Source organism: Myripristis murdjan, chromosome 13, assembly GCF_902150065.1.
Source record: "Myripristis murdjan chromosome 13, fMyrMur1.1, whole genome shotgun sequence".
In the NCBI taxonomy this organism is placed as follows: Eukaryota; Metazoa; Chordata; class Actinopteri; order Holocentriformes; family Holocentridae; genus Myripristis; species Myripristis murdjan.
The window spans coordinates 29,246,184-29,318,272 of NC_043992.1; the positions used below are offsets into that span (position 1 = coordinate 29,246,184).

Here is a 72,089-nt window from a genome sequence, read left to right on the forward strand (position 1 = left end):
AGAGGTACTTTCATCATGTGAGTCTACAAGCTCACGGTCCTCTTGGCCTGCTGTTTTTCATGTGCCAAAGTTCTCCCACGATGCTAGATTAAAACTTCAGCAGGCAAGTTTATCTTATGTTCGGAACGGCACTGTACTTATTCCAGGTCCGAAGATGAAGTCAGCCATCCTGGATGGTTTAGTGCAGGAAATTGTGCAGTATAAAGTCTATATCAGTGATAAGGAGATGGAACAGGTAGCCCAGTGTCTTATAAAGAAGTTTCCATGTTTAACTGAGAAGGGGTCCAGCAACTACCGCACACACCTGAGAAAACTGGGCTGCCCAGGAATGACAGTGAACTCTTTAAAAAACAAACCTGCGGGAAAGCGCAATGCAGCCTTTGGTGTCAAAAAGGCAAAGAGAGCAGAGGTCAGTTTTTGCACACAGAAGGCATGAAGTTGTCCGTGATGCACCAGTGGTGGAGGATTTCATGGCAAGGTGGCCTTCACTGTTTGAAGTCAGCGAGGTAAAGCTTATCTATCTCATGCTAGGTTTTTCCTTATGGAATTGCTATTGATAAGAGGAAAGTCTTGGATGCACTGACAAACTCATGTGCCCGATTGTATATTATTTGTCTATTATATCGTCCTCCTAGAGTGTCCAGGTCTGCTGTACGTGTTATGCTGGCTTTCTCCTCGATGTTTACCATTTGAACCTGATTGCTTTGTCTTTATTAGCTGTTTTTCAGATCAATGCTGAATTCAAAAGAATCACCGCAGTCCCTCTTCAATCCAAGCTCCTGTCTCAGCTAGACCTTCACTCTGACAACTTGACGAAGCTGTTCCAAAATCCTCAAATATTTAAGATAATAAGATTTTGAGAACTGTGGAAGGTTATGGAAAATTGTAGAATGTTTTAGTGGCCTCATAAATTATTTGCTAGAAGAACATACACATTGTACAGAAAGCGAGGGAGGCCATGAGCGCATTTATTTTGCATCTTTCTACTTTCACCATTTGTGTATCATTGTGCCTCAACTGTAACCTTATTTTATCTTCATATTCACATCCCCTTTCCTTCTCTTTCCTGACAGTTTCCGTCCTGCATGACTTGGAGCTCACAGTAAGGGTTGTACCATCACAGGAACACTAGTGTCACATTGACACTAATCAAGAAAATTTCCTTTCAGTGAGATGATGTCGATGCTGGACAATGGCCTGTTTATAGTTGCTTGCAGCTTTATTTTATTCTTTTATGTTTTTTTTTCTCATATTTCATTCTTTCATGGTTGGCTTTTCCTTTAACTAGCTGCACCTCAGCACCATTGACAAACAAAACTCAGTCACCAAAATTGTTAGACTGGCAGTATGACAACCACAACAGAGTTCATGTGATTTTAAACATATTAAAAAACTATGTGTTTGATTAATGTTCCACTGTATTTACTTGTCCTTGTCTCTAAATTTCACCCTCGCTCTAACTTTGACCTTACCATGTCCAGATCTATACTGTCATTATGCCCACCCAATTTCATATTCTTCTCTCAACAGGGCTTGGTTAATAGGTCTTATTTACCTACTTTTGTCTGCTTTGTACAGGGAGTGGATGAAGACACCACCCTTGGGATTTACAGTATGTTTGTAAAGAACATGCTCCCACTGAACCAGAGGATACTGGAATTGTCCTTGAAGGCATCAAGGTGTTGCAAGACCTGGATAGGGTAGCATTAGCTGTTGTTATACTGTTTGGACTGATGTATGCCCTGAACCTCAGCTACCCTGCTGACCTCCGCTACACCTTTGAGGTAGTCCAAAAGATTTTCATGGAACTGGATCGAGGTAAACTTTCTAACAAAGCACTCGCTCTAAAAAAAAATAAAATAAACAGACTCTTTCAGTGAGAGCCAGAGACTGCACTGCCAGCGATAAACCACAAGACATCTGAACTGTCCTCAAAGGCATGTTTGATATTGCTGTACCACATTTAGACTGCTTCCAAATTATTCTTATTCACTGTGACCCATGTTTGGTGTATTAAAGTGAAAAATAGTGTTATTCTTTTTTGCATTTGCTCTTGAAAATGCAGTGTTTGTAGTAACAGGTCTACTGTAATAGTTTATAGTGGATTTATAAATGTTTTTGCTGCTATTAGTCCACTCTGAAGTATGTACCGTATGCAGCTGTTGATACACTGAAGGTTACATTATGTGTTGTGAATCCATTGCACATTGAAGTAGTCCAAAAGATTATCATGGAACTGGATAGAGGCAAACTTTCTAACAAAGCACTTGCTCAAAAAAAAAAAAAACAGGCTCTTACAGTGAGTCAGAGATTGCACTGCCAGCGATAAACAACAAGACATCTGAGATGTCCTCAGAGGCATGATTGATACTTTTCTAAACCACATGTAAACTGCTTTGTCACTTTCTCTTGTAAATCCACTGTTGTACTTTGAGAGCATTTGTTTGTAATTAATCTGTTATCTGAAAAGTTTAAATAGGTTTGCAGAGGTTTTTTTTTTGCTGCTGTGTCAACTTTAAAAACAGCTGCAGTATTTGCTGCTTTCAGTCCTTTTTGACAACAGTAAAGGGTTATATATGTGGTTTTGTTTATTCTTCGTGAAAAACAGTCATGCAAGGTAGATGTTTTTCTTCCCATTTTTAAATGCACTTTGAAAATACTATTGTCAGTATCCTGTAAGGGAGTAACCCTTACAACAAAGCACTGGCTCTAATTTGCCTCTTTCATTTTGACCCCTGTTTGGAGTACTTGAGTGGTAAATAGTGTTTTGTTTTGTTTTGTTTTGTTTTGTTTTCTATTTGCTCTTGAGAATGACGCACTGAAAACTGTTGATGGAAGGTTACATTAGATGTGCACTTTATGAAGAATTTACAGTTTTTGTTGTGAATCCACTGTTTAAAAAAGTTATGAATGGTTGCATTATTTGTTTCCATCAGCTGCTGTTAATGTAAGTTTTTTTCCGTTTGATTCCACCAGTTTACAGCAACTGCACTGAGTCCTTTGTATGTGCCACTTGGACAAATTATACGTAGTCATGGTATTAATTCCCATTGTTATGCAGATGATACTCAGCTATATTTACCCTTAAGGGCTGATCTCTAGATTAGAGGTCTGTCTGGGTGCTGTGAAAAATTAGATGTCACTAAACTTCCTGCTCTTAAACTCAGGTAAAACTGAAATGCTAGTAGTTGGCTACATTACTGCTCGACAACTGTGCGATTTGTGAAGTGTGGCAGTCAGAAATCTTGGTGTTACTTTTGATCCCTGCTTATCCTTTGACAGGCACATTAAGGATATTACCAAGACTGCCTTCTTCCACCTTCGCAACATAGCACAAATTCGGTCCTTCCTGTCCATGGCTGACGCAGAGACCTTAATTCATGCATTTGTTTCAGCCAGACTTGATTACTGTAATGTTCTGTTTTCAGGTCTGCCACGTCCCAGCACCAAAAGTCTCCAGATGGTTCAAAATGCTGCGGCTAGAGTCTTAACTAGAACAAGAAAATTTGACCACATTACCCCAATTCTTGCCTCCCTTCATTGGCTTCCTGTCCATATGACTAACGTTCCCCCTTGTCTGTGTGTGTGTGTGTGTGTGTGTGTGTGTGTGTGTGTGTCTGTGTGTGTGTGTGTGTGTGTGTGTGTGTGTGTGTGAATGGTTGATGTGAGTTTTTCTGAGTGCTTGCTAAGTCTTCTACAGATCCAGGTCTCCATGGTGTTGGTGGTTGTGTGGCTCAGGTCTCAGGCTGCTACAGTACATCTGGCTCCGCTCAGCATCCTTGTGTCATACATCATACGCCAACTGTTTACACTAATTCTTTATATTATAATTTTTGTTACACTGCTTCTTGCATGCACTATGTTATCTGTGTTTTTGATTTCTGTGCCTACAACATCCATTGCACGTCCGTCCATCCTGGGGAGGGATCCCTTCTCTGTTGCTCCCCTGAGGTTTCTTCCTATTTTCTCCCTGTTAAAGGTTTTTTTTAGGGAGTTGTTCCTCATCCGATGTGAGGGTCCAAGGACAGAGGATGTTGTATTTCCTGTAAAGCCCTTTGCGACAAATTTGTAATTTGTGATTCTGGGCTATATAAATAAATAAAATTGAAAATTGAATTGAATTGAATGTTCTGCAAAGTTTTAAGACTCAAATTGGAGCAAAATCTTAGTACAGAACTCTGACTTTGCCTTTTTTGTCAATCCAAGTCTTTTTTTCTTGCATTTATGATTTTGAACACGCAAGGATCACGGATCTGACATGGATGGTCAAACATGGATCTGATATCTACAATACATTTGGATAGAGCTGAATAATAATAAAAAAAAAGTTTTTACAGACCTAACTCAGGTACCAGGGACATAATTAAATTTGCTTTTAAGTTACATAATACCTTTAAATAACAGAAGCATTACGAAATCAAGCTGGAGGAACAGCTGAATATCAGGTACCCTGTAAATGATGAAAATTACTTTAACATTACACTAAAATGGTGTCAAAGTAAGTTACAAATAAAATGTTAAATCAACATGATTCTTTTAAGCAGTTTAATGTAAATTAAATACTTTGGTTCTATGAGCAATAATTAATGGAGAGAAAGAGGGAAATTATGTCAGTTGGCCACATACCAATTACGTGGGACTGATGTACACATTAAAATCAAGTCAATTCAAAGATTTTTTTTTTCTCTCCCCCCGTCTCTCTCCACATACTGCTGGTCCAATCAGACGGATTTTTTTTTTTATTACAGTGGCTGCATTCACTTCCATCTCAGGTGAAGAAATCCAGGAAGTGTTTTCAGTTTGTTTTGGGGCGAGTTTATAAAACACACTGCTGATGAGGAAAGTCAACAGAACACAGAGCAGACACATGGGAGAAAAACACTGTAAAAGGCCAAAGTAATCTGTCAAGCCGGAAATTAGTCATGAGTCTCTCCTGGATTGTGTGTGTCAGCACGTAGAGCAGCCCAGAGCCAGGTAGTCTGGAGTCCAGGAAAGGTGGGATACAGCTGGCCGAGCAGCATCGCTGGTTTTGGGTCCGATCTTGGCAGACCAGTGGTGTAGTCTACGTGATACGCAGGTATACGCTCTATACCCACTAGAAAAATTTCAGGAATTTCAGTATAACCACTTAAAAATGCGCAGAGATATGCATCGGTATGTTTTTTTGACATAACGTTCACTTTCCCGTTCATAACGTCGCCTTCTCTGTTTTGCAAAGCGGGCTCTTTTTGACCATAGGGACTTCTGTCAGGCGTGATGTGATTCCTATGTAAACTACTAGGTGAAGCGGTAAAGGTGTATGGCTTGAAGACGGGCACGAGTCAACAACCTCAAATGGTCCAACGCTAGTCAGTGGAGAAATGAAATGAAAAGAAAGCAAAACCAAATGACACTATTTCAGTGTTTCAGTAAGCCTGCTGCTTGTCCTGTGAATACTGCCGCTTCAGGGGACACTAGTACAGCTGGGGCTAACGTTAACTTTTCAGAAAGCGCGCATGTGTATATGTGTGTGTGTGTGTGTGTGTGTGTGTGTGTGCGTGTGCGTGCATGTGCGTGCGCGTGTATACCCACTAGAATAAACTAGACTACACCACTGGGGCAGACTGCTGTCTGGTTTGGCTTCTGATTGGCTTGCATGGCTTTCTCCTTCTTCCTACACCGCCGCCCATAGGCTTGGGGTTGTTATGATGGCGCTCGACTGCGTATTTATGTGGGTTGATGTAAACGAAAACTTTTTTGAAAACGATGTCGTGTGCACGATGTTATTTTGGAAAACAGAGGGAGGGAAATATCCGTTTCTCAAAATACCCGACTACGTGTAAACGTAGCCTAGTTGTCCTATTTATCCAGACAGCCTGACTGCTGCTCAAGTTGCCTCACAGGGTTTCTGGCTTCCTGTCAGCAGCCCACAGAGTGTGTATCAGTATGAAGAGAACCATGCATCTTCTCACATCTTCTCACCTTGTGTGTTTGTGCTGTGGTTGAGGATTAAGCATGAGGAACAGTGGGCACTTCAGTCTTTTCAGGCCCTTGAGCTGGAGGAGCATGAGAGCCCCACTTGTGTTCTGGTGGGGTGTAGGAGGCTGTGCCGGAATTGAGGTGGAGTGAGTTGTTTTTGTTTTTTGTCCAAATTGTTACGATTTCAGGCGCACCGGTGGCTCACTGGATAAGTGCACATACCACATAACAAGACTGAGTACTGATGGCAGCGTCCTCAGGCCCTTTGCTGCAGGTCATCCCCTCTCTCTCCCCTGCCTTTCCTCTCTCACTCTACTGTGACTGTCAAATAAACCAGAAATGCCAAAAAATAACCTTTTAATTGCAGTGGTGTGTCACCACAGCAAGGAAATTAACACCTCTGCAAGAAAAAAAAGTGAAATCAAAATAGAAAGTGCAGTTGGGTCTTACTATTGTAAAGTGTAGAAGTAATTCATTTAAAAGTTAATTCATATTTGAGTTAATTTAAAATATATATGTATATTTACAATGTTTACTAAGTTAACTATTTACATGTTTATGTTAGACAATTATTTACATATTTGCATGTTTGAATATTTACATCAGCATATTTAAAACAGTTAAAATAATGTCCTGAATCTACCTCAGTGGTTCTACTCACATTTACCTTAGTAGGCCCTTCTAGCCTCTGATTGGTTAGCTCAGTCACATGTGAGTCAGGAAGAAGGAAGTGTTGTTGTGAAGCTGATGAAGTGTGGGGAACCATAGAGAGAAGCTAGATACGACACGGTAGTAGTAATAGTAGTAGTAGTAGTAGTAGTAGTAAAGCCTAAATCATATAAATCCAGATTTCCATCTACGTTTTCATCCAAACCGATTTTATGACCAGCTTCGCTATTCCTCCACGTGACTGACACTGTGAATTAAATGATTATTTGTCGGCTAATAATGCGAAAATGTTTTTTGTACATTGAAATAAAACAGCTGATTGCTTCCACTACTGTGTGTGCATTTATATATACAGAATGTAAGTAAATTATATATTTAAATGCTGTAAACTAATTTTCTTTTTAAATATACAAGTATCTGGGTAATAACATATTAGTTTGAAAGATTTGATTGTTAATATAATTAAGTATCAAGTATATTTTACTCTTATCTGGGTAAAAAGTAGCCTATTTTATATAGAATTTTAGATTTTTTATTTAATCAAAACTTCTGTATTAAAATAACAGGTCATGACGTTGGTAACAAAAAAAAAAAAAGCGTGAAAAATGGTTGAGAAATAAGCGAGTTATTATTTATTTTAATTGTACGGGCATTGTCCACAATGGGAGGGATGCCCCCTTAGCAATGGTCGCCGCGTCAGCACGTTGCTCACCGTGCTAAAACAGCGCGGCGACGTATCTAGCTTTCTCTCTATATCTATGTTGGGAACAGTAAAGAGCTGCATAAGAAAGTTATCTGTCTCCATCAGACTGTTTCTTGTTATAAAGAGTGACTCAACCACCACATTTTAGACCCATAAGTTACATTTGGTGGCAGCGGTGGGATTATTTTTCTGGTGGTTTGTGCATATGGTGAGTTTTATTCCCCGAACTGAATATCATCGCTTTCTGTGCTGCCTGGAAATTTTTCACTCTTCAAGAGCAGCTGTTGAACTGAAAGCCATAAGTTTTGGAGATATTACAGACTTTAGCAGTTTTTTCCCCATTTTCATGCTTTTTGTGATTTTTGAATCGGACATTTTTCTTTCACTATGTCTGAGGATGAATGTGAATCTGTGCGTGAGCTGCAGCCCGCTCCCGCACAACGACCAAAGTCAGTGAATGTTACAAGAGCCAGTACTGTTGCTTTAGCCCCATATGCTGTCTCCAGTGCTCTAAAAATTGATCTTCCACGTGCTTTTAAAGGAGATGGGACAGAATCTTTTACAAGTTGGTCTCGATGTTTTGAAGTGGCAGTGCAGGCTATGATTTCACCTGATCCAGATTTATCTACAGTGATGGCCTCCATCCTCCCTACTCGCCTGGCTGATGCTGCATTTCGGTACTGGGACAGTCTACCTCCTTTAATTCAGAAAGACTATGATTCAGTTAAGGATAAACTCAAAGATGTTTTTGGTCCAAAATACGTAAACCAGGTGAGAGTTTGGACGTGTACAGTGCAGACATCACACATCTTGTCCTAGAAGCCTTTCCCAACTATGACCACAATGCACTGGAAGGTGAAAAATTCTGACGCTTTGTTGCTGGCTTGGACTCAACCTTACCGTCAAAAACTCATGAGATGGGTGCGGAGACCCTTGAGGACGCTGTATGCATTGCCAGCCACTGTGAGAGAGCACGTGCAGCACTGCAACTGACCGCTGCAGGATCCCCATTCACTCTGCCTACGGAACAGGTAGCTATGGTTCGTTGTAAGCCCACTGATGACAAACTCCTTCAGGCAGTTGAGCAATTGACTCTTACGGTAACCAGCTTGAAAAATGAAGTGCAACATTTACAAGAAAAACACAACTTACTTTGCTCAGCGTTTGGACTCCATACCTGACAGATCCTCTTCCTGTGACACTTGTTATGGTGCACGCAGCTCCTCTCCTTCATTCTACCATAAAAGACACCACCCTAGAGATTAGCACTCGCCTGAGCAGTATTATGGTCATGATTCAGAGTCCTAATATGAACGTTCTCCTTCACTCCCTGCTCATCAGAGACGCAATGAATGGGACAACAGTGATAAACATGATCAGGGCCACTCTCCCTCTCGCCCGTCACACGCATCCTACCACTACTCCAGGTATGGTCGCTATGATGATGACACTAACAGATACAGACGCAGTCCTAGTCCAGCTCCACGGAGAAATAGTGATGGAAGTCCACACACTAGGGGCAATGTTCGAGGCAAGCACACTCTGGCTCCAACCGTCAGGGAAACTTTCATTAGCTGCTGTTTAGGGGCAAACATCAGCTACTACACCCCAGCCCCCAAATACCCCACAGTTAATGCTTGATGACAGACTCACAGCCAGATTGCTCAGTTTCTTCTAACATCATGGCTATTGTAGAATGCATTGAAGCTTTAATTGACTCAGGCTGATGTGTTTCCATTGTGAGTGAAGATTTTCGAAACTTTCATCCAGCCTTGCAAAAACGCCCCATGGCAACCTTCTCTCTGCCAGCTCGTTCAGTCAATGGAGAGCGCCTTGACATCCTAGGCAAGTTAACCATTGGAATCAGACTTGGAAAACCGGTATGGCAGCAAGAGTTTGAAGTTCTCAGAGGTGCTTACCAGCCAGTGATATTAGGTTGGGATTTTCTTGAAAAACATCATGCCCTCCTCGACCTCAAAAACAAAGTACTACAACTGTGGGACATGAAAATTCCCCTACTGCCCAAAGGACATGAAGTGGCCGCTTGCTGTAATGTGTCTGTACTGGCACCCACAAAGATTCCAGCTATGAGTGAAATCCTCATCACAGCCTGTGTGTCAGCACCTGCCTCTCCTTTGCTCACTGACTACTGCGGCGTTCTTGTGCCCAACCCATCCAGTGACATTATTGTGACACACTCTCTCAGTGAAGTTCAAAATGGCACAACAGTGGTTCGACTTCTGAATCCCTCCAGAGATGACATTGAGCTGCATGCTGGACAACATGTTGGTGAGTTTCATTCTGCTTCGTCTGTTGTTATCGTACCAGTTGCAGAGGCATGTTGTGAAACATTATCTGAAGTTGCGTCAGCTCCACCTGTAGAGTTAGAGGAAGCAAACCTGTCACCTTCTCAAGTTGAGTCTTTGAAATCAGTGCTTCATAAATACTCTGCAGTATTCAGCAAACACTCAGAGGACAGAGGTCGAACAGGCGTAATCAAACATCATATTCGCACTGGTGATGCTGTACCGATTAAACAGCGAGCCTACAGAGTAACCCCAGAACAAAGAGCTGAAATACAAACTCAAGTTGAAAACCTGTTGAAAGCAGATGTCATTGAGGAAAGTTACAGTCCCTGGGCTGCGCCGGTTGTTTTGGTGCGCAAGAAAAATGGCACATGGCATTTCTGTTTGGATTACAGGAAACCCAATGCAGTGACAATCAAAGATTCACACCCTCTTCCCAGAGTCGATGATGCACTGGATGCTCTGTCCGGCTCTACCTGGTTCTCCACAATGGACCTGCAACATGGCTATTGGCAAGTTGAGTTGGAACAAACAGACTGTGAAAACACAGCATTTACAACAGGCAGTGGACTCTATCATTTCAAAGTCATGCCAATGGGACTCACCAATGCTCCACCCATGTGCCAGTGCTTAATGGAGATGGTACTTTGTGGCCTCCCTTGGAAAACCTGTCTAGTCTATCTGGATGATGTCCTCATTTACAGCGAACACCTCCAGCACCTGGAAGAAATCCTCTCCAGACTTCAGTCCAGTGGCCTAAAGTTAAACCCATTAAATACTGTTTTGCCAGAGATCTGGTTACATTTTTGGGACATGTTGTATCCAAGAACGGCATCAGCCAGACACACGAAATGTGAAAAGTGTTCAAGACTGGCCCACTCCACGCTCAGCAACAGAAGTAAGGGCATTCCTGGGACTTTGTTCGTACTACCGCAAGCTCATCAGGAACTTTGCACATCACTATGTTCCACTACATGCAGTCACTGAGAAGCATGCACTCTTGTCAGGATGCATTCACTTACCTGAAACATGCTCTTTCAAACCCTCCAGTGGTTGCATTCCCTGATTTCACATTGCCATTCTCACTCTACACAGATGCTTCAAGCTCTGCTATTGGTGCTGCGCTAGCTCAACAACAGGGGCATCAGGAAAAAGTGATTGCATATGCTAGCCATGTTCTCACAAAAGCAGAAAGGAAATGGTCAACCTACGACAGAGAACTCTGGGCCATTGTTTGGGCAGTCCGTCAGTTTCGCCATTACCTCTACAAGCAGCCTTTTGTTATTGTCACAGACCACAAACCTCTCTTGGGTCTCAGAAAAATACCCATTGACAACGACAGAACTGGTCACCGTGCACGCTGGGCTCTTGAACTTGATCCTTTTGAGTGGACTGTGATTCACAAAGATGGCCGCAGCCATCTCAATGTTGATGCACTGTCGCGTCGCCGTGCTGACACCAGACCTACAGAGCAGAGCCCCTCCGGCATCGCTCCTGCTAGTCCACACTCTGATGGGAGGAATGCAAGTACTGTAAGTCCATCTTCTTCTGTTAATTCTGTGCATCACCACAGCTCCTGCAGTTCTGTTTCAAAGCCTGTTTCTTGTAGTCAGACTTTGCCACAACCTCCTGGTCTGCAGTGTGCTACACAGTTTGTGTCCTCTGTAGTGCTACAGCTCCCTGAAGAAGATATTAAGCTGGCGCAGCAACAAGATCCTATACTGTCAGAGGTCCTCAGCTGGAAAGCTAAAGGTCAGAAACCACCATGCTGGCGCATGAAAAAATGCACACCTGCTGAGAAAGCATTGTGGCAAGAGTACCACAGACTCACCTTTCAAAATGGTTTGCTCTGTCGTAAAGTTTCCAACCCATTTACCAAGTCAGTGCTGCACCAGATTGTTATCCCCTATGCTTTGAAAGACACTGTTTTACAGCTGCTGCATAGGAATCCAGTAACTGGTCATCTGTCTGCTGAAAAAGTCCTGAAACATGCTCAGCAACTATGCTACTGGCAATTCATGACATTGAGATCTGGTGCACACAATGTACTCCATGTGATGCCAGACGGAGTCCTGTTCCACACCAGAGAGCTCCCATGAAAACAACTGTTGCTACTGAGCCATTCCAAAAGGTTGCAGCTGACATACTTGAACTTCCTATCACAAGTCATGGCAACAGGTATGTGCTTGTTGTTCAAGATTATTTCTTAAAGTATGTCAACCTCTATGCCATTCCAGACCAGCGCTCCACAACAGTTGCCAAATGTTTGTTAGAAAATCTGTGAACATGGCATTCCAGAAATGCTTCACACAGCTCAAGGATGCCAAGTTTGACTTAGTGAAACACCTCTGTCAACTGCTGGCCATTCAGAAAACAAGAACTAGCCCATATCATCCTCAGTGTGATGGCATGATTGAGAGATTCAACAGAACCCTCATAGATGAGTTAGCCAAGTCACTTCTTCAGCAGCCTGGTGAATGGGATGACTGCCTCCACCAAGTTGCTTTGGCCTACAACACCAGCCCTCACTCTACGACAGGTTTCACTCCATTCTTCCTCACACATGGTCGTGAAGCCAGGATGCCTGCTAACCTGCTGTTGCCTACCAACACACCTTCTTCAGCTACTTCAGGTTCCCCTGCTGACTATGTTGCTCAGTTGACCCAGAAACTTCAGTCAGCCGTCAATTCTGCTGCAGGAAACAGAGACTGTGCCCACAACCAGCAGAAACAGTAGTACGACAAGTATGTCAATCATACTCCCTCTGTTTCTGGAGACCTTGTGTGGTTAAATGACCCTACTATATCAAAACAAAAACTTGCTCCTCACTGGAAAGGCCCCTTTGAAATATTGGAGTGCCTTGGATCTGATGTGGATTCTCCTGGAGTGACATGCAGGCTTTGTTACCTCCTGGATCAGCCTCACAAGTCTCAGATTGTCCATTATAACCGTTTCAGACCTTGCAGTGCTCTTGTGCCAGATCATGGACAGACGACACCTGATGGTGGTTCATCTTTGCAGCCTCAACTACCTCACTTACCTCACTCATTGTCAGGTGCTTTGCCCTTTAAATCTTCAAGGTCTGCGGCACCCAAGGCCCACAACACACCTGGCTGCAGTAATGCCCCCTCATTGGCCCCTGAAATCTGTCAGCCACAGCCCCAATCCCACTCTCCCCCGTCCCCTACTCCTTGGACTCAGTGTTTGCCTGCCCCACCCTCTGCTCCAGTCATGTGTGGGCAGTCCCACGCTGTCCCCTCTGCTGCTTCTCTTTGAGACCAAGCTAGGACTCCCAGATACCTCATGGACTATGTTCTCAAGTGAGACTGTTGCTTTGCTGCTGCTTTATTGTTGTTGTTTTAGTCATAGTTCCTTGCTTTGTTTACTTGTGTGAAACAAGGACGTTTCTTTTGTGAGAGGGGGAGGAAATGTAAGGTGTAGAAGTAATTCATTTAAATGTTAAGTTAATTCATATTTGAATTAATTTAAAATATATATGTATATTTACAATATTAACTAAGTTAACTATTTACATGTTTATATTAGACAATTATTTATATATTTACATGTTTGAATATTTACATCAGCATATTTAAAACAGTTAAAATAATGTCCTGAATCTACCTCAGTGGTTTTACTCACGTTTACCTTAGTAGCCTGTGATTGGTTAGCTCAGTCACATGTGAGTCAGGAAGAAGGAAGTGTTGTTGTGAAGCTGATGAAGTGTGGGGAACAGTAAGGAGCTGCATAAGAAAGTTATCTGTCTCCATCAGACTGTTTCTTGTTAGGGTCTACACTACTGTATTTCCAGGAATTCTTTCTTTCTTTCTTTCTTTCTTTCTTTCTTTCTTTCTTTCTTTCTTTCTTTTTCTTTCTTTCTTTCTTCTGAGGAAATCATACTTCCCATGGGTGAAAACTCACCAAACTTTGCCCAAAGGTCCAGTCCCATGCCAGATTATCTCAGCTGCAAACTCAAGACAATAGTGCTGATGGTGGCGCTATAGCAAGTTCAAAACTTTGAAAATTCATAACAAATCAACCATATGTGCCACAACTTCACAACTTTCATCAAACTGTAGCTTCAATATTGAAGAAACTTTTGTACATTTAAACCTATTGAAAATTATGAAGTCCATCACTCTGTTTTTTCTTAAACCTATCTCCTCCCACAATTTTTGCTCAATTGACACCAAACTTTGCTAGAGCATCTTCAGACTGTCCTACACAAACATTGTTCCTCAGATTTTTGATTTATCAAAAATTGAGCCTACAGTGCATCAAAATGTTTGACTGTAAATGGTACTGTAAACATATACATGCAAATTCTTGCTAAATAAATCTTCAATGTTCATGAAAAAATGGACAAAATTTTGGAGTCATGGTAGATGATGTGTGGCAAATTTCAGAATTTGAGTTTTGCTCTCATGTGAACAATTGGAGTCAATGCAAGAATGGTATTTTTAAACATCAGATTTTCAATTATGGAGCAAATCAATCATTGTTAAAAACAAATGATCAGCATCTCCATGCTGTCCAAAATATTGGAATACTCCTCTAAGATTTTGATAAAAACCCAGTAACTGTAATAAAATAAAATTAAAAAAAAAATGCAAATATTGAAGAAATACATGTATGTTGATAACTGGCCAAGAGGAAATGGACCATGTCCAAGTTGACACAGTGACAAAGTGATCCCAATTAAAATCCTAGGATTCATAACTGTGAAAATGAACTGCTGAGTGTTCAGTACAAAGTTCTTGCCTGCAGAGTCAAAAATAAATGTAATTTTAAGACTAGCTTCAACTTTTCAAAACTAAGTTTAATGCTTTCAATATTTTTTACTGTCCATGTCACTTAAACTAAGGGCACAAGAAAGACAAAACACAACAGATCAAATTAAATTCATTTATTTATGAATATATCCATGTCAGGCACATTTTGAACAAAAGACCATCATCCTGTGTTACAAGTTAAACACATTTGAATTCACAATATATTATAATGTGCTTTTCCATTCCTAGCTTTATGTAAAATCATGTCTTTCACATGTGAACATACAACTGCACAGGCAAAATCATATGTGCAAACGATTCGAAACCGTAATACAACACAAAAACTGTATTCCCATGAAAGAAAAGCACAATATATTCAGAAAAATAGAATTATTTAGCTGGTTAGCTTATGGAAAATGCATTCTGTATTTTCAGCTCAATGTAAAATACACTTTTGTGATGCTACAAGCAAAGGTACTAGTGGTGGAGAGAGTACAGTAACTGAGTCATTTTAGTTTGCTGGGTACAAATGTAAAAATCTACAAAAAGTATCTGTCACAGTTAAAGATACTGACTTACATTTTAATATACAAACAACGTACAACCAAATTACACTCCTGGCTGATTGTTCACTGTGAGCGGCACCATAAAATGTCAGAAATTTACTTTAGTAAATCCAGTTTAGTCCAGTTTTGGATGCTTTATGGACGACCTGCAAAATTGACACTCCATTATGTGATTTAAAACATAGCTAAGTATAGCACCTCAATAAATATACCCAAGTCAAAGTAAAATGACCAACTTTAGAGATTGCACAGTACAGTGGAAGTACAGTATAAAGCCTCCCAGTTATAATAATGGGGTACTCTTACTTAGCTTCCAAAAATACAAGAGACTGCCTAGTGGCTTTGGAAAGACAGTGCAGCCAGTAGCTTAATATACGTAGGATAGCTTTTCTTTAATTTACTTTAGCGTTCTGTTGAGGTGAATTAATCCATATTTTGCTGATAAATATGTTGTGATGTATACAGTAATATATTAGGAAATAGTTATCTAAGAGAGATGGCACCTGGAAAGAATGAAATGAAGTAACTGAAAAGGAGAGTGAAAGTTGCAACGGGTGAGGAAATGGAGGTTCACTTCATCCCACAGGTAGGTGTTGCCACAAATCAGTGGCAGGGCGCCGCAGTGGTCAGTCACATTCAGCACATGGTGGGAGGGCAGCACTGTCATCGTGCCGTTCGTTACATAAATTTCAAACACACTGCTGAATACAACGGTGGCCATGTTGTTCTCAATGGACACACTCTCCACTGTCCCGAGTCGCACTACACAAGGAGGTAAATTTGCATGTTAAATACACACACTGACACACAGTACTCACACCTCACAGATAAATGAAGAATAAGTAAAAAACTGCTCAAACAGCTTGTTCCTGTCATTCATTACTTACATTTGGTACAAAGTGTTGTTTTATTGAGGTTGTCCACTGATATAAGCCTGGGTACTGCAAAAGAAAAGTTTAGAATATTATGTTGTTTCACACAAACATATTACATATTATACGTTATACAATACACATGATAGAACTCTTCTCGTCGGTGTGTAACAGACCTTTTTCACAGCAGACACTGAGATGAAACAGCAGGTAAACACAGGTGTTACTAATGACTTTAATAAGGTTCCTTTCCGTTTAAGTGAGCCGTAGTGTTTACAGTGAACCAGCAGGGGGCAGCAGTGGCCCTGGCTCTGTCTGACCTTAATGTTATAAGTAAATCTTGTGTTTACCTCACTGTTCATTTCAAACTGCTGTGTAGAAGGTCGTCTGTATCAGGCCAAGTCCACGCTAAGCTGGGTAAATTTGAAAACCAATCTTTTTTTCTCCGTTTTAGCTTCCCATCCACAATAAGCCAAAGAGTTCCACCTATGAAAATGCGACTTTTTAAAAACGGTTGCAATTTGACAGCAGGAACGTCCCCTGTGGACTAGGAACCTTTTGAGGAACTTTGAGACCAGGGCCAAAATTTAGTTCTAGGGACATTTTTTAACCCCACAAAAAGGTTAGTACTTTCCAATCCCCCAGGAACTCTGGGGTTTGGGCTTGCAGGGATGACCGTTGCCAATTGGTCAAACGCACACAACACCGCTGCTTCAACTTGTGTGCCGCTTCACTCATAAAACAAGGAAGTACGCTAGTATTGATTTAGGACCAGTTTAGGACGAGTGGAGGGCATTTCTCCTTGTTAACATTAAAAGTAGTGAGGGCTTGCATTTTTCTCTCGCTGCTCAACAGAGAAAAACACCATAAAAATGTCTGCATTCTGTCAACAAGTAGCGATTAAAACAGTAAATAGCTTGACACTTCACAACTGTAAAAAATTACGTGTAAAACAGCTGTCACTGTCTCAAATGTGAGCCTAATCTTAGTTCCTTGAAAAGTAGTCCCTGGGTCTACTTTACCCAGGTAATTTGGGTGGAAAATCTGTATGTAAATCTGAAAATGTGGACAAGGAAAACTGAGCTTTCTGAAAACAATGATATAGGATCGTCATGTAACCTAGCCAGTGTTTCTGTGCTGGGCGTTGTAGAGTGGAAACTGCATAGGCGCCCAAATGCGCAATAGGGTGACTGTGCATTTTGGGGGCATTTCAGTTTGGACAGCAGGTTTTCTGGAAAATGCTGTGAAAAAAAAAACTTGGTGGAGTGTGTTCTGCGTCATGATTTAGGTAATTAAAGTAATAGTTCGGATCCTTACCTATATAGTCGTAGTTGCTGCTGTAATTTGTCCACCAACAATGGCCCATTAACCCAAGGATGCACAACACACATTTCGTTTCATGTTCATCGCTCTTTTTAGCCAGCTGATTTTAAAGCTCTTAAGCTTAAAGAGTTAATGGACCAGACTTGGTAGATGTTTTATTCTTGCATACCGCAGCAAATACCACTATACAGGTAAGAATTCAAACCATCACGGTAAAGCTTGAGAAAACTAACAGTGGTTGTAAAATTTGATTTCCCTATCATGGTTCAGTTTTACATGCTGAACCGCAGCGGGTGATCACAGGTCAACTACGCTTCATTTCGTCCTTATAAAAATGGCATGCACCGGTCCGTATACTGCACACAGCTGACCTTTACTGGCACCGCTCGCACGCCCTCTGGACTTGTTGGTCGGGCTCAATCTGCCAGCACAGCAGGACCAGAGAGATGTGTTGTAGTAGTGGTGACCACAGCAGCTGAAGCCTGGCTGTTCCGTGTAGAGCAGCTCCAGATCTTGACTCATGCAACACACCTTATGATTCAAAAGTAAGAATACCTTTTTATATATATAAAATGGTCCTAGTTCTACATAAATATAAAGCTAGTTCTTTAAATTTGATGACCATGCAGAGGAAATACTGAAACAATATCAGGGGTGTAAGAATCATCATTATAACTAAAAACTGTATACCTACTTTTGGAAGGCCCTGTGCATTTCCCGATGTTTTAGACATCAGGATGGATCCACAGCACTGCAGCTCCCCTCCAGTGCTGCCCACGGTTGAGAGGTTGTACAGCATTCCTGCGCAGCATCTCATCTGTGGATTACTAATGTTGTAGGCCTGAACACCATAGCACTGGGTGTTTTCCGCTCTTGGATAGCTGTGTGGAGAAATAGGGCTCTCAGTTAATTTCAAATGAGGTGTGTGAGTTAAAAAGACAAATTTCCCTTACATCACAAAGCTTTTGAATTATGGTGCATTTTCGCTTCGTCTGAGCAACTGGTTGACTGGTTTAGCATTCCCAGATCTCACTGTTTCAGATACTTTCAGGTTAGGGACTTTGTGCATAGGCGATACCCTGATTTCCAATCTACCACACCCATTAGACTTTAACTATGATTGTACAGGGGCTGTTTCTATGCTTTACAGCCAACTTTGTGCACTAAAATCCCCTGTACCTGTCACCCTGAAAGCAACCTGGTGCCAAGACATAGTTCTGACCAGAGTTCATCAGTCTTCTATCTGTGCCAGACAAGGGCTGATTCAGAGCAAAATTGTTCATAGGGCTCACTGGACCAGATGCAGACTGGCTAAACCTGACCCAAACATAGACCAAACCATAGACAAAGCCACTCTTTTACATCTGTTGTGGTCCTGTCTTTCGCCAGCCCCTTTCTGCATGTCACTATTTGCAACACTCCCTCAAGTTGCTGCACGCCCGACTGAGCCCCCTCCTATTGCATTTTTTGGCGTTTTCCCTTCAGACACTTCACTGTCTCCCTGCCAGTATGACTTTCTTTTTGCCTTTGAAACACTTTTGGCCAGGTGACTTACACTACTTGGCTGCAAAAAATGCCCTCCCACAAACCCATGTAAGATGGGTAGCTCATGTTCATCATTTTATGAAGCTAGAAAAAGTCAGACACACACTGTGTGGCCCCACCTCCAAATTTGAGCAGGTTTGGTCACCCTTCCGTAGACATATTGAAATCTAGCATCTTCTCCCGCCACCCTCTCCCTGCTCAGCCTAGACCTGTATGACCAGGATGGGACCAGGATTGTTTTAAACATAACCCCTCCAACCGTTTTTTCTTTCTTTTTTCAAAATTTGTCTTGGTTTTGTTTTGTTGTTGCTGTTGTATTTTTTGGCTCTATGACAAGTTATTATGATGTGCCTTTTGAGCTCCTTCAAACTATGTATCATGTCTCACTGCCCACTGCAATGTTTTGTATAAGTAAATTCAAATAAACATTGTAAACAAAAAAGAAAAATTACTCTAAATTAGGATTTGACTCATGATGATTTAAACAAGATCTGGAAACAAAGGTCACTGAACATTCATGGTAAAATTACAAATTAAAGACGGGACAGAAGAGACACGAACTGTACTTGTCATAACGTTATATTTAGGAAGAGGGCGGGGTCGGCTAAGAAAGAACAGCGTCACATGGGTTGGCTGCATATTTACGATGAGGCATGCTTGTTGCTACTATGCACAGGAATATAATGTGCAACACTTTCTCCAGTTTGGTGCCTGATTTATAAAGACCATTTAATGACACGCATTCAGTCTCAATTTTCCATTTAAAATACATGCCACTGCCATAGTCCCATACCCACACTGCTCTGCTCAAGTTTATTTATTTGTACAGCTCTTCATAACCAGCGCGCCTCATCTGGCATAGTCCGACATGAATGCTTATGTCCTTGGGTGGACATATAACATATCTATTGAGGAATGTAGGGAAAATGGAACTACACCCGACTGACGCACTCAGAGCCAATAGCCACACCACAGGGAAAGTTCCATGAGCTCTAAAAGGTTAACAAGAGGAGCAAACCACAGTGCACATGCTCAGAGACAGGAAGTGGTGCTGCCACTGCCCACCCAGCCACCCACTCACCCAGCCTGCACACACACTCACACACATACACACACACATACGCACATTCAGTTTTTAATCAAAAGACTCTCATGGGCTACGTGACTGCACTCAGACACTCTGGCAAACTGTCTGTGTGCCTGTAAAAAGGGGAAGGGATGAGCTGAAAGGAATGAAAGTCAGTCTGACTCTTAAAAGTTCAGTATCTCAAAGGTGTGGCATGGGAGTGCAGCTGCTGTCTGAACTGAGCACATGTAATGCTAATAGAGACGGCAGATTCTCACTCAGCCTTCCTCTTGGTTCTGGGAACGAAACTTCTTTTTCTCCAAGAGGTGAAAAAAAAAACAAAAAAAAACAGTAACAGCAGACATAACACATACCAAGACACAGCTACAGACGTCACATGCAGACAGAATCTTTGTCAGTTCCAGTAATTTTGCACAGATGCGCTTTCACATGCACCGGCATGAGCACACACACACACACACACACACACACACACACACACACACCAAACCACACTCACCTATATCCACTGCAGCAAATCTCGGAGTGAGGGTTGGCTGGGTGGTGAGGCTTGCCGTCCACTGAGCCCCGCTCTCCATCCTTTTTGTCTGTGCACAATACATGACAGGAGGGAACTTGGTGATCTGCAAAACCATCCAGCAACACTCCGCAGCACTTGAATAATAAGAGGAAATAGAGTCGCAGTAGATATACACACAGTAGATATTCACACAGAGAACCACAGACTGATGGATGAGGAGCACACGCCCGGCGCTATGGCCGTAAGACTTGTGCACATAACAATTTTCACAAAAGAAATGACAACCTGAAAGACCCATACTCTATATCCTCTTGCAAACGAACATTGAAAAGGACACCAAAAAAACAGCGCTCTTTAACCAACTGATCTGACACACCCTCACGCAGAGTAAAAAAGGGGTTATACAACTAACTGTGGGGTGGAGCCCCGAGCTCTTATTTTGAAAACACAGTGCAAAATGAAGCCATTTTTCTTAACGTTAGCAAAAAGGGTGCCGTAGATGCTGGGTTTATAGACATATTAACTAATTCCTTACATAATTAATACAAATGAACTAAGAGAGGGAGATTAGGAATAGTAACAGCTTAAATGTAATAGCAATGCTCATTGAACTGCTGAATTTCAAAAAATGAATTTGTTGAATGCAATAACATAAAATATCAGATCTGTCAAGCACAGTTTTTAAATTGTCTGCAACAGCTTGAAACTAAATGTGATTATCACTGAATTTAGTGTTTAACTATGATATCAGATTTGGTTTTCTCAATTCAAATTCAAGCCCTTTGGGTTACAGATGAAAGACATTACTGTTGCCAACTTGGTGTCTGGACTACAACTAATGTGTTTTAAGCAGCCAGGAGCTACTGTCCTTGTAACAGAGATGGTAGCACTACCTACAAATAAACTGCTTTTAAATAATGACTGGTAAGGTAGCAAACTGCTGTATTTAGCCTGCTGCACATCCCTGTCGTTGCAGCTAAGTAGCTACGAGCAATTTTCAAAGTGTGCTTTACAAATACAATTAATGTGGTTTTCACATCTCCCGATTGCCTGGCTCAGGCCTTAGTGTAACTGGTTTGTGCGAACGCCACCCTAGCTCCGCTCTCACACCAGAATGTCAAATTTGCTATCCCAGAATCAATTGGGTGGATTGCCGTGACGTTTGGTAAACACATTCATGCTCCCCAGAGAATGAACCCTTTCCAATTTGGTGATGTCATGACCTCTCCTTTGCCAACTACAGAACAAAATGTCAAACTTGCACGCAAGATATCACTTCATCTAATTAACAGATTACTGTGGTATTTGATGAGTACATTCATTGTTCCTCAGCCTCTTTTTGCATTTGGGGTGTGCACAGCATGCCTTTATTCTTTACTCTTTATTTGGATCCCCATTAGCTAATAACAATGGGGTTCATGCAAAAACAGCAACAATAAAAACAAGCAGTAATTAAAATTACTCTGTATCACTAACAAGAAAATAAGACAAAAAATGCCAAATGTTAAGATCAGTAACTCAAACAAAAAATACACAAAAACAGTAAGCTAGAATGAAAACAAAAAAAAATGAAATGATAGATATGCAACAACAAAAACCAACAAATAAAAACATAATTAAATAATAATAATAAAAAAAAAAAAAATCTAAAGCAGAAAGCCCATGATAGTAGCTACAAGAATTTCATCAGGTTTTCCTTTTAGTAACTTTCAGAAAATCTGTTTTTAGTCTGTCTAATTGTGATGGGGAGAATAATCCATGTAGAAGAAGCTCTGGGAAGAACAGTTCTCATCATACTATTGGTTCTTAGTCTTGGCAGCACCAAGTGAGTTTCCAGCTCACATAACTCCGGTCTCAGTGCTGGGAGGGGCGGGAAAGGCAAGAGAAAGGGTGGAAATCGATCAAAGCAGTTAGTTACAGATCATACAGAAGTCAGGAAAACAACGTGTGGGAAGGGATGTCAGAAAAATGTTTCCCAAAGCGGGTTGAAGAAGTCAAGAGAGGACTGATGGGATTATACATTATTCACATAAGGGATCTTATCTTCTTAATACAAGTAGATTGCAAACAATGGGAAACAAGATATACATGTCCTCTCACACAATTGTCTTTGCTAAGCCAGAAAAAAAGGTACACTATATTACCAAAAGTATTCGCTCACCCATTCAAATGATCAGAATCAGGTGTCCTAATCACTTGGCCTGGCCACAGGTGTATAAAATCAAGCACACAGGCATGCAGACTGTGAAACAAGACATTTGTGAAAGAATGGGCCGCTCTCAGGAGCTCAGTGAATTCCAGCGTGGAACTGTCATAGGATGCCACCTGTGCAACAAATCCAGTCGTGAAATTTCCTCGCTCCTAAATATTCCACAGTCAACTGTCAGCTCTATTATAACAAAATGGAAGCGTTTGGGAACAACAGCAACTCAGCCACAAAGTGGTAGGCCACGTAAAGTGACGGAGAGGGGTCAGCGGATGCTGAAGCGCATAGTGCAAAGAGGTCGCCGACTTTCTGCACAGTCAATTGCTACAGAGCTACAAACTTCATGTGACCTTCAGATTAGCCCAAGTACAGTACGCAGAGAGCTTCATGGAATGGGTTTCCATGGCCGAGCAGCTGCAGCCAAGCCACACATCACCAAGTGCAATGCAAAGCGTCGGATGCAATGGTGTAAAGCACGCCGCCACTGGCCTCTAGAGCAGTGGAGATGCGTTCTCTGGAGTGATGAATCACGCTTTTCCATCTGGCAATCTGATGGACGAGTCTGGGTTTGGAGGTTGCCAGGAGAACGGTACATTTCAGACTGCATTGTGCCGACTGTGAAATTTGGTGGAGGAGGAATTATGGTGTGGGGTTGTTTTTCAGGAGCTGGGCTTGGCCCCTTAGTTCCAGTGAAAGGAACTTTGAATGCTTCAGGATACCAAAACATTTTGGACAATTCCATGCTCCCAACCTTGTGGGAACAGTTTGGAGCGGGCCCCTTCCTCTTCCAACATGACTGTGCACCAGTGCACAAAGCAAGGTCCATAAAGACATGGATGACAGAGTCTGGTGTGGATGAACTTGACTGGCCTGCACAGAGTCCTGACCTGAACGCGACAGAACACCTTTGGGATGAATTAGAGTGGAGACTGAGAGCCAGGCCTTCTCGACCAACATCAGTGTGTGACCTCACCAAAGCGCTTTTGGAAGAATGGTCAAAAATTCCTATAAACACTCTCCTCAACCTTGTGGACAGTCTTCCCAGAAGAGTTGAAGCTGTAATAGCTGCAAAAGGTGGACCGACATCATATTGAACTCTATGGGTTAGGAATGGGATAGCACTTCAGTTCATAGTATGAGTAAAGGCAGGTGAGCGAATACTTTTGGTAATATAGTGTATCTATTGAGAGAGAATGAAATAGTGGATTAGTTATCTCCATCTCCTTTACCCTGCTTCCATTCCTACTCTCCCACTCTCTAAACGTGTAACGGGAATAATAAGGACAGACTGTTCCAGCTGAAGGAAAATAAATACAGCTTCCTGTTGCCAAGATCCGTGGCTCTACAAAAAATATAATCCATGGCTCTAATTAGTGAAAAAAATGCCTTGACTGGATGGAAACTTGAGTGGCAAACAGCCAGTCTAGACAGTGATGAGATGGCGACAGGACAAGCAACATGTCTTGAGAAAGTGCTGTCGTTAGCGACCATAAATGAATCATTCCATTGTTTGCAAGTAGTGCAACTTCCCATAAAGGCTGACAGATATTTACATGTTTTGGTGGCTGGAAATCTTTTGACATCATCTTGGTGTTCCTGGCGTAGTTATTTTGATGTCGAAGTGTTACAGTAATCGTGTGAGCATGAGATGTGGGCGCAACACAATCAGGTAACCTGGCCACTGTACTTAATGTCTTCCACTCACATGAACAGGAACATGTACAGTTGTCCCTCGCTATAACGCGGTTCACCTTTCGCGGCCTCGCAGTTTCGCGGATTTTTTTTAGTGCAATTTTGCATGCTTTTTTTTTTTTTTTTTTTTTTAAACAGCGCATTGTGTTCTGCATCCTGATTGGCTAAGGGAGAGCCTGTGCATTGTGTTCTGTGTCCTGATTGGCTAAGGGACTGTAGACCAGTGTCAATCAATCTCCTCGGTGCCGTGTCTCCTGTACAGTACAGAATGCATTCATTCTATAATACTGGATTTATTTTTCTACCAAGGTTTGAACTTTGAGAGTGTTTATACAAGAGAGAAAAGTGAGAAAATGTTAATGCCTGAGAAAGGTGTATAAAGTGTGTAGTGAGGGGTTTTCCAGCCTTAAAACATCTATAATAATTGTAAAAAAAAAATAAAGCTGACTACTTCGCGGATTTCGCCTATTGCGGGTTATTTTTAGAACGTAACTCCCGCGATAAACGAGGGACCACTGTATACATTTACCAGATTTAGTGTCTGTTCTGACTTATAAAGTGAGCAGCTAACAGTGTGTCAGTGTTGTGAGGGTTTGCAGTCAATCCAGGGCATCAGCTCATCAGGAAACAAACTGAAAAGATCCGATCAATAAAAAAAACAATGCAGAAACACTGTACACACGCTTCAATACAACAAGGAGTACACTGACAGGCAAAAACAAAACAACGTCTGAGTTTCAAGAGGAGTTTCTCTCCTCTTGTCTGGGTAAATACACATACAAAACATCACAACTAACCCCCCAATTTGTCCCCCGGCTTCACTCATCAAAGTTCTCGTGGGAATCATGTTCTTCACTCCCAAATGTCACATTAACTATCAGTGGTTCACGTGCTGCTACAGGTGTGGGTATGTTTAGTTAGGGCCCCAAAGCAGAGGGATGTTTTTTTTTTTTTTTTTTTAGAAGATTATAGATGGCATAGAGGCAAACAAAACCAGCCCCTCAGACCATCAAAGCCTGGCCCGAAAATGCTCTCGTCCAGCTGCAGGACTGCTTTTCCCACACTGAGTGGAGTAATTTTGAAGATCAGGACCTGGACACATACACTGAGTCTGTCCTATTCTACATCAAATGCTGTGTAGAAGGAGTCCAAGAGGAATAACACATCCTGGTCTTTCCAAACAGGAAGCCCTGGATGACAAGTGAAATCCAGGGACTGATCAGAGTTCGAAACCTGGCCTTCAGGACGGGGGACAGAGCTCTCTACGGCACCGCCAGAGCCGAGCCGAAGAGGGGAATTAAATGGGCTGAGAACACCTACAGGAAGACAGTGGAGGGATACCTCCATGAAAATAACCCATGTCAGATGTGAAGGGGCATGTAGGCCCTAACCAACTACAGAGGCCACGCCCCTCCCACATCCTCCAGCAGCAGTGACCTGGCAGAGGAGCTAAACAGCTTCTTCGCCTGGTTTGAGACCACTACCTAACACCTGCAAACACCACCATACACAGCCTCAATGACTACAGACCCATCGCCCTTACGTCCGCCTCCACCCCTCCTTCGACCCCCACCAGTTTGTGTACAGGGCAAACCGATCCACGGAGGACGCCATCGCCCTCACACTTCACACAGCGCTGAGCCACCTGGAGAACAAGGAGAGCTACGTGAGGATGCTCTTCGTGGACTACAGCTCAGCATTCAACACAATCATCCCAGACATATTATACAACAAACTGCTTAAACTCCAGATCCCCCCGACCACCTGCACCTGGATTAAACACTTTCTGTCAAACCGCCCACAGACTGTCAGACCTGGCCCCCACCACTCCTCCACACTCACCCTCAGTACTGGTTCCCCCCAAGGCTGTGTTCTGAGCCCTCTACTGTACACCCTGTACCGACCCATCCAACCAACAGCATTATAAAATATGCTGACGACACCACTGTGGTTGGACTTATCCACAACGGGAACGAAACCGCGTACAGGGACGAGGTGGAAAGGCTGTCTTCCTGGTGCTCAAACAACAACCTGAGCCTGAACATCCAGAAGACAAAAGAACTGATCCTGGACTTCAGAAAACATAGACTGGCCCACACCCCCCTCCTTATAAATGGACAGCAGGTGGAAACTGTCTCCACCTTCAAGTTTCTGGGCACGCACATCTCAGCCGACCTCTCCTGGACCCCAAACACCAAGACCCTAGTGAAGAAGGCTCAGCAGCAGCTTCACTTCCTCCGTGTCCTGAGGAAAAACAACCTGGACCAGAAGCTGCTGCTGGCCTTCTATCGCTCGTCGGTAGAGAGCGTCTTGACGTACTGTCTGAATGTGTGGTATTCAGGCTCCACAGCTGAGGACAAAAACGCGGTGCAGAGGGTCATTAAAACCGGCCAAAAGATCATCGGCCACCCTCTGCCCACCCTAGAACAACTGTCCACATCCTGCTGCCCAAGAAGATCAAGGCCATCACAGGAGACCCCACACACCCTGCCCACCCCCTGTTCAATCTGCTGCCCTCTGGAAGACGCTACAGGTTGATCAAATCTCATACCAGCAGACTGACAGACAGCTGCTTCCCCTGGACCATACGAACTGCTAATACCCATGGACTGACACACACACTCACACACAGACAATCTGCCATAACCCCCCCCTCCACCATCAACTGCCCCAAAGAACAGTCTACCTCAGACCACCTCTGACCTCTCAGCACCTTATAAATGGACATTTTATAAGAAACCTTGGACAATAACTGGCACACTGTCACCTTCTAAGCGCTGCCTTATATTTATTATATTGTTTTTACCTGACTCAATGGCTTTTATATCTCCTTGAGATCTTTTTTTTCTATTTCTTTAAATATGGTGCAATATAGCTCAAAACCTGCAATTTCGTCGGAACTACTTGTAGTGCAATGACAATAAAGGCCATTCTGTTCTATTCTATTCTATTCTATTCTATTCTATTCCTTATGTCTTTGAAAAGTAATTGACATTGACATCATATCTTGTTAATTTTATGTTTACCCAATTGCCCCAGTTAAATTTGGTGTGTTTGACTCACCTTGACCGCAGCGCCTGGGCTTCAGTGACACTGCTGAGCCACGGCGTATGTGACTGAATTGTCTTGCATTTTAGTGTCATTTTCTTGATATTAGTGGACTGGTGTGCCTTGTTTCAACATATTTATACTTGTCCCCTGAAAAAAAAAATCCTCAAGCAACTGGAGCTATATTGGGAGCAAAAGAGATGATCTCCTTAGTGTTGAGGAGCAACACAGAAGACCGCTGGGTGTGGCCTTATCAACTCACCTTGACCGCAGCACTTGGCGTTTGGCCAGAGCTTCAGTGACAGAGTTGAGTCACAGCATATGTGACTGGTTGTGTTGTAGCCAGTTTCTGTCATGTCGGGAGGCACGGCTGGATCCTCCTCACAACATTTAGTGCAGCCACGAGTCTCCACATGAAGAGAGTCTCGAAAGCAGCAGCACTGTATACTGGGGTTGTATGTGACGTTGCCACAACACTTGTCTTCTTTGGTCTTCTTTGTCAGGATCCTTTCTTTGCCCATAAGACCACAACACAATTTCATGTCAGCATCATAGGCTTCTGTGAAAAAAGGGGAAAAATCCATCAGCTAAATTATTTTTGTTACTTTATTTTTCTTTTAAATCAGAAACAGACACACCAGCTTATTGTGTATCAATGCGTCCTACTGGTGCACCCTCAGTAAAACCACGTGTGAATGAAGCTGACCAGCTCGCTGCTGTCACATTGACACTTCACCAGTGTTTCTACTGACCATGAGGCTGTGTAGGTGAAGACAGCATTTCATTTGTGGGTTAACTAGTTCATTCATCAGAAACATTTCACATTCCTGTGACCCTTTCACTTTTTCTAAAGGAGTGCAACAAGATTTTTAGAGTAAAAAGATGGCACACTGCTGTTTTTTTTTTTTGTTTGTTTGTTTTGTCAATGATATGCAAAATTTTAAAGTGGTATGAAACACTAAGGGCCCTATCTTGTGCCACCCGCTATCCGCTGTCACTACCTGCTACCCGCAAATTGCGGATTTAGGAGCTTCCGCTATCCCTAAACGGTATCTTGCGCCACCCGCTACCCGCTATACTTATGCCGACTCCGTCATTTGCGCCTGGAGGTGTGTCCGTGGGCGTGTTTCATGCGCTTTCCCTAAAGTTGCTATCTTGCGCACACACTTTAGGGATAGCGGATAGCAGGTGGTCCTGACCACCCGCTATCCGCTATCCTAAAGTTTGGGCTGTTACGAGAGCGCGCCCAGGCGGCTTCAATGCGCGCCCCGACGGAGCCTCGCCACGCACACGGTCGGACTGATACCGGGACGCCGCCGGAATGGACTGAGTATATTACTCATATAGACTGTTTAGAGGAAAGACTGTTTTAATTGGACACTTACGCCAGCACGTTTTATTGTTTTATCATAAGCCAGCAGCTGTGCTATATTTTTATTTTTTAATATTTTATTTGCCCAATCTACCTTGTCAATAAATTAGTTTACACATAGTTCCACCTCTGCCTCTTGTGTGTGTGTGTGGTGTGACCTGGGGATTTTACTCAATCAGTACAACCTTGTGACACGTCCACTTGGACACATGTGGCTCCACCTCCCGAATTAACTCGCCTATAATATAATATATCATATGTATATATAAAGCGAACTTGCTTTAGCCTCAGTAGAAGCCCTGAGAAAATCTACCTCCCTCTCTCCATCGCGGGTTTAGGATTTAGGATTTAGGATAGGGCATCCTGCCCTTAAAGGCAATGGCACCTGGCACAATGGTTGGTTTAACTGGCGTAACGCCCAAAACACGCCTATTCATAATATAGCGGGTAGCGGAGGTGTTTTGCGGATAGCGGGAAGTGCACAAGATAGCAACTTTTACGGGGGAACGCCTCTTCCTAAATCCTAAATCCGCAAATAGCGGGTTTAGGGAGTCTGGCGCAAGATAGGGCCCTAAGAGCTAAATGTTGCTACACTGATGGTTTTAAGGTGGACGGAGTCTCTGACTCTATTTTGTTCCCCTCTGCAGTTTCAATCCTCGGTTTTTTGACTTTTCTGTTTCTTCCTGCTCTGCTTTCTGTTTCTCCATTGCAGCAGTGTCTGTGTGTGTGTGTGTGTGTGTGTGTGTGTGTGTGTGTGTGTGTGTGTGTGTGAGAGAGAGAGAGAGAGAGAGAGAGAGAGAGAGAGAGAGAGAGAGAGAGAGAGAGAGCAGTGTCCACCCACTCAGCAGTTATTCCATTCACTTCCATTCAAGCGGAACCAGAGCCTGGCACCGGATGCACTGTGATGTATCATCTTGTCTTTCTCTATGTGTCACTTTACTCACTTCCTCCCTTCCTCTTGCCTATAATTTAGAGCAGCAGTGCCTCATATTCAATTGACAGGCAGGCAAAAAAAAAAAAAAAAAAAGATGCTGACAATACAGTTTTTAAAGTAAACACACTGTACCATTTTTTAAAAAAAAATTGATTCTGTATTTATATTGTTACATCCCTAAACCCTCTGTCATGCTCTCCTCTTGCAGCGCTCTCAGAGCATACTGTAATTCCCTTAAGCAATGCACATTGCAAAATGCAGGATACACATACTCAAAAAAAAAAAAAAAAAACCCACAATGAAAACACAGAGCCTGGCTTCGACAGATCTGCTCCTGAGCAATGAGCAATGTTACATGTTACATGATGGTATACACAGTACATGATGCATTTTAGTTTTGAAATAAAGTGAGTAGTAGTGATGCCAAAAAAAAAAAAAAATCTCTATCATAACAAAACATTTAGTCTCATGTTGAGTTTTAAAATCTTAATTTTCTGTTAAGTGAAAAAAAAATTGACATGGGGATGAGATCATCCCACTTGTTTCTAATACTAATTAAATTGTTTCCAGAATTGTCTTGCATTTTAGTGTCATTTTCTTGATATTAGTGGACTGGTGTGCCTTGTTTCAACATATTTATACTTGTCCCCTGAAAAAAAAAATCCTCAAGCAACTGGAGCTATATTGGGAGCAAAAGAGATGATCTCCTTAGTGTTGAGGAGCAACACAGAAGACCGCTGGGTGTGGCCTTATCAACTCACCTTGACCGCAGCACTTGGCGTTTGGCCAGAGCTTCAGTGACAGAGTTGAGTCACAGCATATGTGACTGGTTGTGTTGTAGCCAGGTTCTATCATGTCAGGAGGTGGTCTGACTGGATCCTCCTCACAACATTTAGAGCAGTTACGAGTCTCCACATGAAGAGAGTCTCGAAAGCAGCAGCACTCCTTGATGGGGTTGTATGTGACGTTGCCACAACACTTTTCTTTGGTCTTCTTTGGCAGGATGATGTCTTTGCCCTTAACACCACAACACAATTTCTTGTCAGCATCATAGGCTTCTGTGAAAAAAAGGGGAAAAATCCATCAGCTAAATTATATTTGTTACTTTATTTTTCTTTTAAATCAGAAACAGACACGCGCCAGCTTTTTGTGCGTCAGTGTGTCCCGCTGGTGGACCACAACACAATTCCCGGTCGGCATCATAGGCTTCTGTGGAAAAAAATGCTAATTTTTTTGTGCATTTTGCTGTCATTTTTATCAGAAATAGACTTGCCAAATAATTGGGCACCTGCGCATCACGCTGGTGCACCTTCAATAAAAGCACAACATTTGCAGCACAACATTTCTGATTGGTCAAACACACTCAAAAAACACACTCAAGCACATCTCATAACACAGGGAAGAACTCTAGTTACTTCCCCTTCTTTTGTTGTGTTTGGTCGGGATCTCCAACCCTCCTTTTGACTCCTTTCCTCTTAATAAATGCTTGTTTTACTCGATTACTCAGTGGTTGTGTCATCCTTAATATGTTTCTGTTTGCACTTTGTAGCTTTGTTTTTGAATGGTGCTGTACAAATAAAGTTGTTAACTTTACTGCTGTGATGTGTTTCCTCAATAAATATTTAAAATAGTAAGTGTAAAAACAGCCTCTCTGACCCCGGGGTGAGAGTAAAGCCATGAGTGAGCAATTAAAACAAATGAGAAAAGAAGCAGGGTCAAACTTTGGGTATGAGTCGGCTCGGGGTTGTAACAGATGTGAGAGTAAAAAGCAGCTAATATGACAATAATTTTCCCTGCAGGGACCAATGAAGTCTGTGTCTATACAGTGAGTTAGCTGGCAGAGCTTTACATATAACTTCTCCAGAACAACTGGAGTGAGAAGAAACTGTTTCTTTACAGTCCCAAAAAGAGCAAAAAAAAAAAAAAAAAAAAAAAAAAAAAAAAAATCCAGGCAGAGCAAGCTTGAGTCAGCTTTCTGGCACTGCTGCACTCCTGGCCAAACACATTTTATGCTTCATGTGATTTAGCACAGTTACTCTTTAAATTTTACCTGTTATCTAATAAGCAGGGCTGGACCTTGCCTTTAATACATACAAGTGCAAGCTCTAGTTGTTCATCAAATGTTGCTACAGGACAAAAAATAATCAGCCCACTGACATTACAGTGAAATATCACAGCTATTACAAAACAAGAAATGCAGCTCTAACTGCCAAGAACAAAAACTGTGTGTGTTTAGCCAGATTTTTCTGTATAAATTTGTATTTCTCATAGAGTCATGCAGACTTACAAGGGCTCACCTGACATAAGGGTGAGTAGATAATGACAAAAGTTTTCATTTTTGGGTGGGCTATTCCTTTCAGAGACAAAAGGTGTTGCTACATTTTTCAGCTTGCATGCCTCCAGTCTTATAGCCCATTGACTATCATCTGACGACAACTCAGTCAATCCAAGGCCAATATTTCAGTGCCTCTGGTGTGGCTGCTGGCTGCCTGCCTCTGTTTTGTTTTGTGTTATTACATGAGTCAAACAATACACAAACATTGCTACTTTTTGTAAGTTTTTAAGATCCAGATGACATTTCGTCAAATGTGTACGGCCTCTTTCGCTGGTGGAACCTTAACCTCCTTGCCAAGGCGAGTCAGATCCAGGTTGGGACCCTGCATCTGCACTAGACAGTAATCCACGTCAAGTGAATTTTACCACAGGTAAGCCTAAGGCTAGCCCACGTCTCCACATTAGTGTTGAAGGGGTACACTAAAGAATCCCAAGGTCCCTGTGATCGCTGGGTGTGCCCTTATCGACTCACCTTGACCGCAGCACTTGGTGTTTGGCCCGAGCTTCAGTGACAGAGTTGAGCCACAGCATATGTGACTGGTTGTGTTGTAGCCAGGTTCTGTCATGTTAGGAGGTGGTCTGACTCTATCCTCCTCACAACATTTAGAGCAATTACGATCCTCCACAAGAAGAGAGTCGCAGCAGCACTCCTTGATGGGGTTGTATGTGACGTCGCCACAACACTTGTCTTCTTTGGTCTTCTTTGGCAGGATGATGTCTTTGCCCATAAGACCACAACACAATTTCATGTCAGCATCATAGGCTTCTGTGAAAAAAGGGGAAAAATCCATCAGCTAAATTATATTTGTTACTTTATTTTTCTTTTAAATCAGAAACAGACACACCAGCTTATTGTGTATCAATGCGTCCTACTGGTGCACCCTCAGTAAAACCACGTGTGAATGAAGCTGACCAGCTCGCTGCTGTCACATTGACACTTCACCAGTGTTTCTACTGACCATGAGGCTGTGTAGGTGAAGACAGCATTTCATTTGTGGGTTAACTAGTTCATTCAGAAACATTTCACATTCCTGCGACCCTTTCACTTTTTCTAAAGGAGTGCAACAAGATTTAAAAATAGTGTGAAAAGTAGTGCAAATAGAAAATTAATTTGTGCAAGTGTGCTAGGGTGTTTGTAATGATATCAGATGAGTAAAAAAATGGGTCAGACACAGATAGCACTTTTTTGGCATTTTTTTTGTCAACGATATGCAAAGTGGCATGAAACACTAAGAGCAAAATGTTGGCATACTGATGGTTTTAAGGTGGACGGAATCTGACTCTATTTTGTTCCCCTCTGCAGTTTCACTGTACCCTGGTCTGTCATGGTGTACACAAAGACGTTATTGTCAGCTAACGACAAACAGAGCAGCTCCAAGCCCAGCCTGAAAATCTACTCAGATATGAACAGGTGACTTGGGCTCAGACACAGGTGATGTCAAAATCCAACTCAAAATTGGTGACTTGGACTCATACCCAAAACAACGGAAACTCGACTCAGGCCCAACACTGGTCGAGTCTAACTTGACTTGAACACTGAGGGCTCATGACTCAACTCGGACTCAAAGTCTAGCGGTTCAGCTACAACGCTGCCAGTAGCTACCTGATTCGAATCACGTCAGAAAAACAAAGTAACAAGACGACCAGACTGAGTCATTTTCACCGTCTGAACAACCTGTCACGACCTATGGTGCAATGCACTCTTGTGTCTGACAGCTGTGCACTGTGTGTGCGTGTGTGCATGTGTGTGTGTGTGTGTGTGTGTGTGTGTGTGGGTGGGTTGGTTGGTGTGGGTTATCAGAGGCAACGTGCCTCATTGAGATAGTGAGGGATTCATGATTGCTACATTAAATTATTAATGGATGTTTATTCCATGTACCAATGTGGTTCTGTGTTTCTTGTTTCTCTCTCAGCTGTACTGACCTTTACCGCAGCATCTGGCATGCGCTGCAGGTTTCAGCAAGACTTTGGACTCACAGCATATGTGGTTGAGTGGGTCGAAGGCACGCTCTCCACAGCACTCTGACACGGTGTGGCTTATGCCCTCTGTGAGATGACCTGTAACAGATGAAGATGTTGCTATGATCAGTCACTGTGTTCTTTTTACACTATGGTTGTGTTTTATCAATAAGCCTTTCTTGTCACACATGGGTGAGTCAAACATATTGAGAGCTGCTAATTTAAAATACTGCAGCATGAATTTTCTGTTTCCGACTTAAAATCACCCATGAAAACAAAATACAATAACACAAAATAAATCCAATGCTTTTCATATGGTTTGTGTTACAGTTCTTCCTACTGGTTATGCAATGCTGTGATGAGCCACAAAGTGATTTGATGAAAGCCTTACAAAAATAAACGCAAAAATGATGACTCAAAACGGAAGAAACCAGGGCAGGATGTGTAAAGATTTATGCCTCACAGTTAATCCACCTGTGTGCTAAATGTGATAAATTATCCCCCCCAACAGACACATTGATTCATTCAGCCTTCATTTGTCTTTGAAATTTATTAGCGATTCCCTCATTCACCTCGATATCAAGACAACAGTCACAGTCAGAAACGACTGAAGCAATCACAAACTGCAACAAAGCGATTTGATGTTATGATTTTAAACTGTCCTTTGGCTATGAGAGTCTCAATATTTAGGGTGTACGGAAGGTCATCCCACGTGCTCTGTGTGCAAGAACTGAAGGCCATCGTTCCAAAGTCACAGGGGATCTGCAGCACGAGCCAGTCATTTGAGCGAGTTAGAGAGCGACCAGAGTTCAGTCGAGCATGGTTGTGAGGAAAATTAGTCACTTTCCAATGAGCACCTAGAATAGAATAGAAATAACAATACCTATTACATCTCTCAGCTGTGGTAGACCAGTCAGCCTTATTATACAAGATACAGTGATGAAACTACAGCTAACTGACTAGTCAAAATGTTCACTGTGAAGAGACAAAGTCATTCCCAGTTACTGTGCATAGCTTAAGCTGGGGGGTTGAAAACGGGTTGAAGTACTAGCCGGTTCTACTACCCCAACCTTCATGGCTTCATATTGTTCTCCTCCTCCCAAGAGCTTCACACATTATGCCTGATCAACAAAAGTACTGACTTGAGGTATAAAATCCAATCACAAATACGCTGCTAGTGTGACGGCCAACCACAAACCACTTGGAATTTTGATGGAATCATTAATCATTTGACCTTTTGCTTAATGAGTACGCGGTTTGGCCATGAAAAAACCTAAAGTGAACAATAAATCCAACGCAGCTCTCTGAGCACTATGTGCACGTGCACACCGTAATGCCAGAGTTACAGAACAACCAGCGGAAGTTGCATAGCTTGGTGAAGTGGAGTGTTGAACATGAAACATCATGACTTATTTTGTCTGTCATTTTACTTGGCAGATTTTTTTTTTTACAAGAAACGAATTCCAAAAACTCACAGCACTCAATATCAGACAGTCAGCTGCAGAGGAAGTTGACATTAGCCACTAATTAAGTCAGATCAGCGCTGGGCACAAGCACCCTGGAACAATTTAGAAGTCCATACAACTTAACATTAGCAGATGTGTTTCTGTGTTGGTAATGCAATCCTGACAGACTGAATGTGGTTTTAGCAGGCAACTGCGGTTGCCTCCTCCCAGTGCTGTGTGCAGGCACTGGAGCACTGGACTGCATCGGTCCACTCTCACCCCCAGAACAGCTGACCAAATGATAGTGAAAATAAATAGGTTTTAAGTCTAGATTTAAAGGCAGTACAATTTTCCTCTAATCAAGAGAAAAAGCAAATTCACATGTAGAGCTGTAGCATCTCTGAACACACTGCGGGCTCTCTAATTGGGCCTGTTATCCCCTGAATCAGCTGAGCATATATCATGCATTGGGTGGCCACACATACAGGACTGCCAACAATTCAGCACAAAGATGATCTAATAAGCAACCGCATACGTTACAAAGTGCAGCAACGGTATAAAATGGTCTGCACTTGCCGCCTTTTCAGAGGGCACGGTCTGCTTCTGCTTTTTTCCTCTAGTCTCTGCAGTGGGGAGCAGACAGACGGCAAGTAGCTGCTGCTAGCTGACTGTGTAAAGTGTGTACCACATAATCCAAAAGGCTGATTTATGCTCACTGTGGTGTCTGCGGTGAGAATGGCAGAATGATGACACTTAAAGCCTGAACAATGGTCAAAATAGAGCGTCATGGAGGCTGTATTGGTTAAACAGAAGATAATTGGTTGAAATGCTATTTCTTACTGTTTCAACCACACAAACCATGAATGGCCTGCCTGACATTCGTGACGTGAACACCATGAGCATAAATAAGAAGGCTGAGCCGCAGCCGCCGGGTTCAAATCAGGCCCACGCTCTTTGCTGCATGTCATTCCCTCCCTCTGGCCTGTCTTTCCCGTATCTCTACATTGTGATTGTCTAATGAAGTGCCCATAAAATAATATTTTAAAAAAGTGCTGCTCGTAGGTGTTGAACATGTGTGGAAAAAAGACATGATTCACAGTTGAACTGCCTCTAGCATTGATTGAGCAACTGCCTGAGAACATTCGTTTTCATGTGCAGATGGCCGGGGGACAGGTGGAGGAGGCAGGCTGACAGACGCCAAAATAGTGCCACAGGGGCTCAATCTTACAACACCAACGCACCTATGACGTGATACACCCCTTTGATGCATGTACCTGCCGGTGTGTGTGTGTGCGGCCAATCTGTGATGAAAACTTTTCCCAAACAACTGAACAATCAGTGGGCGTTACACTGCCTGACAAGTGAAACCGATATTTGCTGTTTTGTCACTGAGTTTGTAAAACAGAGATTCTTGAAGTCGTTGACTTCCCTGTATGTTCAGCCAAAAACTTTTTTTTTCATTACCTACTCAATGTCATGTCCATTTTTGAACTCATAAAGAACAAGAAGAATGATGTACATATTTTTCCTGTATGGTTTAGCCACTGTAAATGACTTCAAATTGATCTACATTAGACATTTTGGAAAGACATCTTCTGCTTCTGCTATTCTTGCTCAAACCCTGCACTAACGGTCAGGAGTGCTGGAAGCAGGGGAGCAGGGTGGTGATAGCATCCCCTACTGACAGTTCCCCTTTACTGCACCTAATTTCTATTTAATGGGTCAAATAATTGGTGCTTAAACTATAATTCATTGGAAATCTCTGAGCAATAAATATGTTTTCAGAGCATGATATGCATGATCTTATATAACCTCTCTATCCTCTGCAAAGACTGTCAGAAATTATAAGCTTTCTCCTTCCCAAAGCACTTCTCCATAACAACGGAAGCATGCGCACCATTTGCTTGTGTAAAATGAACCTTTTTACCGCAAAACACACAGCCCTACCAGAAAATAGGGCCTGTGTGCCTGATCTTGGTCTGGGGCTGTATTATCCATTTTTAATCTGTTAAGTTAGTTTGTATTTTGATGTTCTTTTGAGCCTCATGACTGATGCATGGGCTCACCTGTTCTTGGTGTTGAAATGTATTCTGTGATCTCTCTTTTTTTTTGTATTATGGTTAGCATTATTTGTAATATTTTAAAAGATGAGCTGGAACACCTAGTTTAACATTATGTTTTACCTACTGACGGAATAATAAGGAAAGGGTTTGCAGAACTTCTGTAAGGATTATCAAAAAGTCTTACACTATGGGATCACAATAGCTGTCCGCTCTATTTACCGTCATCCTTTCTGAAGAAGGTGATTAGTGTCACGCTTCTTCCTCTATGTTTTGTTTAAACAACCTCATGATGTCATGGCACTGTTCCTTACGACAGTGATCCTCCACCCCAAACTTAAACAGAGAACACAGGTGTCATTTTATGCTAAATCCCTCCACATTATCACAGATGGAGATGCAGACAGGTGAGAAAAAGGAATAACTAACAGTTTCTTAGGTGTTGAGCCACACCAAGCGCCAGAACAGTTTCAATAATCCTTGACATAAACTCTGAAACTCAGCTGGAGGGATGGAGCTCCATTCATCCAGAAGATATTCCCTCATTTGATGTTTTGATGATAGTGGTGGAGAATGTTGTCTAAATCCCCCATTGGTGTTCAGCTGGGTTAAAATGTGGTGACTGAAGGCCACAATAAATGATTTACATCCTTTTCATCCTGATTAAACCATTCAGTGAGCCCTTGTTCCCTGTGGATGGGAGCTTTGTCATGCATGAAGAGAGCACTTTCATCAGGAAAGAAATGTTTCATCACAGGATAAAGATGATCACTTTTGTAGTGATTTACAGTGAACCTTCACTGTGGGAAAAAGTGGAGCCAAACCATGCCAGGAAAATTCCCACAACAGTGCCATGGACCCCCTCACTGCACTCGCCCACCTTACCGATGTGTTCACTTTGATACAGTCTGATCACATCCTGCACTGAAATTATCAGTCACCTGAGGAACAGTCGCTCTTTGTTTTTTTTTTTTTTTGTTTTGTTTTTTTTTAGTTTTTTTTGGAAACACTTGCAGGTTGAGCAATCTTTGGCCCTGTTTCCACCTGGCATTACAGTGCCAATGAGCCAGTTACAAGTGGTAAGCGCAAGGCACATCTTTTCTCACCTGGCATAAGAATGTGTCTCAACATGCACGCATGATGTAACGGTGTAACGCCCACTTGTAATCTAATCTCACTTTCCCGTTGTATATGCAGAGAAATGTGTCATTTCTATTGTCTATGACCAAACACTTGGGTATTTTTGGGTGGTCGAGAGAGAAACAGAGAAAGAGTTTTATCGTCATACACGCAATAAAATAAATTCTTGCTTTGCTAGTCCTCTTTCCGCATTCAGGACCTGAAATGGGAAACCCATGCCAACCAGGTGGTGAGGTGGTGAAGAAGGCCCAGCAACGTCTCTTCCACTTGAGAAGGCTGAAGAAGTTTGGCATGGGTCCCAGTATCCTGCGTAGTGTTTTAACAGGTTGCATCACTACATGGTTTGGAAACTGCACAGCTCACAGCTGCAGGGCATCGCTTCGCTGCATCAGCAAAGCCAGGAAAATCATTAAAGACCCCAGCCACCCCAACAACAAACTCTTCCAGCTGCTGCCGTCCGGCAAACGTTACCGAAGCCCCTGAGCCAGGACCAGCAGGCTTAAGGACTCTTTTTTCCCCCAAGCAATCAGACTGTTGAATGCCTCTTGAACACTGCTAACACACTGTCACTCCTGCTCCTTACACAATATATTTACTGGTAGTGTTTTAATTGTCATGTTGTTGTAATGTTTTTACTATGTTTATTGCTTTTATTTTTATTGTTGTTTACTATTGCTGCTGGTGTCGATGGGAGACAAGACCTAAGATTTTTGCTCTTTCTTATATGTAATATGATTAAGATGCAATAAAAGTGAAGTGGGCAAAAACAGCAGAAATAATAGTAATGATATTATTATCATTATTATTGATGGTGATGATAACAATAACAATAACAATAACAATAATAATAATATGCGACTCAAAAAATGTTAATATAATTCCCTGCGCTCACAAAACGGCTCTGTTACTGTACCAAATGGTGTAATAAGGGGCCTTTTGGGCTGTTGGTCACGTGTGGTGAAAGTGGTCACCGCAGGTTGATCACACATGATGTTACAGTAGAAAGTACGTGAGTGTGCTCCGCGCGGCGAGAGAAGGCCAAAAACAGCAGTTTCGGAGCTCTGGGAGCTTTACTTAAGGAGTTATGGCTGTTTCTTTCCCTGCGCTCACAAAATGGCTCTGTTACTGTACCAAATGGTGTAATAAGGGGCCTTTTGGGCCAGATTGTTTAATTATTCCAGCAGGTTTGAGAGGGTCAGGTTCCTCCGCTTCACTGAAACTGAATGTTTATGTGTTGGTGAACAAAAAAAAAAAAAAAAAAAAAAAAAAAAAACTGAACCATGTTTTTGATCATAAATCAGCTGCTTTAATCAGCTGTTTCATCTCTGTTGCACCTCTTAATCACTCTGTAAGGACTCCAAACCTATTATTCCCCTTCCCCTTTCCCCAAAGCTTAGGTTGTAAATAATCAGCCAATGAATGATAAATGCAAAGAAATAGTTGTTTTTGAAGTTCTTCCCTGCCCTTCTTACAACCAGATAGGATATTTTTTCTGTTGATAAAGTGCCGGTCTGGCCCTTGTCGGGGTGTTGGAGGTGTTAGGCTGGACCAGAGCTTGAGACAGAGGACATCAGGTGAGTTGGCGGTCCTTCAGTCCGGCCTGGGAAACATGGCTGTTTATGCTTCAATGCGATACGGACAAAAGCGGAAACAGGGCCTTTGTGACTGAAGCTGCTGCCATTCGTGATCCTGATAATAAGTCACTCTTTCAAAATTATTTAGCTATTTACCTCCAAAATTTTGGTCAGCAGGGCCCACTCAGCAGTTCCATACATGCCACAGTCTCACGATTGTGTTTTGGACTCTGATTTTGGATTTTCTTTATTCTGTTTTCCCCCTGTCCTATGTTCAGCCTGTGTTGGTCCATTGTATTGCACATGTGTGATGTCCAACCTGCCTGTTTGCCTGAGTTCCTGTATGCCAAGTTTCCCGTGTACCTGTTTTTGTTTCCTGCATTTGGGTCAACCTGCTTCCCCACATGTGAAACACAGAGCGACATTATTTGCTTACTTGTTAAGTGCTCAGTTGTCTTAAGCAGTAAATCTGGATGCAAGCATCTCCACTTGATATGTTTCTTCACTTGCTTATTTTGTTTTTTCCTTTTCCTTTCCTTCTCACCTGTCTGTAGATATTTCCCAGTGGCACCACATACAGTAGGTGTGTGTTTGAAGGGAGACTGAGGGCTTACCTGTTACATGGTTTCCTTTCTTCACTTGGCAACACGTGGCATGTCCAGGATTAAAAGTCTTGTTTCCACAAAGCAGAGTGTGTCTAGTGTGTTATCAGATGATAATTATTATTACATTAGTATTAGTACATTTGCATTAGTAGATTTACAGCAATATTTGTCCAATGAACCCATCATTATGTTGATGTTAACCAGAAAACTCCATCACTCTCTTCTACAATGTCATTTGCACGTTAGCTTCTTCCTCTAATTAAGCTGTAGTTGTACACTTTAAAATAAAAAATTTAAAAAATGTACTCTACCATTGCTCAGGGCACATACTTTTTGGACATACAGTGCATTCAGAGTGTGCAGCCTAAAGCTACAATCGTTTAAATTCATTTTTTTTCTCTCATTAATCTACACTCAGCACCAGATGATGACAAAGTGAAAACATAATTTTAGAAATTTTTGCAAATTTATAAAAAAGGAAAAACTGAAATATCACATTGACATAAGTATTCAGACCCTTTGCAACAACACTTGACATTTAGCTCAGGTGCCTCCAATTTCTCTTGATCGTTGCTGAGAGGTTTGATTAGAGTCCACCTGTGGTAAATTAAATTGATTGGACATGATTTGGAAAAGCACACACCTCTCTATAGAAGGCCTCACAGCTGACAATGCATATCAGAGCAAAAACCAAACCATGAGGTCAAAGGAACTGCCTGCAGAGCTCAGAGACAGGATTGTTGTAAGGCACAGATCTGGGGAAGGCTACAAAAAAAAAAAATCCTGCTGCACTGAAGGTTCCCAAGAGCACAGTGGCCTCCATAATTCTCAAATGGAAGAAGTTTGGCACAATCAGGACTCTTCCAAGAACTGGTCACCCGGCCGAACTGAGCAATGAGTTGACCCAAGCGCAAAACACATGACAGCCTGCTTGGAGTTTGCAAAACATCACCTGAAGGACTCTCAGACTGTGAGAAACAAGATTCTCTGGTCTGATGAAACCAAGATTTAACTGTTTGGCCTCAATTCCAAACGTTATGTCTGGAGTGAAACCAGGCACCGCTCATCACCTGCCCAATACCATCCCAACAATGAAGCATGGTGGTAGCACCATCATGCTTTGGGAGGGTTTTTCAGCAGCAGGAACTGGGAGACTGGTCAGGATTGATGTTAAGCTGAATGGAGCAAAGTACAGAGATATTCTCAATGAAAACCTGTTCCACAGTGCTCAGGACCTCAGACTGGGCCGAAGGTTCACCTTCCAGCATGACACTGACCCTGAGCACACAGCCAAGACAACACAGAAGTGGCTTAGGGACAACTCTGCGAATGTCCCAGAGTGGCCCAGCCAGAGCCCCGACTCAAACCCTATCCAGCATCTCTGAAGAGACCTGAAAATGACCGTCCACCGACGGTCCCCATCCAACCTGACTGAGCTTGAGAGGATTTGCAAAGAAGAATGGCAGAAAATCCCCCAATCCAGGTATGCAAAGCTTGTTCCGTCATACCCAGACTCCAGGCTGTGATTGCTGCCAAAGGTGCTTCAGCTAAGTACTGAGTAAAGGGTGTAGGATCCAGGTTTCCAGGCTTGGAGACAGACACCATCAAATGGCACGCCTGCCGTTTGACCGCAGCAACCTTTGCCAGTTTAGGGTAATAAAGGCATCCTGTTGTCACCCCTGACCAACTGGAGCAACATACGAATAAACAGTGTGGTCTCACCTCCTCAAGGACTAATCACGGGACCACATGCTTCTCCCCTATACGGACTTCTGGTGTAGATCAATGACGTGGTCAGTCATTGGTTTACATGTGACTGGGTCAAAGAATACCCCCACAGAAGATTCAGCATCCTCCTGATAAGAACCGTCTGTCTCAGGAATGTGGTTTTCAAAGCCCCTTTGTTGTCACACCACGAACATTCATTTACCCTAATGACTGGAGTTGGGGGGGGGGGCCTTGAAACCATACAACACATCTGAACAACACATCCTGAGTCTCATAGGACGTTGGTGGCACCTGAGAAAAGTGAACTTTAATGCACCAAAATGGACTGTAGGCAATAAGGGTTGCCAAACATGCATTTAATATCAATGACAAAGGTCAGGCTTGTTACAGGAGTTAAGTTTTATCAACTTGGGTGTACAAGCAAAGGTAGATGTGACCCCGTTGTGATTTGTCATGTCATGTTTGGTGTCATTTTGCTGCCCAGGGTGTAAGGAAATCAATTCTCAGGTGATTTTCAGAATTCCTCTGACAGATTGCATAATATGAAATCTGGTAGAGGAATATCTCATCTAATTCTGGTCTCTCGACCCTTCTCAAGGCGGTCTCCCCTTTTGGCCAGGAAGTTGAGACAAGGGGGTTTGCCCTTTGAAATTTATGACTGTCTTATGACCGTCGGTAACCGTGATTGGCCAAAGATCACCGCCTGGGGAGGGGCTGAAAGGGTTAAAACCAGTGTGTTCCCAAGAGAAAATCAGAGCTTTTTCCATCGAGAGCTCATACCATCGAAGCTCCACACAATGAGAGCTTTTACCATCACAGCTTCTCGCTGAGAGCTTACACCATGACATGAGAGCTTAGACCATCAGAACTCCGAGCGTCTCATCGCCAAGCCTCAAATGGGAGAGCTTCTAAGACCAACGCACCCGCAGAGAGCTTCTCCTGCGTGACTCCCTTCCAGCGAGCGTTTCATCCATCCCGAGCCTTAGCTCCAGCTCCGCACGCCGCTGTCCTCTCCTGTCTCCTGCTGTAACCAGCTGGTCCGCTCCGCAGTCAACACCGCGAACTTCAAAACTCCGGCAAGACCTGCTTCCAGGCTCAAGCAAGTAACCTCACCCTGTAGTTGCTTAGACTCTGGTGCGGTCTTTTTAACTTTTATTGGCTTACACGCCGCATGTCCAAATTGGCGATAGAAACAGTCAGGGCTCACTCTCTGGGTACACACTGGTTCATTTTGCACCGATGCGAAATCTGTTTTGTGCCATATTTTAGCCGCCGTCTGTTTTACCCATCTCATGTTTCCTTACCATTTTGTCCATTCATTACATGCCTCATTGTTTGTTTGTCTGTTTGTGTTGTCTGTTGTAACTATGTATATATTTCATCGACCATAGTTAGTTGTACATAATCAGTAGTTGTAGTAATAAAGTGTGTTAAATTCACGTCCGTTGTTGAGTGGTTTTTATGAGTGGAATTCTTGATCCCTATTCGGAAAAGATCCGACTGCCCTTTTTATTTTTGATTTGATTATTTCCAGGCATAGACTATCATTTCAAGGAGTAATATTCCCAATATAAACTGCTTTTCTGCCTGATCACCAGAAACGTAGTTTCATCGGTCCTTGTTACATCTTTTCTCCGGCCAAGTTGCCGTGATAAACTGATCATCACTTTCAAAGTGTTGAATAGGTTGTTCTTATAATTTCCCCATTGTTTTATGATAGTCAAACTAAGCGAGTAATCCTACAAGGGTCTGAATCATAGGCGGCGCCAGCAATGGGCTCGGGTGGGCCTGGGTCCACCCATTTTGAGCCAGGCCCACCCAATCAGAAGAATATGTTTTCGGGATTAAAATGTTCATCCTATTGCCAGCCTTAGCAGAGCTCATGTGAAGCTAGCTTGTCAGGCAATCAGCAGCTTTCTATCATACATGAGTGCCTGCCCCCAGGCTGCATCATCAGCATGTGACCCAATTAAATGAATGAGTTAGTCTGCACGCAAACGGTCCCACCCATACTCAGGAAGAAAGAAATGTGTACAGGTAAAGAGAAAAAAGAGAGACGGAGACAGAGTTTATTATGGCGAAACAGAGCAGCTTACTTGGCTTTTTCACCAAACAACACCGTGTTGAGCAGGAGGAAACTCCTGCGGCCACTCCACCACTTGATTTAAATGTTGCGAGTGCTAGTTTACCGGTGAGCTCAGCCGTCCGACCCCGCTCCCAAAGCAACGCTAGTCCTGCTGTTCCTCCTCCTCCATCCATCCCCTCACAGTCATGTCAGCAAGCCAAGCCACAGTAACAAAAATAACTGGGACCATTTCTGCTGCAATTAATAGCCTATGATAGATTTATTATTATGAATAAGCTACAACCAAAATAACTTGGGCCTTTTTATGGTGTGTGTGCGTTTTATCCGTTGTTTATAAAACGGGTGCTTCCCATCGTTAAATGTGATTGGCTGAGCCGCGTTCCATGCCGTCGTAAAATCAGTGTAACCCGCTGGCAGACCGCAGCACAACATATCCCTGCGCCAGTGTAAGCGGACATAGCGTTGCCTAGCAACCAACTACTCTGCGCTCCACTTCCTCGTTAGGTCACATTTGTTTCAAGACTTTTGTCAACAAAATGTCAGACTTTGTAGTGAATTTTGATTTGCTGGGTGGCCTGAGCCTGGATGAGTGGTTGGTGGAGCTGCTTGGTGTCTGTTAAAGGATGCTGAATTCACCACCAGCAACAATGTTTTCACCGGTGTGGTAAAGAATCTCCGCCGAGAAGGACGTGACAAATCTTCCCACCACCAAGCCATAACCGAGGCAGACTGCCAGAAGATGAAGCACTTTCAGGCACGAAGTTCAAACACACCTTGGGGGCTTGTCTGTAAAGTCTGGTTTGACGTGCAGCTTCATATGGGACGCAGGGCGAACGAGGGCAACCGCAAATTAAAGCCCGACTCAGCATTCGCCACTACGAAAATGGCCTAAAATATGTCACCCTGTCTTTGAACGAATGCGCAAAAAATCACAAAGATGCTGCCGGAAAAAACTTAGAAACTTAGACACAGCGTGACAGCGCCGATGTATTGTAAGTTAACAGTATACTTTTATTATTATTGTTACAACCAACGTTAGGCATACATCTGCGCAAAAATGCACCTGTTGCGAAACGCACGCCACCATCCCTGCAAAGAGGAGTCCAAACATAATTGAACACTATTTTAACAATTGCACTATTAATGGAAATATCCAATTCAACATTAACGAGCCCAAATAGCCTGATGTGACATGATGATGGCACTAGATGAAAAAGCAATCTTAGCGTCTGTGTTGCTTGGCAACACGTCCATTCTATCTTGCTTGGTGGAAGAATGAATAGTTTTCAATTTTATTGTTGCATTTTCTTGTGTGTTTATTTTATGGGCTATAGGGTAACCGTTTTATAAAAGCAATAAGCCCCTTGAAGCCGTGAGTTACAGTGATTTTATGATGGCGGAGGGGCACTCCGCTGTGCATCGTGCCTTAGAACGCCCCTCAGCCGTTGTAAAATCACTGTAACCCACAGCTTCTTGGGGTTTATTGCTTAAATAATGTTGCACTTTCTGTTCGATCTGAGTATGTTGTAACAGTGTAACTTGGTTGGTTAAATAAATGGAGAGAGAGAGAGAGAGACAAAACCTCCAAAGATATATTTCCGTTTACAGTTTTGTGTAGTCAATAAGAGAAAAAAAGTAAGTCTGCTGAGTTATAGGTCTTTGTCCAGTTCAGCACTGAGGTGAGGACAGTGACACAATAGCCACTCAGGTGCAGACACGGCTGCTGTAATGCAGGTGGCAGTGCGGTGCTGTGTTTTTCCTTTTTTTTAGTGGCCCACCCGTTTTTCTGTCAGCCCACCCATTCACAAAATCCTGGCGCCGCTAGTGGCCTGAATACTTATGTCAATGTGATATTTCAGTTTTTCCTTTTTAATAAATTTGCAAAAATTTCTAAAATTATGTTTTCACTTTGTCATTATAGTGTACTGAGTGTAGATTAATGAGAGGAAAAATTAATTTAAACGATTGTAGTATCAGGCTACAACATAACAAAAGTGAAAAAAGTGAAGGGGGTCTCAACAAAAACTCTGGAAAGAAAAACCTCGACTCAGAAGGAAAATTACAGAGACATACAGTCATAATGCAAAAGAAAAGACACTAGCAGACAAAAGCAGCAGGAGGTCTGAACTGAGGCAAGTGACACAGCCACAGCAGCACAGGATGACATATTGCAACAGCCAGGATGGGAAGAATGAGGAGGTGAAGTCAGGTAGGCTAAGGGTGTAAGGAGAAAATTCAGTATTATAGACCAGTGCTACACCCTAACCTTTCTTTGCTGCCCTGGCTACATGTTAAAGTATTTATTTTAGTTTCATATTTACTGGATATGTCCATGTTGTCAGTCTTTAATTGTCCTGTTAATTACACTGATCAGGAGGGGTGCTTCTAATTTTGTTGTACTTGTATGACAATGACAGTGAAGGCTTTCCATTCTTATTCTATGAGAAAAGGAGTAGTTGGACGGTGAGGCTTCATTTAAAGGAAAGAAAAACATGTGGCTTCAACCAGGTTTCACACAAACCCGTCATGTCAAGGCTGCATGAGTTTGCTGACCAGCTTTGTCTTATGGGAAAGCAGTATCATATTGATAAAACCTAACTTAGCAGCCTTATAGCAGTCACACTGGAGGAGGAAGTCAGCTGAACGGGGAGCTAGATTGTTTCAAGTTATGATCTGTTTGCGCCTAGGCTGAAAGCTGCGAGGGTGGGAGGTTTACTGCTGTCAGAGGGAGAATCAGAGCCCAGGTTATGGTGTGCAGTTACAGCACAGGGAGGACTGGGAGAATTACTCAGCACCCTCTCGCTAACCATGTGCAACCCGGTCTGCTTTAGGGACGGGTTTCAAGCCTGGCTCAAACATTTATCCACGTTTCCTGTTGAAACAGCAACACCAAGCCAAGTGGGTTGCAGGTTTCCTTTAGCGCTTGAGTTTTCCACACATGCTCTGCACCTTCTTCCACCACATTCGGTCATACTGATGTGGGAGCTGACCCACATCTAGTTGCTTCAACCATAGTGGATCATCTGTTATTATGTTATCCATTCAATGTATATTAGAAATCAGTGGCTCAAATCCTCTGCATCACCAAGAAATCTGACTTGCTGAATTGTAGGGATGCACAATATTGGATTTTTTCCCATATCCGATATGTCGATGGCCCACTCACAGATGCGGACATAAAATACAGTGCTTTTCAAAATGTACACATTCACCGGGCAAAATAAGAAAACAACTTCAACTCTGGCTATGAAAAACAGGCCACATTTATTTTTATATAACATTTTCTTTCAAATAAAGACGGAGTCAACCTACTTAAACAGGCTTGGATGATTCTCTCCTTGAGACAATCCTGACAACAGCCACAACCAGGGCAAACTGGACCTATTTCACATATTGGCATGCCACATCAACAGAAATTTTCATTTCAGGGCGATGCCGATATTTCTTTTTAAAGCCAATATTGGCCATTACTGATGACATGCCAGTATTATCGTGCATCCTTACTGCATTGCCTCAGCAAGAAGCATGAATCCCTATTAACTTCATGTATTCAACTTCAGGGCTGTGTAGGGGGACAAGCAAGAAGATAAATAGTAATATCACAAAAACAGAGATGAGAAAGAAACGTCACACTCACCTGTGAAGAGGCTGGAGAGCTTGATTTGTAGAAACTGCTTCAGCCCCAGTGACCCCTGTCAACAAAGGGTTTATTTACAAGGACCATATTCAGAAAGCTTCCTAGTACTAAGGGTTGGTGGTGGTGCTAGTGGTTAATTCATATTGAGCATAAATCAAATTAAATCCTTGTAAAAATAGAGGTTAATGAAGAGTTTTGCCCTCTTGACAGTTCCTACGCTGCCAAACTGTTTGGAGTGGAGGGGAGTGGTGATGCTCATTGGCTCACAACTGTGGTTATTTGGTCACAATAAACATTAAAGTTTCACAAAGACAAACCTTTGCTCTCACCATGGACATAAACGGACATAAAGTTACTGTGTGTGTATTTATTTGCTCATTAAGACTGTGTGACTCAGCAGCAGAGCAGTAGACATCTGTAAACATCTGGGTGATAGAGCTTTAATAGACTGCACATGGACGGAAATCACTTTTTTGGCAGACAAATACTTTTTCTGCTCAATGCGCTGGCCTATTCCTGCTCTGAGGTCCTTCCAGTGTCAGCCTGAAATTTGATCCTTCCTCAGGAGTTTGCCCAAGCTGAGTGTACAGTGGGAATTCTCTCGTTATGTTTCTAAATTTATCGCCAGCTGTTTAATAAAGTCATGGAAATGGTTGCGAACAGATCCATGATATGATCCACTTCTGCACAGGCAGAGAGTGCTATTTTTGCTGAATCATGTTGCTCAGGTCAACTGTTGTTAACTACTGTGAAAAAGGGAGAGTACATTCAGATAAGGCTATAAACCTCTATTTTAATGATCTAGGTGCACAATATGAAGAGCATGGCACATGTGCATTTAGGGTGTGTCCAAGTCCACTTTCAATATTTTAACAGGGGAAGAAGGGCCGTTGTGCCAGATATATAGTTCAAAAGGGTTGTACTTAGTCTCTAAATTAACCATGAGTATGTTTTGTTTGTAAGATGCAATAAACCAATAAGAGTGCGCTCTCCCATTCCCTTTAAGGGATGACAGCAAACACACTTGGGTGGGTCACACTTGGCGCTGCTTTGCACCAGGTATAAGATAGGGCCCTAGATCTGATAGTTTATTTAAAGCCCAATATCACCATTTACGGTCTCAAAGGGCTTTACATGCCCACAGGTTTACAACACACAAAACCAGACGACACCCCCTGACATAATCCCCATAGCGGGCAGGACAAACTCCTCCCAAAAAACTCACATGTCTCAGGGAAAAAATGGAAGAAATCATCAGAAGGACCAGAGCAGACCCCTTTATGGCCAGACAGCTGAGCAATACTGTTGGTGCCGAACCAATTAACAAACCAAAAGCCAACACACTAGCAGACAAGAAAGCAACCTTCATGTGTGATATTTTTTTTCCCTCAAGTGTAACACAGATCAGATTTTTTATGTCAGTGTCAACTGCAAAAAAAACAAAAAACAAAAAACAAAAAACACAATTCAAGAAATGATAAAGATCTGATCATGCTGATGTAAGTCAAGGCAACTAGATCAGATCTGTGAAAAAAAATCAGAACTGAGTCACTTGCAGCCGCTTGCAGATTACAACCCCCTCACAGTCCAGCACGGTACAGAGATATGATACATATCTGATCTCTGCCAGGGCTTACTGGGATTTTGTTTCTGTGTGTGTGTGTGTGTGTGTGTGTGTGTGTGTGTGTGTGTGTGTGTGTGTGTGTTTGGAATACTTTCAGGATGATACGATGACAGAATTGTGTTCAAGTTATCTATTGCTCAACAAACCGCAGATTTAAGTTTCCTAGACCTTTCACCCATTGTACCCTACAGTCAAATCTTTTAAATGTGATCACTCTTTTATGACACACTATTAATATCAGCTTTATATGCTGATGGCTCCTTTCAAACAAGCCTCCTACATTTTTCACCCAGCTGATCAAACTTTCATAGCAGCACTCACCCATCTAACATCAGTCAAACACCTTACACAAAGCAGACAAAGACTTTCCATACACTTAGAAAATAACACTTCTGCATATGTCTACATTACAATGTACAATTGTGTGATAATTTTATAACCAATCAAACACTTTGTCACAACTGTAAGATGAGAATCAATAAAAGCTCTATAGACCAGCCGAAACCTCCCCACAGTGCTAAAATAGTGAAATCCAGGTCAGCATTAGAAAGAGTGTAATTACCTCAGACAACAAGATGTCATTAGATCGTTTGGTTTCAAAATGTCATCTGTAGACGATAATCTTTGCCACTACAGTTGTGCAATCTTAACGCCGCCATGAATCCTGTTTTTCATTTATCAGTGTCAACCATATTTCTCAGAGGAAACTTTTAACTGTTAACACAGAATTACAAAGTTAATCTTTTTCTGTTGGACTCCTGACACATCCTAAACAACATTCCAGCTCTGGTTCCCTCTGGAGGTGATGTAAAAAGCTGAGTCATGCAGGAATTAAATTTAGATTTTTCACACATATACACTTCCAGTGTGCTAAGTAAACAGTCACTGAGTGACAATCCTGAATACACTGAGGACCCAGTTGTTTAATTATTCATTAAAAATACACAAGATTTTTTCACTTAGCATAGCCAAATCCTGAGGTTCTTTTTATGTAGTCAGATAAAAAAAAAATCAAGATAGGAAACATGTTTGCTTTGAACTTACCATTGCCATTGGTGAAGCCGTAATTCAGCCAAACTAGAAAAAAAAAAAAAACAATAACAATATAACCAGGAGAACACATTAGTTGCATAATTTCGCACTCTTCACTTTTCTTCAAATGCAAGACAATGCAATGTGTTTTTACACAGAAGCTCTCATACCAGATATGAATGACAAAAGCTGGAGTATTGTATAGCCCATAGTGCTGATTCACCATCACTTAAAAAAAACATGAAACTGCTTGGGGATCATGGGTTATATTGTCCAATTAGCCCCACCCACCTACATGAATATTCCCTCTAAACTCAGGAACCACCCAATAATATCAAATTTAAATATTTCCAGTCAAGCCCAAATGACTATTCAAGGTGCAGCTACATTAGAGCCAGATACATACACATGATAAACACAAAAACACTGAAATGCTTACTTGATCAAGTAATGTGTGTGCTTGCACTTGTGTGTGTGTGTGTAAATCTGTTTACACGTCATGTTGTGGGGATTCGCCTTAGTGAAAATCATTAATTTTAGGGCGAAGACTTGATTTAAAGGTAACATAACTTTAGGGTTAGGTTAAGGTTAGGGTGAGGGTTAGGCAGGTAGTGGTTAGGGTTAAGGTTAGGATAAATCTCCAGGAAATGAATGTAAGTCAATGTAATGTCCTCTGAAGTGATGGAAACATGACTGTGTGTGTGTGTGTGCGCATGTGTGTGTGTGTGTGTGTGAGTGTGTGTGTGTGTGTGTGTGTTTGTCTGGGAGCTGAGTGTAGGAGAGGGTGATTGCATGCACAAACATACTGCGAATGAGAACTAATAGACTGGAGTTGTATTTCCAAGTGAACAGTGTTTCCTCCGGTATGTCTCTTGTCACCCACTCACCCCACATGAGCCTGTTTGTCTGCCTCCTCAGCCTGTTTCAGCCGTCCCCCATCCTCTGCTGCAGCCTGCCTCCCATCACTGTCCTCCCATCACTAGTGAGTACTCAAGTGAGTAAAGCTTACTTTACATTGCACTATTGAATACACACAGTTACAAAGTGCCTCGTGTATGTGGAAAATAAAAGAGCACAGACAGAGAAGACTGATTGATATTATGTCACTCCAAAGATCTTCCATACAGCTGTGTGGAAAGGCTTAAGAAGCCACTTGAAATCTGTCCAGGGATTCAGCAAAACAAACTGACTGGGAGAGAGTTCCCTGAAACAATTGCCTTGGGGCTAAAACTGGTCAGGCGTGGTCACTTTCTGTTTGCATTTGGAGCAGGGGATGGATAAAAGGCCAAGATTTGAGGACCGGCGTGGTCAAGAAGCGCTATGGGGAGTAAGGAGATGGGAGATGCAACTGTGGGAAAGGCAGAGTAGTGCTTTATTTGTGATTAATAGGTTTAAAGGTTTATTCCAGTGGAGATCCAATGGAGGAAAGCAAGAACATCATCAGAGTAATGTAACTAATTACATTTGATTATTTTTTGATTGCTTTTACTTTTACTAAACTGGATCATAAAAAAGTCCTATGTTTGAACTAGGCAGTGGAAAACTCAAACAGCACTCAACACTGACACTGATATTGAGGCTTCTTCAAATGAATTAAGATTGGGACGTTTTGATTTTTAAGTACAAACACCAAAACAAATCACAAGTCTGTAGATCACGAACAACACACCACTTTGGCCGGCTGGTCTCAGGCCTGGCAGACCGGCTGCTTGGAGCACTATGGCACTGGCCACTGATTTGACTGGTGGACGAGATGCAGCGCCAACTCAAACAAGAGAACCAATCAAAAACAACACTCAAAATTTAGCACGCACTGCCAAATGAATGCCGCCTGGTCTAGACGTAGAGACAGCCCCCTGTAAACCTTCCTGGTTTGTCTCAGTGTCTTTGCTGACACACGTCTAGAAATCTACCACAAATAGGTATTCCTAATCACCAATATTTTGATTAGTATCTGTAATTTAATTACATGTTTTCTCTCAGTGACTGTAACAGATTACAATTACATTTATTTTATAATTTAATTACATGTAACAAGTCACATGAAACTAGTTTGGAGGTATTACTCCCCACCACTGCTTGTCAGTGTCTACATTTGGGCCTAAGAGCAAACAAATGCCCCTTTTCCACCAAAAAACACCTGGTGCTAGTTCGGTGCTGGTGCTAGAGCCAGTGCTTAACTGGTGCCAACAAAGAACCGGTTTGCTTTTCCACCGGCCAACAGCTAAGCGGAGCCAAGTCAGAGCCACGTCATCGTGGGCCGCGTCATCGGTTCTTTCTCTGGCTCCTGTTTAGCCCCTGCTCGGAGTCGGTGCTTGCCTAGCACCAGTTTGGCACCAGTTTGGCACCAGTTTGGCACCAGTTTGGCCCCTGCTTGGGCGGTGGAAAACCAAAAAAAACGGTGCTAAGTCAGGTACCGGCTCCGAACCAGCCCTGGTGGAAAAGGGGTAAAAGATGTAACAGATCAGACCAGATCAGTTCAAGAAACAAGTTGATTGGCATTGGAAGTACATGGGATTACCATGGCTTGAAGCTTGTATTATTAAAAAATGTGCACTTTCTTAATGTGGAAAGTAAATGTAGACTAGACTATGTGAAGGCTGGATCTCCAGTAGAGCTGTAAAGTAAATCTAGTGGCACAGAGATGAGATATAAATGTGTGGTGGAGTTGAAATGACAGTCAAAGAGCATTTAAGTAATAAGAACATGTGGATCTCTATTATACTGGCAAAAAGAAACAATTAATAGGGACACAATAAGGTAAATTTATTTAGGGTTTGCTTTTCTATCAACAGGGTCATTAAGGACAACTGTAGTGTTCAAAATACATGACACTGCTAATTCCAGAAATAGGCATTTCATAGTAAAGGGTACACAGCAATAAAACTATGAGGCTTACATAACACCAATATGCCCAGATTGCTTATTCTGAACAGGGTTGTTTTTGTCAGGAGCAGATGTGATGCAACAGTTGGCAGTTAAAGAAGACATCAGCTGAGTTACAATAAAACAGTCTTAGATCAGGCCTGACTTAAGAAATCTGCTTGCCCTGAGGGCAGCAGAGGAGCTGGGCAGAGGAGCTCCCACTCAGCAATAATGCTGGATGATGATGATGATGATGATGATGATGATGAGGGGGTGTACGTGACATAATGGGTTGTTTTAGTGTGGCGCGATGTTTCTCTTTGATGTTGTGATTTTGATGATCATGGTGCCTCATGTCACAAAAATCTCTCAATTCCCGCCCTCCTCCCACTACATGGAAAAAAAACAAAAATCATTTCCAACTTTCCAACCCAAGAGTATCCCACCTTTGATAAGAAAACCCTAAAGCTTCTGCATTTTATTTGTTTAATTTATGTCAGCTTTTAAAGACCCCATGAAATGGACTCTCTTTCTTGATGTTTTCTTTCTTTTATGTAGCTTCAGTTGAAACAGGATGTTTGGGCGGGACATGGTGCAGGGAAGGAGAAGTGCAAACCACTTAATCAATTTTGGGTGAGAAACAATTTTATGTGAAGGTATAGGAGGATGAGAGGGGATGTTTAAAGATTTTTTTTAAGCATTTACAGGTTGACATTTTAATTTATACCCACTAGTGCAGGATGATGTCACTATTTAAGAGACTCTGTATTACAGGAGGCAGAGGTCATGTGAGGACATCCCGGGGGTATTAGGTTATGGGTCAGGTGAAGTAACTGGCAAGGTGAGTGGGTGATGTCCACGGGTCAGGATGGCAAATGAAGGATGAGGTGGAGACAGGATTGACTCTAACCACTCTTTGACGTTTTAATGAAAATTAAAGTTGTGGCTGTATTCTTGGATGCACACAGTCGTCCGGTTTGCAGAGCACAGAGAACAGGAAGTTCAAGGTAGGGTTGCTCTGTTAAACTGATCCACAAACACTGGCACCCTCTTATCCAAATAACCTTGCCCAGCTGGGGCAAGCAATTACATGCACAATTTCATGCAGCCATTCACTGAGTAGTAAATGAAGTTAAGTGGTTGCTGTGGTCCTTTTAACGCCCTCTATTATTAAATGTTACTTCTCCTTCTTACCTGATTGTAGACAATCCCACTTCCTGCCCAGCTCTGGTGGAGGAGGGACTGGCTTCAACTTATCATTGCCACAAATGAACTAACAGGGGGCTGGGATGCATAAGTATTCACGTCCCTTGAACTTTCCAACATTTTGTCGTGATATGACGAGTACCAGTTTTATCCGAGTAATAGGCTATGAGTCAATCTGTGCTCGTGATGAATGAAAATCCTTATTGGCTAGCTGACTGTGTCCACGTTGTGTTGTGTGATAGGCCAGTCACACACAGCTCCCTCCCCTACTCCGTGTGCCCCGCTCTCTCTCTCTCTCTCTCTCTCTCTCTCTCACTCACACACACACACACACACACACACACACACACAGGGACAGCCTCTCTCTCACTCTCTCAGGTGTAACAGCTCACGTCGCATCTCTCTTCAGTCGCGGTCAGGTGTTTCTCAGCTCGCTCTTCCCTCGGTTTGTAATCACTTGATAGTCAGTAGAGTTTCTGCTAAACTTGGTAACAGACGCGCTGCTTTTGAGCAGAGGATAGGGCTGAATGCGACTCACGTCGACACACCGGTCGGGTTTTCTTTTTCTTTTTCTTTTTTTTTTTTTTTTTTTTTTCCATCTGCTCGCTCTTACCAGCTGGTTTTCGATATAAGGTAATTTCGAAAACTTTGCTCGTACCGGACGCGGTGCAGAGTCACAGTCTTAACACACACACACACCACTTACACACATGCATTAGCTGAACACCCAAAGTACATCATTATTTTTAGTTTATTTTGGCTGCATGCACTGAGAGTCTGACACTTTCTCACTGTAGTGCACAGAAAATATATAGTAGTAGTATAGTAGTAGTAGTATAAACAAATTAAGCTATATATATATGTCTATAGATGAATATGTATATCCATCTATCTATATCTATATATATAGATAGATATAGATAGATAGATAGATAGATAGATAGATAGATAGATACACACTCTGTCACTTCATAATTGCCTACTCCATGTATTGTATTCATTGGTGCACTTAAGAATATTCATGTTCTGTGTTCATAAAAAAAAACATGTTCTGTAAGTAGTTTTCCAATAAACAATGAATATAGCAACTTCTGACGAACCCATAGAAGTTTCAGGCTTAAAATAACATACTGGTTAAGCCCCACCCATTTCTGGTCAAAGCCCGCCTACTTCCGATACAGATACAGATACAGATACAGATAGTGGTGTACTCGCTCATCCCTAGTATTCACCCCCCTGAGTCACTACTTTGTAGAATCACCTTTTGCTGCAATTATCGCTGCAAGTCTTTTAGGGTGTGTCTCTACCAGCTTTGCACATCTAGAAACTGAAATTTTTGCCCATTCTTCTTTGCAAAATAGCTCTAGCTCAGTCAGATTTGATGGAGACCGTCTGTGAACAGCAATTTTTAAGTCTTGTCACAGATTCTCGATTTGATTTCAGTCTAACACATTAACATGCTTTGAGCTAATCACTCCATTGTAGCTCTGGCTGTATGTTTAAGGTCGTTGTCCTGCTGGAAGGTGAACCCCCACCCCAGTCTCATGTCTTTTGCAGACTGTAACAGGTTTTCTTCAAGGATTGCCCTGTATTTGGCTCCATCTATTTTCCCATGCAGACTCACACACACACACACACACACACACACACACACACACACTCAGTAGTACATGTTGGCTGAGGCAAAACAAATATGCACTTCAAAACGACCCGAGCGTCCGCGAGTCTTTTTTCCGGGGTCCCGCAGCACGCCCATGCCGGCCACGTGCCGCAGGACCCCGGAAGAAAGACTCGCGGATGCTCAGGTCGTTTTTACCCTTAAGGCTTTACGAGGATTAAACGAATAATGAATAATTGCAGTGTTACCGTCAGTGCACATCACTGTTCACATTTTGCGAATGAAGCCTGTTTATTTTATAATGTTCCAAAGGAGTGTGATATGGCCTCATTTAAGTATTAACCTCTGAGCAAGCTGCCCATTCTGTTCACATTTTGGGAATAAAGCCTGATTTTATTGTAACTTGATCATTTCATCATAAATCATTGCATGACAGTCTTTTATTCAGTGAGGTTTTGCCTTGGATGGAAATATAGCTGTCTGTATGTTTCAGTAATTTTATGTTTCAGTAATTTTTAGAGTAGTCATGTAGCCTGTGACAAAATTATTGTTTAAATGTCCAAAATAGGACAGACATTTGTAGCTCCAGGCCCTTGGGCACACCCTGCTCAAGGTAGGGATACGTATACTTGGATATACTCACAGCGCGATGTGGTGTCAACAGAAAGCAACAAAATAGCCGTTAAAAAATCTCCCGGATTTTGATACTCAAATGTTGACAGGTATGAACGCGCAACAGTTACGTCACATCCAGAGCCCGGTAACTTTACAGGAACCTTCCTCTCAGTGGAGACACGGCAGTTGAGAGGGCCGAGCGAGAGGACGGTCCTGTAGTGGTTCCTGCCCCGCAAATACTACCAGGAACGTACTCGGTGAAATCATACACTGAAAATACCCAGAAATGGTTGAATTTGGTACAGTCATCTGTGAGTCACAGCTGCAGCACAGCTGTTTGAGCACCGATGACAATGTGCAACTAATCTCACTGATACATACATTCCCAGAGTAGAGAGTCCACCACCACGGACTCTTATTTATGACTGCTGAGGGAACTCAAAACACATGGGGGAAAAAAAAACACACACACACACACACACACACACACACACACACACACACACAAGTGGGTTTAATTTATATTTATTACAGCTTTGGATGGGCGGCCGCCTTGCCCAGGAGTCATTTCTTCCTGTTGTTGTGAACCCTTAAACCGCATTACAAAGATCATTGTAAATAGTATGGTGTGCTTCAATTGTATATATTGTGTGTATTTTTTACTGCATGTTGAGCACTTACCCTCTACCAAGCTCTGAGGCCTAGGGTCCTCTTACAGGTCACTCCTGGGTGAGACGGACCACTCACCAGAGCCGATGAATTTATGCACTTATGGAAATACAAGTGTGATTATGGTATTGTATTGTATAAATGTATTGTTGTGAATGAGGTAACTTTAATATGTATTTACCTTTTGCTCTGCCATCTGCCGCAGTGTCTCCTCCTCTCCTCTTCCTCAGCCCACATTTACACACATTCTGGAGTGTGGGGGGCGACAGTGTGCAGGCACCTGTGCCAGCACACCTGAACCATAAAAAATGGTGACCTCAGCCCCAATCCGCTTCACCTAACCCTAACCCTAACCTTAACCTAACCCTAAAGTTATCTTAGCTTTAAATCAAGTCTTCACCCTAAAATTAATGATTTTCATTTATGGGGACTTGCTTTTTGTCCCCATAAGGGAGGCGAGTCCCCACAACGTGACTGTGTATACAGATTTATGTCCCCACAACATTAGCAATACCAGGTACACACACACACACACACACACACACAAAACCAAAAATAGGGTTTAACAGTACCACAGAGACAACACCACACACACACACATACACACAATGTGAATTTAACAAACATGATATCATTTGTACTGTGAGGGCTCAAAAAACAAACATAAAAAAAACAAACAAAAAAAGAAAGAAAACTGACTGCACATAATGGGGTTTTCCTCGGTTGCTGTTTAGGTTACTAAGCTGATGCAACTCCATGAAAAACAAAGTTGGATTTTCACCACCCATTGTTTTTTCATGTGTTCATCAAGTCAGTTGGTCAGATTCCCTGTGTTTATATGACATGCAGCTTACACAGCAGTATGACATAACAGCATTTGAGCTTCCCACCCTGAGCAGGATGTCAGAGGAAAATGGCCTCTGTGTGAATCTGGGCCTGTATTCACAAAACATCCTATCTTACCACTAAGAGTACCCTTGGTTGGGTATTGGTTGGGTTTTATCCGATACCAGTGCCTACTCCGTATTTTTTAAACGGTTCCGGTGCTTAAACGGTTCTCGAACCGGTACTTAAAAAAACGAAAATGCACACACTTTGTCAAAAAACAATACCCTTTTATTTCCAGGGCCAAATTGAACACAATATTAACTTAAATATTTAAACAATATAAATACAAGTAACATATGGTAATAATAAACTTGTGCCATTTGTGCACAACCGCAGGGGAGGGGGGTTACAGTCAGGCTACACGGCCCGGTCAGGAATGTCTCGCGGCCCGGTACTGGTTTGCGGACCGATGGTTGGGGACCGCTGACGTAGATTATCAAACACGGTGCATTGTTCGGCTTTGAAATAAACTCCATGTGTCGCCAGATGTTTCATTAAATTCGACGTGTTACCTCCCTTGCATGACGTTGCTTTAAGGCATCTGTTGCATGTCGCAGAGTCTGCATCCTCCTTAGACGTGAAATGTAGCCAAACCTTGGAGCATTTTGCCTTCGGCATCTTTATTGATCCTCTCACTATCCGTTCTGATCAACAAGTGTGTGGAGTAGCGGCACTGACGTCATGTTCAACAAAAGCAAGTTGACGCCGGAACACCAGCGGCCGGCACCGAAATTTATGTTCTTATTCGGTCTCGTTACTTCCATTTACGTCGGAACCGGTGCCCTATTGGCGCCGCGTTTCGGTACCCAACCCTACTCTTAAATGTCAGTAAAACTTCCTAACTAAGAGTTTCCTCTTAAAACCGAATCACAAAGCTGCTCAGACCAACTTTTACTAAGGAACTTAGAAAACTCTTAAGCTATCATTCAATCTATTTAGAATATGGAAAAATTAACAAATGCTATACTGAACTTTGATACACATCATCAGATTATATTAACTTGTAAACTTTTAAGTCTATATTGCATTTATTAGGAGGGAGCTCTGCAACCAAATCTTTCTCACCTATTGCCTCAATGGTATATAGTGTGTTTGGCCATTCTGACACCAGCATAACAGGGCTGGAGGTCTGAAGTGGTCTTAGTGACTGAGGAGTCCTCTTGACTACCCTTAACTTGTCACAGAGTTAGGAGCTATTTTTAGTGCTAAGATGCTTTGTGGGCGGCACGGTGGTGCAGTGGTTAGCACTGTCGCCTCACAGTGAGAAGGTCCTGGGTTCAATTCCCACCAAGGTCCTTTCTGTGTGGAGTTTGCATGTTCTCCCCGTGTCTGCGTGGGTTTCGTCTGGGCACTCCGGTTTCCTCCCACCGTCCAAAGACATGCAGGTTAGGTGAACTGGAGAAGCTAAATTGCCCCTAGGTATGACTGTGTGTATGAATGTCAGTCTTTGTCTGTCTGCCCTGCGATGGACTGGCGACTGCCCAGGGTGTTTCCTTGCCTTTGCCCTATGAGCGCTTATTATTAAAATATTTTGTGAATACAGGCCAAGGTATGGAGGAGTGAGTGGTGAGGAAAACACAGGAGGACGGACAAACAAACTGGATCTAACACTCAAGCCTTTACTCTGCTGATGCTGAATAAACAGGAGAGCATTCATCTGCTGCTAAAGTCTGGAGGAATGTGTCCACACTTTCCACTCAACATGGAAACACAAGCAGACAGACAACCTAGCCACAAAGGCTATCCACCTGGCACATTATTCATTTATACAGTCAGCCACTCAGCCAGACAGTAAAAACAATGAATGGATTCATACAAAAATCATCCCTCTCCGTCATCACTTATGATCCACTAGAAGCACAGGTATATACTTGCATGTCTTGCAAGTATTTCAAAACTGCTGCAGGTGCGTGTGGTAGACTGTCTGATGGAGTTTGATGGAGCATAATCCATTGCCATCTTGGGAAAAAAAATCTTTGGTCTGCCTGCACCATTATTTTTGTATGAATCTATATATATATATATATATATATATATATATTTATTTATTTTATTTTTTATTTATTTATTTATTTATTTATTTTTTAATCCTACTCATTCTGCCTTGAAGATTAACAATATAAAACAATTTTTTCAGCTTTTCAACCATAAACACTACATCATCACGGAGGGCACTTGGCAACACACCTGCGGAGTTTGAAGTCGATCGGACGGACAGTGGCAGAGATAATCGAGCCACAGACACACACTAGAGGCAGAGTTTTCTCCAGTTTATAGATAGACTGATGTGCACATTACAATGTGAAAATGTCAGTGCATACATGTGTTTTGGGTGCAAAACCTCACATGAAAATGTTATGTTAGACAGTCAGGGTGTATGGATAAAATCCATATTTGACATACCTCTATTATAGTGCAGCTTTTATACAGTATACTGGGCAGCCAGCACTCAAGAACTCCCATACTGGATGGACAATCTACCTGCATGGTTTTATTTAGAAAAGGCAGCTTCACAAACTATTACATGCTATACTCCCCCTCCCCTGCCTTGACTTATGTCCTCCTAACAATAGATCTCAATCAAGAGAAGGCCATCTCAGTTATTTGTGAGTCCACAGGCTTGGCCGATTCAAGCCATCATCTTAAATTAACATCACTTGTCACCTAAAACTGCACTATTATGATATTATCTTCATGACTAAAAGCATGGTTTCTTTTTTTCTTTTTTTTTTGGTTCATTCAAGACAGGCACAGTTATCACAGTGAAACAAAAAAACAGTGTTGGTGTATTGGTGGAAAGATACAAGGATTATAAAGGGAAAACAGCCTTTTTCACCACTGGTTCCAATTACAGCAAAGTTTTCAAATGGACGCAGAGAGGATGGCTGCCATAATGGTTTCGTGTCCCCCACGTGGAACCATGGTTCCATCTCAGAATGACAAGTTGTTATTAGATGTTGCATCCAGTGTTTGATATGATTGCCACATCCTGGAAGTGGAATGAGTTAACAGATGAGGCACTGGGCCAGAGACTTACATTACTCTGGCTTTGATTCATACAGACAGGATGTGGCAAGAGCCTCCTGTAAGAGGAAGAGGGAGCCAGAGTGGAAACAAATCCTCAAAAAACAACAGCCAAAAAAAAAAAAAAAAAAAAAAAAAAAAAAAAGAGAGAGAGAGAGAGAGAGGATTTGACTAGGGAGAGAGAAAAGAGACAGATTTGATGTCACTGGTGTAAAAGTTCTTCAATAAATGAGGATAAAAGAAAAGGAGTTTTGAAAGTTTTGGTACCTGCATTTTTTTTATTATTATTATTTTTTTTTTTAATTTTCAATAGTCATTTGTTCTAATGTCACCGATAGTGTCGCATCCTTTGTTTATCGTTTTAGACATTTAATTATGCACTGTTGTTTTGGCCTTGTTGGTGTATTTTGTATCAGAAAAAAGGTGGGTGTTAAAAATTTGATCGCAAAAAAAAAAAAAAGAAAAAAGGTGGGTGTTCAAGGAATACCTCAATGTTTTGGGCAAAATGCCTTTTTTCTGACTTACCCAGACTGTCACAAGATGTTTGATACCGTTTCCACCATTCCTGCAATAGTGGGATGGTGGGCACAATGATTTTTTTTTTTTTTTAATTTCAAAACCCAGGTAGTTTCTTACATCTTTGAGAACAGTGCTTACAAAACCAGAGTCATGGCTGCGGATTTTCCCTGCGATGTCCCACCTTGGGATGATATGTTGCAGTAGGGCTTTTGCTACCGCTTTGGTGCCGTTTGTTAGTAGCTTTTGTTAGTAGCTTTTGACACATGGTCCTTTCCATGTGTTAATTGTTGTACTGTTATTGTAAAGTGTTACCAATAATAACTCTAAATATGTTTTATATTTTAGATTCCTCAAAGTAGCCACCCTTTGCTTTGTTGACAGCGCTGCAAACCCTTGGCCTTCTCTCAGTGAGCTTCATGATGTAGTCACCTGAAATGGTTTTCACTTCACAGGTGTGCCTTATCAGGGTTAATTAGTGGAATTTCTTGCTTTATCAATGGGGTTGGGGCCATCAGTTATGTTGTGCAGAAGTCAGGTTACTACACAGCCGACAGCCCTATTGGACAACTGTTAAAATTCATATTATGGCAAGAACCAATCAGCTAACTAAAGAAAAACGAGTGGCCATCATTACTTTAAGAAATGAAGGTCAGTCAGTCTGGAAAATTGCAAAAATGAATGTGTCCCCAGGTGCAGTCACAAAAACCATCAAGCGCTACGATGAAACTGGCTCACATGAGGACCGACCCAGGAAAGGAAGACCAAGAGTCACCTCTGCTTCTGAGGACAAGTTCATCCGAGTCACCAGCCTCAGAAATCGCAAGTTAACAGCAGCTCAGATCAGAGACCAGATAAATGCCACACAGAGTTCTAGCAGCAGACCCATCTCTAGAACAACTGTTAAGAGGAGACTGCGCGAATCAGGCCTTTATGGTCAAGTAGCTGCTAAGAAACCACTGCTAAGGAGAGGCAACAAGCAGAAGAGATTTTGTCACAGGGTGATGTGTGAGTGGTGTGTGTAAGGGGGCGTTGTCAGTGATCTCTCTCTCCCCTCGTGAGAATGTGGTGGTGGAATTGTTGATTGTGGGACACCTGGGCAGTCACAGGAGAGGGGAGCGATTGGCTCACTGGGAAAGGGTGGGTTCTTTTTCTTTGGGGTTTTGTTTGCTTTTCATGGTTTGTTGTGAGTCATGGTGGTGTGACCTGGCTGGTTTCCCTGTTTCACAGCAGCCTATGCAACTGTGGCTACGTTTACACGTAGTCGGGTATTTTGAGAAACGAATATTTCCCTCCCTCCATTTTCCAAAATAACATCGTGCACACGGCATCGTTTTCAAAAAAGTTTCCGTTTACATCAACCTGCATAAATACACCGTCGAGCGCCATCATAACTACACCAAGCCTATGGGCGGCGGTGTAGGAAGAAGGAGAAAGCCATGCAAGCCAATCAGAAGCCAAACCCGACAGCAGTCTGCCCAGGTCGGACCCAAGCGATGCTGGCGGTGCCGCTGACTGGCTCTCTGTGTTGGAGGGAGGAGACTTACCTCCGAGCCCTCATTCATCTCTGCTCCTCGTTATAAAAAAGCTGCTGTATTTGAAAATGCAAACATATGGACAGAAATGCGACAGCTACTGTGAATGCATCCATGATCATCACCATTATAGACATAATATACGTATATCATGTCTATGATCACCATAGCCAAATGTAAACATTGCGCGCACTTTTGGCGCATAATGTGACGTCGGCTGCCTGAAACTCTGTATTTCTCCATTTTTTCTCAGTTTACATGCAAACGCGAAAAAGGAGTTTTCCTAAATCTCCACTTTGGCCGGAGTTTTTAGAAAGAATCGTTTTCAGAGGCGAATTCGCCGTTTGCGTGTAAACGAAGGGCACAAACGAAGGGAAATGTCTCCGTTTTTAAAAATACCCGTGTACGTGTAAACGTAGCCTGTATCCGCTTGTGCATTGCCTAGAGCAGGGGTGGGCAACCATGTGCCATGGAGAGCCGAGAGGCTGCAGGTTTTCTTTCCAACTAAAAACTCCACCAGGTGATTTCACTGATTACCTCACTTTCAAGCAGAGAGCAGGGACTAATCAGTGAAATCAGCTGGTGGAGTTTTTGATTGGAAAGAAAACCTGCAGCCTCTCGGCTCACCATGGCACATGGTTGCCCACCCCTGGCCTAGAGACAAAGGGTCTTTGGCATTTAGCAGTCTTTGGCCAGTGTGTGGTAGGCAATTGGTTTTCCTGAGGCCGTTAAGAAATTTCTGTTTCAGCCTGGGCAGGGAAATTTTGAGGGTAAGGATCCTAATTGCCTTGTCATGTGAGGTCACTACTGCATAGCCCACTTGGCTTTTGCCTGTTTTTGAGTTGCAAGAGGCTGATCCATCCACAAACAGTTCCAGGTCTGCATTAAGAACTGTGGTTTCCTGCAGGTCTGGTCTGGGTCAACGCAGCCATGAGGTTTGCCTTCCTCTGGTGTGGGGAGAAAAGTGGCAGGATTTAGACCTGTACAGCATTTCACAGTGATATTAGGCATTTCAAGCAATACAGTGTAGCATTTTAGCCTTCTTCCTGCTGACAGGTGTGTTGCATTCTGTTCCAGGAGAATAACAGAAACTGAATGAGGAACCATCAAAGTCAAATCTGATTAACCTACCAGGTCCCTGGAGGCCAACACGGCTTTTTCTGCTGCAGCCCCAGCTCTGAGGCATTTTGGCAGGCTGCCAGCAAGGTTAGCTGAGAAATAAGTCACCAGTCTGTTACGACCACCATGTTCTTGCAGCAAGATACAGTAGATAGCATATAGCCACTTTTACTAGCTGCTGTTTGGGTGAACTGTTTCTCTGTTGGGCAGGCTCAAAGTGACACTTGAAGCAGCACAGTTTTTGGCACCTGCCTCTGCAATGGGCGTCAGTGTAACTTGACTGTGTGCTGTCAAACCAGTGAATCATTGCAGCCAGTGGAGCCTTGGTGGCGCTGCCTGCAGGCCAGTTTTTGCACAGAACAATTATTCCTGTCTTCAGCAAGGAGTCAAAAACTGGAGCAATGCCTTCCACAGCTTTAGGAGTATATAGGTGTTTACATCTGAGAACAGACCTGTTTATAGGTCTGTTGTCAGACTTGGGGGTGATTATTAAAGAGGCTGCCGCTTTCTTTTCACCTACATTATATTTAATTTTTGCCCATAAGTGTTTAGGGATGCTTTCCAGTTCTGATAAATCTGGCATTAACTGCACAGTGCTTCCTTTAGTGACTTTAGTGAATGTTTGTGGTATAACAGGAGCCAGCTCAACAGGATGATCTACTTCTACCACTGTGGAATAATTGTTGCGATAACCATCTTCACAGTAATTAGCTCCTGCTTCCTCTGTGCATCGCAGTTTCATTATTGACACTATTTTCATCCAACATCCTGTGTCACACCGCTCATCTGAATGTGATTTTTCAAGATGTGAGGCACACTTTCCCCATGTCATAAAACAGTTTCCCCTCAGCTGTTAGACTCAATGCTGCTGCACATCTGCTTTTTGTCCGGTAGAAATGACTCAGATCATTTTTTTTCTCTCTATCTTCCCTGTAGCAAAGCTTCTCAAACTTTTCAGCATGTCCTTCTGACCTTCTGGTAATTCATCATTAGCAGGAAGCAATGGGGTTTGCCACAATGTCCATTCATACTCATAAAATGGCAGCCGGCAGCTATATTTGACTTTCTGAAATATATTGTCAGTTGAAGTGATTTTCCACCCATGTTTGAATGGTCCAGTATCTTAATTCTCACAATAACCCTTAAATAACATATAAATTAATACCTTAGCATGAACAGCATTAGTAAATGATTCTTAGACACATTAGTTCTAATGTTCTATAAGAACTAATGTTAATTAACTGCTTCTTAATGTTTATTACGGCATTAACTAACGTTAATTGTTGTACTGTTATTGTAAAGTGTAAAGGTCTCTCTCTCCAGGTGCTGTCCTTCCTCCTCACCTCAGGGTGGTGTTACCACCATTGGGGTTGGTCCTGGAGCTGGCTGCTGATTGGTGGATGGTGATTGGCGGGGCTGCTATAAAATGGCCGCCGCTTGAGCCGCTCTTTCTCTTCTCTTGGCCCTTCTCCCAACGGCACCAGGCATTGCTGTATTGTGTGTGAGCTTGTTCTTGATTGTGTATTGTTATTGGAGATTGTTGTTTAGCAGTCCAGGTAGCTGTAGGGGTGAGTAGCTCTTTTTTGTTTGTCACCATCTTTTTTTCTCCTGTTTATATAATAGGGAGTCAGGTTAGAGACCTGTCTTTTTGTTTCTTTATTTTTTATTTTTTATTTTTTTGGTTAGGAAAGTTAGTCATGTGGCATGGATTGTTTTGTTTGTTGTTTTGAGCCATGCTCACCCTGAAGTTTAATGCTACCATTTGCTGATCAAAATAAATGATCCTTTTGTTGGACTGCAGTACTGTGGCCTTGGTCATCCTTGGGAGTGGGGAAAGAGGGGAGCATCTTTTCATGTGCGTTCGGTTTCCCCTAGGCCGGACGTAACACTCCTCAGTGGGACAGATTTAGAGTTTGGGGTTTTTAACCCCTGTTACAATTTGTTTGGGCCACGAAACACAAGGAATGGACATTGGACCAGTGGAAATCTGCGCTTTGGTCTGATGAGTCCAAATTTGAGATCTTTGGTTCCAACCGCCGTGTCTTTGTGAGACGCAGAAAAGGTGAACGGATGGATTCCCAATGCCTGGTTCCCACTGTGAAGCATGGAGGAGGAGGTGTGATGGTGTGGGGGTGTTTTGCTGGTGACACTGTTGGGGATTTATTCAAAATTGAAGGCACACTGAACCAGCATGGCTACCACAGCATCCTGCAGCGACATGCAACGTCAGCAATACGTCGGATGACGCTTCTGAGGAAGACGGGAAACACAGTCGAAACTGTCAAGCAGGTATGAACAGCTCATTCTCTTGATTTTGTCTGAATAGAAGAAAACACTCATATCGCAATAGAAGACAAAATGAACTTAATCAGTTGGACATGCCATCCCATCCGGTTTGCGTTTAGTTGGACGATCATTTATTTTACAACAGTACAGTGACCCCAAACACACCTCCAGGCTGTGTAAGGGCTATTTGACCAAGAAGGAGAGTGATGGAGTGCTGCGGCAGATGACCTGGCCTCCACAGTCACCGGACCTGAACCCAATCCAGATGGTTTGGGGTGAGCTGGACCGCAGAGTGAAGGCAAAGGGGCCAACAAGTGCTAAACACCTCTGGGAACTCCTTCAAGACTGTTGGAAAACCATTTCAGGTGACTACCTCTTGAAGCTCATCGAGAGAATGCCAAGAGTGTTCAAAGCAGTAATCAGAGCAAAGGGTGGCTATTTTGAAGAAACTAGAATATAAAACATGTTTTCAGTTATTTCACACTTTTTTGTTTACACCATAATTCCATATGTGTTCATTCATAGTTTTGATGCCTTCAGTGAGAATCTACAATGTAAATAGTCATGAAAATAAAGAAAAAACATTAAATGAGAAGGTGTGTCCAAACTTTTGACTGGTAGTGTATACACTCCTGATCAAAATTTTAAGACCAGTTGAAAAATTGCAAGAAATTACATTTTGCACTGTTTGTTTGTAGTTTACCGTTGTCATGGTTACCGCTGTTTACATTCCGCCGGATGCTAATCCCACAAATACTCGGCACTCAGCCTCAGCACTGGCTCCCCACAGGGCTGTGTGCTGAGCCCCCTTCTCTACACCCTCTACACCTACGACTGCACCCCCTCCCACGACAGCAACGCCATCGTCAAGTTCGCCGATGACACTACAGTGGTGGGGCTCATCTCAGGGGGGGACGAGTCGGCCTACAGGGACGACGTGGAGCAGGTGTCTGTGTGGTGTAGGGAGAACAACCTGCTCCTCAACACAACCAAAACCAAGGAGCTAATCACTGACTTCAGGAGGAACAAAATGGACATGTTACCACTAACCATTAACGGGGACTGTGTGGAGAGGGTGGCAGACTTCCGCTTCCTGGGAGTTCATATCGAGGAGGGCCTGACCTGGGGTGTGAACACCACAGAGCTGCTGAAAAAGGCCCAGCAGAGACTCTACTTCCTCAGAGTGCTCAGGAAAAATAACATCACCCAGAGACTGTTGGTGTCCTTTTATCGCTGCTCCATTGAGAGCATACTGACATATTGTATCTGTGTTTGGTACTGCAGCAGCACAGCGGCCCAGAAGAAGGCCCTCCAGAGGGTCATCAACTCAGCCCAAAAGATCATCGGCTGCACCCTCCCCACACTGGAGGAACTGCACAGTTCCCGCTGCCTCAAAAAGGCTCAGAACATTGTTAAAGACATTTTCCATCCTGGCCACAGACTGTTTGAGCTGCTGCCATCAGGCAGGCGGTACAGAAGCATCAAGGCCAGGACAAACAGGCTGAAAAACAGCTTCTACCCCACTGCAGTAAATGCACTCAATGCTGCTAAGGGCCAGTGCAATTAATTGTGAATTTGTGTTTGTGCATTTCTACTGTTTACTTTTTTTTTTTTTTAAATTCTATTTATTATGTTTTGTTTGTTTGTCCTTTTTTTTTTTTACCATGTTTTTTAATGTTGAATGAATGATTACCGTTAGGGATCGCACTTTTAATTTCGTTGTACAGTGACAATAAAGACATTCTATTCTATTCTTTTCTATTAATGAGAGAAAAAAATGAATTAAACGATTGTAGCATCAGGATACAACATCACAAATGTGAAAAAAGTGAAGGCGGTCTCAATACTTTATGAATACACTGTATCTGCCACTTGTATTGGGTTTTGGGGTGAGAGCTCTTTCCATTCCAACAGATTCAGTTGCCCCAGAGTCAACCAAGAAGTCTTTCTGCTGTCCTGAGACCTGTAATGTCAACCTGAGGCAGCTGATTTCATCATTTGATAAATCTCTAGATGCAGTTTGTGATTGAGCATGTTTTTTTTTCTAAGTGTGCAATAGCTGTGTGTGTGTGTGTGTTTGCATTCTCCACGGTCTGAAAACTGTAATTGTCCTGTTTCCTGATCATCAGAGACTTCTACCATGAGAACGTCATGTCTGGACTCAGGATCTCATCTTCCTGTTCCATGTCTCCTCCATATTTTATTCCAGTCTGTGTGTCTGGTGAAGAGAGTGCAGGGGCAGTGGCCGTGACAAATTCTTTTTCTGCCATGGATCCGTTCCCTGCTTGGCCTGATGCACCTGCTGGCAAGGACTAGGGCATCTCTGGAGTAGGCCAAGAAGTTTTTTGGTTTCTTTTGGCTTCTTCTCCTGGCTCCTTCTGGACAGGAAAGCCCCAGCTCTGTCGTACAGGCCAAGTTCGTGGCGGAGATGATGGTTGCACTGTTGTCATTGTGATGGGGGCAGATCCAGGTCCGGGTCCACCACGCCCTTTTTCAAAAACTGAGAAACTGCATTTGTTTTATCTCTCCCTGCCTGCTGTTGTCTGTCCCTCTTTTAACACTCATCATACCACATAAAATATGCTTTCCAATCTGCATGACATGGTTCTTCTACGTACTTTCTTTTTCCTTTCTGTCTTTCTGCTTTATATGATTTTTTGTTTTTGTTTTTTTCTTTTGCTGTGAAGAGCAACAGTCTGGCATGACCAGTTCAAGACTTTGATTTTAGCTCCATGTTTGTGGTTGAGACACAGGGGACAAAGAACTGTGTTTCTGGCAAAACTGTCACATTCAATGCCACTGTTTCATATGAACTCAAATGCACATGACAAGACACTCAGTTTACTTCTCTATACATCCATACTCAATATGCTGGTTTGTGAGCTCACACACAATACACATAAGCACAATACAAGTATAGTATATAGTACAGTGTAAAATCACTAAAACCTTTTATATTTCACCCAGTGAAATTTATTATGTGTTGTCCTCGGCCTTAGTGACTTGTTAGTCATATAACATTTAAGCCATTAAAATCTTTAAAGGATATTTTCCCTTCTGGACTATTTCACTTTTCCACAGAAGAGAAATTTTAAATCTTTATTTTGTAATTCAAGAGACAAAAGGTCTCAGCCTCTTTCATGGAGTTCTTTGTCAAGGGGACATCAGCGGTGGTTTCCCTGCCTCGGGTTATCAGTCGGTAACTCCCGACCAACTTTCCTGAAGATTCAGAGGCAGAGAAACCCACTCAAGATGTCGCATCTGGATTGCCAAGTTTGTTGTGGAAATTCAAGAAATGACCAGACTCAGCTGGGTTTTTTTTGTTTTTTTTTGTGGTTATTTATTTGGAGAGGAGCAGTGCCCGCTTGTACACGCCGATATAATAATAATAATTTAAAAAAACAAGCATCCTTGCATGAGAAGTCACTGTCTAACACAGTGATCTGTGCACCGCTGAAGGCCGGCCATAAATTATCTTCACCTAAAAACTACTCTTGTTTTCTCTTTTTTAAAATTCCAAGATGTGTATTTCAAATACACATACATTGTGTAAATAAGAAATGCTGTAGGAATTATTTTTTCACTTTGATGGAGATAGGCTAATGACTCCCATAGACTTCAAGTTTTTATGCTAAGGCTACCTACTGGAACTGAACCACTGGACTTACAGAGGTGAAAATGGTATCCAACATCTTGTCTCAGTCTGGGTAAGTCGATAAAAGAGTATTTTGCCCAAAACATTGAAGTATTCCTCTAAGAGTACTAATGGTGTTAGTATGTAGGCTATGCTGATATTCTTGAGTATACTGCATTTCCATACTTTTACAGTGTGAACATCCTACATACTGAAAACTTGTTTAGAATGAATATGGAGTATGTTTTTTTGAAAAAGCTATCAGATCACTGAAGGTGGGCTTTAAATTGACATTTGCTCCTCTGGCTGGTTGGCATGATCCCTGCCCTCTCTGTAGCTGCCCCTCTTCTCCACACCTTGTTCCACCTAGACCCTCGTGGAAATGAAGAGCTTGTGGAGGAAGACAAAAGTGGACACTACCACTAGCATGAAGGTTGACTTCACCTACAGGTAACATTAAAGAGAAGTTTTATCTAACGGCTTTAATTGAAATTCATTCTGTCTGAGCGCTCCTTGAATCTTTCAAATTAATCAGAAGTAACTATCTCAAATCTTTCTCTCTTTACCATTTTGTTTCGTTTTTCCATAGTCGCTGTTCATCATTTCTACATATCTGATGCCCTCTTGTACATCAGGAGCAGCCAGGAAGTCACTGCACCGCCAGGTGATGCTGAATGATGCTGGTTGTGCCATGCCTTAACCAGATTTTGCCTGGGCTCCCTGAACAGTGTCATGGGGCAGATGGGTGCACCGTCCACACTGCTTTTGCCCACTTGATAACTCCAGTCATGAGCCCACAATCCCTTTTTCTGGCATCAAAACTTGGTTTCTCAATAGGTGCTCATTCTAATGTGTTAAAAATTATCCTAATACTTGATTTAAAAAGGAGTATCCTAACTTCACCATAAAAGTCCTGCATTCAAAATCTGACTTAAATGAAAGTACATAGGCACTAAAATTAAGAATCAAAAGTGAAAGTTGTTCTTCTGAGGAATTATTGATGCATTAATCTGTAAAACATATTTTAATGTGTCAGGTTTAACTGCTCCATACACTGTTGGCAAGTTTAAACTCTATTATGTGTGAGCTTCTTGTTTGTTATGCGTGAAAATTTTATTCTGCAAAGCACTCTGCACAGATGTCAGATACTGCAAATGTAGAGCGGGGTAAAAGTATAAAGACTCACAACACTGAGTTATGTAGATGAAGTGCTAGTAAGTTCAGCACTTGAGTGAAAGAGCTGCTGCTTTCCACCTTTTCCACCCCTGCTGACAACCGCAGTAACTCACAAGCCCACACTTAAAATTGTTTAGTCTA

At 42.4% G+C, this 72,089-nt stretch overlaps 1 protein-coding gene across 2 annotated transcripts; it reads right to left on the reverse strand.

Moving 5' to 3' along the window:
* Positions 1-14,527: 14,527 nt before the first annotated feature.
* Positions 14,528-54,975, reverse strand: LOC115370252 (galaxin). Of its 2 annotated transcripts, XM_030067183.1 has the most exons (13): positions 54,857-54,975; positions 50,810-50,842; positions 48,142-48,196; positions 40,700-40,782; positions 33,831-33,965; positions 32,380-32,673; positions 30,335-30,631; positions 27,530-27,826; positions 20,301-20,388; positions 17,864-18,050; positions 17,541-17,700; positions 15,862-15,915; positions 14,528-15,736 (listed from the first exon to the last, which is right to left on the reverse strand). In XM_030067183.1, exons 6-13 carry the CDS (start codon positions 32,654-32,656, stop codon positions 15,462-15,464), a joined length of 1,635 nt encoding a protein of 544 aa, XP_029923043.1. In that variant the 5' UTR covers positions 32,657-32,673; positions 33,831-33,965; positions 40,700-40,782; positions 48,142-48,196; positions 50,810-50,842; positions 54,857-54,975; the 3' UTR covers positions 14,528-15,461. The 2 variants fall into 2 exon arrangements, with proteins under 2 accessions (XP_029923043.1, XP_029923042.1); XM_030067182.1 differs by lacking the exon at positions 40,700-40,782.
* Between the last annotated feature and the right edge of the window lie 17,114 nt (positions 54,976-72,089).

What these genes read in the sequence shown, in the direction of transcription:
- LOC115370252 (XM_030067182.1), bottom strand. An exon ending in ATTTGCTGCAGTGGATATAG is followed by an intron (nt 18,051 to 20,300) that starts GTGAGTGTGGTT and finishes TTCTCCACACAG; the next exon opens with CTATCCAAGAGCGGAAAACA. An exon ending in AACAACACTTTGTACCAAAT is followed by an intron (nt 15,737 to 15,861) that starts GTAAGTAATGAA and finishes CTCCTTGTGTAG; the next exon opens with TGCGACTCGGGACAGTGGAG.